At 57.6% G+C, this 68,880-nt stretch overlaps 2 protein-coding genes and 2 pseudogenes across 2 annotated transcripts; all 4 read right to left on the minus strand.

The window, feature by feature from the left end:
- Positions 1–481: 481 nt before the first annotated feature.
- On the minus strand, positions 482–7,009 carry LOC141751222 (tektin-3-like). Its single transcript, XM_074607623.1, has 7 exons — positions 6,431–7,009; positions 5,789–5,872; positions 5,067–5,137; positions 4,642–4,785; positions 3,575–3,797; positions 2,207–2,361; positions 482–698 (listed from the first exon to the last, which is right to left on the minus strand). The coding sequence occupies exons 1-7, from the start codon at positions 7,007–7,009 to the stop codon at positions 482–484; spliced, it is 1,473 nt and encodes a 490-aa protein (XP_074463724.1).
- A 3,279-nt stretch (positions 7,010–10,288) lies between these two features.
- Positions 10,289–10,951, minus strand: LOC141751189 (RING finger protein 222-like; annotated as a pseudogene).
- A 12,673-nt stretch (positions 10,952–23,624) lies between these two features.
- On the minus strand, positions 23,625–30,264 carry LOC141751230 (tektin-3-like). The gene is made up of 7 exons (XM_074607646.1): positions 29,686–30,264; positions 29,044–29,127; positions 28,321–28,391; positions 27,896–28,039; positions 26,805–27,027; positions 25,433–25,587; positions 23,625–23,841 (listed from the first exon to the last, which is right to left on the minus strand). Exons 1-7 carry the CDS (start codon positions 30,262–30,264, stop codon positions 23,625–23,627), a joined length of 1,473 nt encoding a protein of 490 aa, XP_074463747.1.
- Positions 30,265–33,633: 3,369 nt separating this feature from the next.
- On the minus strand, positions 33,634–34,296 carry LOC141751297 (RING finger protein 222-like; annotated as a pseudogene).
- Positions 34,297–68,880: the final 34,584 nt, after the last annotated feature.

Consider the following 68,880-nt stretch of genomic DNA (forward strand, 5'->3'; position numbering starts at 1 on the left):
TTTAAAAAGGGTGGAAAGGAGGGTACGGACCTGTCAGTGTCACCTCTGTGGCTGGGAAGGTCATGGGGCAGATCCTCCTAAAAGCCACGCTAAGGCCCATGGAGGACAAGGAGGTGATTCGAGACATGGCTTCACCCTGTGCTTTTTCCACATCAGACTCCAAAGGAGGAGGACACGACACTTTTTCTCCTAAAATCACAGACCGAATGGGTAGGAATGAATCCCCGTGGGTGGATTTACTCTTAGTTGCATCCAGGATATTTCCAGTTACTTTCTGGCACGCCGTGAAAGAGCAGTGGAAAGAGAAAAACCAAAGGGAAAAAAAAAATACTCCAGGTAGACCATGTGACATGCAAAGTGATAATTTAATTTCTACCCAGGCTTCCATCAGGAAGTGGAAAGTTAATCATGTACTATTTAAAGCATATTGACAAAACTGATAACTCCGGTAAGGGATGCCGTGGGGTGGGCTGAGCCCAGCCTAGATGGGACCCAGCAGCCGCGCGGTGCTGGGAAAGGTCTTGCGCATCGCCATGCACTTCTCCTGGTCGATGAACAGGGAGTTGGCTTTGACGGCCAGGTCGTGCTGCAGGATGGCTTTGGTGCGAACCAGCATTTGCAAGGTGTCCTGGCTGTCTCTCAGCTGCTGCTGAAGAGTCTGCACCGTCTCATGGATGTCACGGACCTCGTTGACAAGGCTGGAAAACAGCAAGGAGCCCTCATTAGAAGTCCTGTCACGCAGGTGGTTTCTAGCATGGCGTTGCTGATGGGCCCCTGGGGCATGGGTTTTCCCCCTTCACCGCGCTCAGTGAACATCTGCTCGAAGGCTTCGGCAACGCGCAGCCGCGTCTGCCAGAGCAGGTGGTGCCACCAAGCAGAGGGACGAGCAGCTGTGGTTTCCCGTTCCTGTTTGGTTTTGTGGGTTTCTTGGCTCCCCCTCCTGGATTTCCCCGGGCAAGGGTCCTCCCCACACCCACGGGTGCACACGCAGCGAAAGAGGACAGCTGGGAGAGGCTAAAAGCGAAGGTGAAACAAGTGGAGGATGGAACAAAGGATGGCGTGAGAGATGCTAAACCGGCTCTGGGGCTGGGTTTAAATTGCTTTGAAAAGGCTTCCCAGGGAGCCTCACCCAGCGGGCTGCCAGGAGGAGGTGTGAAGTTCAGGGTGCCTGATCCTCCACAGCCCCTCAGGGTGCAATGCCAAAGAGCTCCCTCTGTCCTTGACAGGATTTCCAGTGTCCCCAGGGGAGGTGAGCACAGCCCTCACTGCTTCTCTGTGTGGTGCACAGAATCCCAGGCTGGCGGGGGTTGGCAGGGACCTCTGGAGATCACCCAGTCCAACCCCCTGCCAGAGCAGGGTCACCCACAGCAGGTGGCACAGGAACGCCTCCAGGCGGGTTTGGGATGTCTCCGGAGACGGAGACTCCACCACCTCTCGGGGCAGCCTGTGCCAGGGCTCTGCCACCCTCACAGCAAAGAAGTTCCTCCTCGTGTTTAGGTGGAACTCCCTATGCTCAAGTTTGTGCCCGTTACCCCTTGTCCTGTCCCCGGGCACCACTGAAAAGAGCCTGGCCCCATCCTCCTGACACCCCCCCTTTCAGTATTGATAAGCGTTGAGAAGGTGCCCCCTCAGCCGTCTTTCTTCCAGCCTGAAGAGACCCAAATCCCTCAGCCTTTCTTCACAAGAGAGGTGTTCCAGTCCCCTCATCCTCTTGGTAGCCATTTGGTGTCCCCTCTCCAGCAGTTCCCTGTCCTTCTGGAAGCGGGGAGCCCAGCACTGGACACAGCACCTTGCACAGCAGCTGCACCCTTGCGGTTACCCAAAAGCAAGGACCTAAGAGCTCTCAGCATGAGCCTGTTGCAGAGTAAAGGGCTTGTCCTTCAAACCTGAGCCCATCCAGCCGCCGGGAAGCAGGCAGGAGAGAAGACGGGGTTGACGCAAGTAGGAAAAATCCGGCCCCTCATGGGGTGGCATCAGGCCGCCCCCGGCCATGGGGTACAGCCTCCGTTGTGGGCGCAGAGCTCTCCCAGCACCCAAAGGCTGGGATACCCGCTCATTGCTTTTGATTATGTCGGTGCACTTCTGGAAGGACTCTTTAGGAAAAAAAAGCAACCCCCCATGATTAATGTTGTCATCCAGCGATGCTCCCGAGTGCTACCACCCGTGAGCCCTCGAGGTCCCCGCCGGCCCCGCGCTCCTGCCTTACCGCAGCTGGGCAGTGTCCCGGCACAGCTCCATGTTTGGCCTCCGAGTGCGCTCGTCCAGCCGGGTCTGAGCCACCTTTAATGGAGGCCCCTGGTCCCTAATGGCCTTTTGGATGGCTTCTATATTCCTCTCCGTCTGGAATATTTCCTGCAGTGTCTGGCGTAAGAAAGAAACACATGCATAAATTTAAAAAATGTATTCTCCAGCGGCAACGTGATTTCCCTTTTCTGCCATCCATCTGCAGAAAAAAACCAAGTTCAATTAGCAGACCCCGGGCTCAGACTGCTCTCACTCTGCCATAGATGGAGGCACAGATCCAGCAGCCATTTCTCTGCGGGGAAAAGCCTCTCTTTGCTCTTGCTGTCACATCAGAGGAGGTTTTGGAGCAGTGACGGATCTACTGAATTACCCGCTCCCCAAAATTACTGCTTGCAGGAACTGATCATCACTAGCAACTAACAGAGGGCAGGTTTTTGGTGGATGCTCGCTGAAGGATGTGGCACCAGCCCGCGATGCTGCAAGCCCAGTTTCTGCTCGGTTAATCTGTGCCGAGCACTTTTCAGGAAGCTTTCCATGAGAGCCAGTGGTGCGAGCCTGCTGCCCATGGCTGATCTCCACTTCATCTGCTTGGCGGAGCAAACACACCGATACCTGTGCAGCCACCACAGAGTGCTGAGACCGAAAACACGTCCTTGGAGGAGCAGCAAAGCTGCAAACCCCACAGCAGACACCCCAGCAGAGTCCCAGTAAAGACCTTCTGCAGGGCAGCCAGCGCCTCTGAAGTAACTAGCGCTGATGCAAGTAGCGCTGGCATTTTCTGCTGGAAATCCCTGTGCTAGCAGGCTGTCAGCTGGGATGAGCAACGGGCAGTATCCCTTGGGATGAAATTACACTGCCAACTCATCCTGCTCCGAGAAGAAAGTCCCCAAGAAAGCTGGGCAGGGGCTGTTTGCAAGGGCATGTAGCGAGAGGACGAGGGGCAATGGTTTCAACTAGAGCAGGGCGGGTTTAGATGAGACATTAGGCAGAAGTTCTTTGCACTGAGGGTGGTGAGACACTGGCCCAGGTTGCCCAGAGAGGTGGGGGAGGCCCCATCCCTGGAGACATTCAAGGCCAGGCTGGATGAGGCTCTGAGCAACCTGATCCAGTTGAAGATGTCCCTGCTGACTGCAGGGGGTTGGACTAGGTGGCCTTGAGAGGTCCCTTCACACCCAACACATCCTATGACTCCATGATTCTAAATGATGCTATAACCAGGTTCTTGTGGTGACCGTTCCTCTGCTGGGGCCAGGTCTGCGTGGAGGGTCGCGCTTTGGAGGTGTCACCGGGAAGTGACAGTGTCACACCAAAAGGGAGGGGTTCAGGCTACCTTGGCCAGGTGGGTCTGAATCTTTCTCTTGGCATCGGCCGTCTCGGCGATGCGGTTGGTGAAAGCGACGTTCACAGCGTTGAACTGCCGCCACATCTGGCTGTCCGTCACCGCCAGCAGGTTCTCGATGTCGTCCCGCAGCTTGGCGGAGGCCGCCCGCTCGCTCTGGGAGTGGATGATGTTGTTGTTGGTGAACTTGGCCCAGGACTGTGGCACCGAGATCCTGGGGGGGAAAAGGAGAGGCCCCCGGTAAGCTGGATGTGGGCAGGCATGGACCCTGCCAGGGAGCAGCGTGGATTCACTATAGCTTAAATCTACACTTTTAATTGGACTGTATGTCATAGTTTAACCCCAGCCAGCAGCCAGGACCACGCGTGCGCTGGTGCAGTTCTCCCCCTTCCCCCCAGAAGGGAGAAGAGGGAGAAAAGGAGGGGAAAGGGAAAGGGAAAAACTCGTGGGTGGAGATAAGGACAGTTTAATAGAACAGTAACAGAAACCAATAATAATAATAATAGTAATAATAATAATGAGAGAAGTCACTCTCACCACCCAGTGAACTGGCACCTTCCCGAGCCCCGACCGCATATTCCCACCCCGCACCAACCCCCATTTATATCCTGAGCATGGCATCTATGGTACGGAATATTCCGTTGGCCTTTCCCTTGTTCTGCCTATGCTCCTCCTCATTTCTATGGGAAGGTGAAAAGAGTCCTTGAAAAGTATAAACATCGCCTAGCAACAACTAAGACACATCTTTGAAAATATGCATAAACTTAGTGAGCTGTTTCAGCAGAGGTGCTCCGCTGAATTAATTGGCAGGCTGATCTCTCAACCCCTGGTAGAATGTTTAATGAGGTGGGACTGGCTTTCACCCTCTGGATGTTTGGCATCCAACTGTCAGCAGAGGGTTGTGCTCCCTTTCCGAGGAGCGGAGAGAAATGACCGCTCTGAGGGAGGTGTCTCCAGGCGGGATGGATCTGGGTTGGGGACAAGCAGCTCCCTGCCAGGGAGAGGCACCGCGTATCCCGGGGACAGCTTGCTGCTGGGGACCGACAGCGTGCACTCACGTGGCATCGACCTGCTCCACCCCTCGGTAGTAACTGATGCCCTGGGAGGTGTTCATCAGGTGGTGGCACCTGTCGTCGATCCGGTGGGCCACCTGCTTGTTGGCCAGATCCTTCTCCAGATTCTGCTGGGCAACCCGGTTGGACCTTCAACATGCAAACAGCAGCCATCGGTGGGGACGTACGGGTGGAATGGCTTCCTCCCCGTTCCACTCCCCACAGCAGCTCCCGGCCCCCCGCGCAGCTCTGTCCTCCCACGAGCATCACCGCCCGCATGCCATGGAGCCTCCATTGGCTTTACGCCTGTGGGGTGTGGGGATAGACAGGCTTCTTCTGGGGGTTCACATCTGCTGGGGTTCTGCTGGGCTTCTGCTGTGACCACAAATGCACATCAGCCCTCCGACATGAGAGAAGGAGCTCCTCCTTACGTGATCTGGGCTTTGGCCTTGTCCAGGACCTGCTGCATCTTCTCCTGGCACGACCTGATGACATCGACTTCCTGGGCAAAGGCAAAAGAGGACCCCACCAGTGTCCATACTCACTCGTCCTGGTCACACTCCTCCCCTTGGACCTCTCCAACCCTGCACACAGCAAGAACTTGCCTGCTTGTCTTCCTGCCCAAAGCAAACAGGCAGGAAAACTCACAGCTGAGCCTGCGCCCAGCGCCCTGGAGGGGACAGAAGGGTGCTGTGGCTGCAGCCATGGCCTTTGCATTCCCTTTCAGGGTGGGTCAATAAGGATTTTTTCACCTTGACCTCAGTGTCAAGCGGTGGTTAGTCCCACTGCACGGACAGGGACACATCCTGGTGTGGACAGGCAGAGCGGTTCCCTGGACCACTACACACCTCCGTCCCCAGATCAGCACCTGCCCTTTTTGCTCCCAAAATGTTTTCCTCCCCAGGAGGAATCCCATCCGTACGGGACAAGAGGAGATGGACTCGACTTCGGTGTAAATGCCCAGGCTGAATTTCTGAGACACATTCAGCTCCACCGGAGGAAGTGTGTTGCTCTCAGCTCACTTGACTTCAGCACAAACCCATTGCCTTTGTGAAGCTCCGGCTGCTGGAGGCAGGTGATCAGTGCTCCAAATCCCATAACTTTGAAATCCAGTAAAAATAGCTTCAACGCATGATCTGAGTTGCCAACTTACTGTTAAGAGCTGTTCCTCCACGTTGTCGTGGACCAGGTCGATGCCCATCCTCTTCTCCCGGTGAAGTAAGCACTCCTGAGCGACCTGTTGGGGACACGCCATCACCGCTGGCTGCAGGGGCAGGGCTCTCTATGGGGACTGTCCCCATCTCCAATAATGTAAGAAAAGAAACTCTAGGTGGGCACGGAGATGACAAGAGAGGGAAAAAAGTGGCCCGGGGCAGCTGGTTTAGCTGACAAGGAGCAGGCGAGCTGCAACATCAGCATTAAACCATCATAAGGGAGCAGACGTGTCCCTGGTGCAGCCACAGCTGAAACGGGGGACCTGTGTCAGCCTTGACGCTGACCTCGCCAGAGCCTCGTGGTAAGACATGGGCTTTTGTCTCCCAAACCGGGATTTTGGATGTACCACTTCTAAAAATATTGAGTTAAGCAAACGCTGCGCTGACGTGCTCAGCCTGTGCTGATAGGGGATCCAGCAGATGGCAAGGGGGGTTTGTTTACTACTAACTTAACTAATGGCCTCTTAATAACAACTTTCTAGACGTTCCGGAGCTGCAGTGAAACTTAATGAGACGTTTGAAGGGCTGCAGATGTTTCAGCAGTAGGCTACAGCTTGCAGCGCGCCGGGACGGGTGCTTACCCGGAGAGGGGCCTCCGCCTCGGCCAAGGCTCTCTCCAGCCTGGTCTTCACCTCTGTGAGCGCGTTGGTCTCCCCGATCACCTCATCTAGCTCGTGGCAGAGCTCCGATTTCCAAAACGCGATGTCATTGGCGCGCACTCCCAGGTTTTTGGTGCTTTCTGCTTGCGTTTTCTTGGTCTGCTGGTATTTGTGGTCAATGATGCGGGAGGTATCGGCTCTCAGGTGCTCCGCGTTCTTCTGGGAGGTCTCCGACTCCCTGTAATTGGTCACGTTGGACTTGTACCAGTCTTCAGGGGTGTAGCGGGTGAAGACGGTGGTTCTGGTGGAAACAGATGGAAGCTTCTCGCCGGCAGGTATCCCCTGGGAACTCTTGGAAAAGGCAGCCAAAGTTGGTTTGCTGGCAGCCGTTTTGTAGTAGGTGCTGGGCATCCAGGGGAGGCTGTAGCTCTGAGGCAAGGGGCAGTAAGGAAATCGGTTCTTATAGCTTGACGCCATGGTGTGGATGGCAGGGAGAAACCTGGTGGGTATGGCTCTGGGATGGGCGAACTTTGCTGGTAAGGGAGAGCCGACAGACTCCATGCTCGACCGCTGCTATTCGTGTGTCCCGTCCGTGTCCTGCACAGAGGAGGAGAGAGAGGACAACCTCAGCAACCTCCTGCACTTGCCTTACTTCTTACAGCAACACCCGCAACTGCAAACACAAACAGCGACGCACAGAGCGCCCTCACAGCGCCTGAACAGGCCTAAACCCCTTGAAAACAAATCCCTCCTGACAGCATCCCAAACATTTGGATATAAAAGCGTTTGACTTGGTTGTTAGTATCTAGCATCAGGTCTTGGAATGCGGAGAAAAACAAATCACGGCCGTAAGGAGAATGACAGATACCGTGCCTTCCTTTTCCTTAAATCTGTCAATCCAGTCAAACTGGAGTTGCTCCTTCTCTGCTGTTCCTTTGTTTCTTTTGGCTGGCGTATCTGCTGATCTTCTGATACTCCAGAGGTCATTTTCTCTGTAAAAGTTCCATTCCCAGCCCCGAGAGCTGCGTCCCTTTTGGACACACATCTGCTACCGGCCCAGCGCCATTTGTGGGTGGGTGAGGGACTCCATCCTCACCCCCTCTATCTTCCCTTGCCTTAAATGCTGGAGTGAGGAGCCTGCAGGTGAGCTGAGCTTTGCAGGACTATATCCTAATTTGACCCCCCCACACCCCTATTTCAGCCTCAAAAGAAGGGCCGCCTCTTGCCTTGCAAAGGAGGAAAGGTGTCGATGGCTCACCTGGTGTAAGATCAGTGTGCGTGGGAAGGAGATGGCCCACAGTCTTTTCAGAGCGCTTGGGAAACACCAGCCTTGCAGTAGCCCTAGGAGGAATGGCCACACATGAAGATTTTGCTACCAAGAATTGCATATTGTCCTCTCCAGCTTGAGGCTGTCAATCGATGGTTATCAGCAAGATAAGGCAGGGGGCCACCAAACACACCTCATCTGAGGACAAACACTCCGGAGGGGTACGTGGTGCTCGGTACGAAGCTCTTGTGAGGTTACAAGTGTCACCCATGGGCAGGAATAAGTCCCTCAATACGGCTGTTGTAGCCAGCCTGACGTGTCCTTCCCCTAACACCGTCCCATCCCCACTGCTCCCAGCCTGGCTCGGAGCCCCAGGGGAAGATGAGGACACGGGTGTGCTACAGCAAGATCCCTGATGGGAGTGGCTGTGGGACAGGCAGCGGGAAACTCACACCCTCAAATTTAGCAGAAAAAGAAGCTTTCGCAAACACGACCCTCCGAGCCAGTTTGGCAGAACCGAGGACGAAATGTCTGCGCTCAGGTCCAACAAAAACCACCGCGTGTGCCGCTTCCCACAAACCGCTCCCTTCAGCCCTTTTGTCCCGGCTAGGGATAAATGACGGCGCTTTCCCTAGCTCCGTGCCGCTTTATACCTGAGAAACAGCCTTGGGAGGGTGGGAGGCAGCTTCCCTGGCTCCCACCCCCACAAATAAACTCTGCCCTTTCAGATACTGACAGACACACGTTTAGGAAAGGGAGGGAAAAACCCACTTTGTGCCACCCCTGAACACGGACACAACGACAGGAGCCCCGACCACCTCATCCGGGTACATTTAGAGGACAGAAGAGATATGGAGGGGGATTAGGAGAATGACCTGTTTTTTTCCCTCCCAGTTCAGGGACATACTCACCCTGCAGAGGCTTGGGGGTGTGCGGGGGGGGCTGCTACTCAGTGCTGTGCTGTCAGGTTGGGTGGCAGCACTGCCAGACACTGCAGCATCCCCAGTGCCCTCTGTGTCACAGAACCAGGGCAGCGTTGCCGCTGGCGCAGGGTGCTCAGTAACCGGGTTCTACGCGGGCAACTCCCTGCAGCCGCTCTGGCAACCCGATGCAGCCGTTGGGGAATGCATTGCTGTGGATGGGCAAGCCCGGGCCAGCCCTGGGCAAGAAAATACCCTCACATGGCATCCTAGATCCTGCCCTGGACAACCTACTGCCCTCCATGGGCAGGTTTTGCAGCCCCTGGGCAACCAAGTGCAGCTTTTGGGCAACTGTTGAGCGGCTTAGTCATATCATTTGGTTTTAGGTAGTCCTGCAAGAAGCAGGGAGATGGACTCGATGATCCTCATGGGTCTCTCTCGACTTGAGACATTTTATGATCCTATGAAATCACGGCCCTCAGTGGGCAACCCAGTGCCACCCCTGGGCAAGTCAGTGCAGACTGCGTGCATCCTAGTGCCTTTGCTGGGCAACTTGATCCCTTGCCTGGACAACCCCCAGCACCGTCAATGGGCAACCCAAATCTAGCTTGCTGACTGATGTTGATAGCATTCGGCATGCTACGCTGCAAAATCGAGCGGCTGTTGATTTTTTGCTGTTAGCTCAGGGTCATGGATGTGAAGGTTTTGAAGGTATGTGTTGTATGAACCTTTCCGACCACTCATCATCCATTCATAAGCAGTTACGGGAGCTGAAGGATAACATGTCCAAATTAAAAGTGGTCAAAAACGGTTTCGATGATTGGTTAAGCTCATGGGGTATAACGGGATGGTTATCAGATTTACTAAAGCAAGGGCTCATGCTATTGTTTTTTATATTATTATTGATTATGGCAGCCTCGTGTGTTCTCCGCAAAGTGACTGACATGATAGAAAATGCCATGCATAAGGTCTGGCTGGCTCAAGAAGAAAAAGGGGGTATTGTAGGAATGTATCTGAGAGAAAATGGCCATGTGAGCCAGCCTCCCTACTGTGAGAGATTAGATTAAGAGCAAAACAGGTGGTAGAAGATGGAATTAGTACATGGGAAAAACGGGAACTGAGAAGGTAGAAAACATGTTGTGCTAATAACTAAGCAATTTACTATGCGAATTCTTGTAACCAATCTGATGTGTGAACGAACTGCATGCACAGCGCGTGGACAGTGTAACTCGCTGATCAGAAATAAGCGAGTCGCGTGTACGGCTACAACACAGGGTATAAAAGATGATGATCGGTGCTTAATAAACGGCTTCTGTTGATTCACATTGGATCGTCTGGAGTCCAGTTATTTCTCCTCAACAGGGTGCGGGAGGAGAAGCCATGCTCTCTGCTAAGACACCAGAGGAACCCACTAGCAGGGTTTGACCAGCCACATTTTAACCAAAAGAGGCAGAAAATGCCAGCGACGACACTGTGAGCACCCGGAGATCTGCGGAAAGGTCTGAAAGTCCATTCAGTCCCTGGCCAGATGAGAGAGAGCTTCACCTGGAGCTGCTTCTGGACTTTCTCATGGGATCTTTTGAGAGAGGTCCCAGCCCTAGCTCTGTCCCAGCATCAGTGACACCTCCAGCATCTGAGCTGATCCCATCCCTGCTACGAGTCCCTCTTCACCAGCAGCAGCCAAGGGAGCACAGCCGACAGCATGGACACCGTCAAGACGAGCAGGACGGCGAGGGCGATGGGCGACTGGCAGCATTTCACCCCCAGGGCCGAGCTGGATGACACCGAGCTTCGTGTTTCCGTTCTGCTTCTCCTCCCCAGGGAGCTGCAGTCCACACCCACCAGTGGCATCCCATGGTCACTGATGACAAAGATGTGGGCTTCCCGTGCCAGCTCTCCTGGGACCCCCTGCGAGTCCATGGGGCTGTTCCCCGTGCTGCAGCACCGGCCGGAGCTCTGCACCGGCATCACAAAATGGCTGGGCACCACCAAGGTGTTGCTGGCCTCCAATTTGGTCAGATGGGACAAGGAGGAAGGTGACAGAGGCATCTCCAGGGCCCGGAGGTTGGTACCTGCCTTGGGCAGGTAGAGCCGCCTTCTTGCTGAGGAAAGTCACGTAGCGGCAGATGGGCAGATGATGCTGCTCTGGACCTGGCCGTCAAGCTTGGCGGAGAGCAAGCACTTCACCAGGCAGTCGTGGCAGAAGGTGTGCCTGCAGCTGAGCTGGCGGTGCATGGCCTCCAGTGGGTGGAACTTCTCGTGGCACACGGGGCACTCGGCCGGGGGTCCCTCCTTGCTGGACGAGGCCTCAGACATCCCTGCTCTGTCGGCCACAGGCGCTCCCCAGCTGCGAGGAAGAGGCACGATGGGTTAATAAGGTTGAAATGATAAGCATGATCCATCTCTTCATCTCTCCTCCTCCTCCTCCCTGCTCTCTTGCTTTTGCCCTCTTGCCCCTAACAGATGCAGTTGACAGCTACTAGGCATCCTCTCAACAAGACAGGGCATTTTCAGGAGCATTACGCCTCTCAGTGTGGCCCTTGGGGCAAGAGAGAGATGACGGGAGGACCCCAACTCCAGAGCCAGCGGGGGCAACAATCCCCGGCTGCAAAATCACATGCACGAGCCCCTGGATGGACGTGCTCAGCACGTGGTACAGATAAAGCAGGTTCAGCTTGTGTCACGAGTGCCTCCGTGCACTGCTGCCAGCTCCAGGTGCACGGGAGGTGGGAACTCCCATCCCACAAAGAAACCTGCCATGGAAAGGGAGATGCTCCCATCCCAGGGGACACAGAGGGGCCAGCGGGAGCAGGGGGAGGCCAGGGCAGTGGGACAGGTGGGAGCACAGGACCCTCCGGGGATGGAGAGGGGGCGTGCTGGACCCGGGGCAGGCAGCGAGCACCCACGCCAGGCTCCTTCCAGGCTGCTGGAGGATGTCCCAGGCTGGTGGCCAGGCCACAGCCATCTCCAGGCTGTGCTCCTCACGCCGGAGCATGGTGTGGTCAGCAAGCCCCGGAGCCCGGCGTCTCCTCTTAGTCAGAGCGGGGAGGGCAGAGCCCAGCCATCCCGCCTGGCCCCTGCCCCAGCCTGGGGCGCCAGGGGGAGCGCGGGGCCGCTGGGATCCCCAGACCCGCGTCTGGGCTGGGTCTGAAGCTCTGCCGTGCGTCTCCCAGGGCAGGGAGCATTCATGCGGCGGCTCAAGGAAGGGAGAGGGGAGCGGGAAGAAGGGAGAGAGGAGAGGGGAAAAGGGAGAAGGGAGCGGGAGATGGGTGAAGGGCGGAGGAAGAGAGGAGAGGGGAAAGGGGAGAGGAGAGAGGGGAGAGGGGAGGAGGGATGCTCAGCTCAGCTCCTTTCTCTTAAAACCTGAGCTTCATAAAACCTGCAGGTTTTTCCAGACCTTGCAGCATTGTCCGACCCGACCCAACCTGCACCCCTTTTCTCACGCATGACTGTGCCCATGGGCATCCTCACAGCTGTCTCTGGAGGTTTTGCCATCCCCTCCTTGGCTGACCTCCTCTTCCTTGGGAGCCATCCCCTGCGCCAGGACGGTCACAAGAACACAACAAACCATCCCCTCCCAATCAAAGAGAAGAAAGATGCAGGCTCCTGCTCTGCTTTAAGAGGGATCAGGGACCTGGTCCCCCAACGTGCTGCAGAAGGAGACCCTGACCCTGTGCACCAGCTCCTCTGTGCCCCCAAAGCCCCCTTACCTGCTGCAGGGCACCAGGGCAGGAGCCCCTCCATGCACTCCACTGCTGTCCCCAGAAGCGGGGCTGGCCGTGCCCCAGCACCGAGCACCAGCTGGGGAGGGGACTGGGACACCTATCTAACACGGAGCTGTTGGCTGCGCGTGTCATGCGGGTGCGTTGCGCAGAAGCTGGAGCAGGGACAGGGCCAGCTCCCGGGGATTGAATGCGGAGGAACTCGTTCCCCGTTTTAAAGGCCTGATATTTGCCTGGTTGGCCAGGGAGGGGGCGAGGAGCCAGTGTCAGGCGTCGGAGGGCAGGGACAGGCAGCACGGTCCTGCCTGCTTTCCCTCATGTGATGGGCACCTGTAGTCGGGCTCATCCCTGAGCTCAAACCCCAATGAAACAGTCGCTAAAGGGGATGTCGGGAGCCCAGAATCCCTCTGTTGCTGCAGAGCAGGGTGACCGGCAGCACCCTGCACCAGGGCTGGGCTCCTGCCAAACAATTCTTGCCTCCAGCCGCCACAGCTCCCTGTTCCTCGCCCTGGCCACATCTTCATCCCTACGCCCCCTCCCCTCCTCATCCCCCAAACACTCCGCACTCCAGCCCTGCGCTCCCCGCCCTACACCATCAGACGCTCACCCAAGCACCGGTGTGGCAGCACACAGCCCAGCAAACACACTCCAGCAGGCTCGAGGGACACTGCTGCCTTGAACCTGCCCTGGAGGGGGTTTCCAGCATCTTTGGGAACTGCAGTCCAGGCAGCGGCAGGAGCCCTGTGGGCTCAGGGCAGGCAGAAGCCCCGAGCTTGGCCGTCTCAGCAGCCGCAGGTGGCTCATGAGTCACTGTTTGGCCAGGTGCCGGCTGGAAACACACGTAAAGAAGGTTCCCTGTGGCCTTACATGTGTCCCAGGGTGCTGCCCATCCCTCGCTCGACCCCCAGGCGAGAAGCTGAGAGGTGTCTCCCCTGCAAAGCCTTGAAAAAACTGCCACGGGGTGGGTCACTTCTCCCACAGTCTCGACTCTTTCCAGCCACCCCTGCCACCCCTCAGCCCGGCCAGTGGCCACGGGGCTGCCAGCCCACACTCAGGCTTGCTGAGCGGCTCCACAGGGATGTGAGGATGAGATTCCCAGAGCAGGCACAGTGACCCCAAGGCGCCCCGCCTGCACGCCTTCCCCAGCTCTGGCTGTGGCAGTGCAGCCACGGGACCTGGATTTGAACCATCAAGGGGCCCCAATGGCCCCTGCAGGGCCTGGAGTCTCCATCATGGAAAGCCTTCCGGAGAACCCTGACATAGCGGGGAGTCTTGCCTTGGGGCAGAGAGATGCTCCGCACAAGCATTCCCAGCCCTGCGGTCCTCCAGCCCCAAGAAGATGCCCAGGGCTCTGCAGGATCCGTGGGGCAGGCAGAAGAGGAGATGCACCTCTGGCACCCAAACCCCAGTGAGATGGGCCATGGAGGTCCTCTATGGGCAGGAGGGGTGGTTTCGTGCGGCTGGCTGTCGCGGCAGGGCTGCAGGCGTGGGCAGCAGTATCAGTCGCTCGTGGGTGCAGCGGTTGCAGCAGTTACAACATGGGGCTGGTTTCTGGAAGGAGCAGGGGAGGTGCAGCCCCGCCGAGCCGTCCCGTGCACTGGGGCAGCTGCCAAAAGAGAGCACCCATGGTGGGAGACATGCCCCACGGGGGATGTCTCAAGCCGTGAAGCCCTGTCCCTCGCTGGAAGGAGACCCGCAGCATGTCATCACCTTCCACACCCCCCGCTTAAGATCAGGGACCAAGCCACTCCACTCGTTATCCCAGTTTTCTTGGGATGGTCCAGAAATTGAGGCTGAAACCTCTCCAGACAGATCGTGCCGGGGCTGAGGTTGCACAGTCACCCCTGGGGTGGGCATCCCCATCCCCCTCCCTGGCCCCCCCTTGAAGCTGCTGGAGGTGCCAGGGTTGCACCCACCGAGATCTCCATTGCTGAATGAGTGATCTGGGCCAGCGAGAGCAGATTTGGGGCAGCCGAGCATCTCCCCAGCTTCAGTTTGCTCTCTGCCAGCATCAAGGCGGGGTGGAAATTCCTGTTTCCCATACTTTGAATGCTCCCCGCAGTCGGAAACCATGAGCTATGAACTATGAATGACAGGATTGAGTCTGCTGGTGCTTGAGGGAGAAGAAACCAGTTTCAGGAGCAAAGCAAGTCCCTATACGCTGCCTGTATGTTTTTCTCCGGCTTTAAGCAATGCAGCTCACGGCCAGTGTTTCAGCCCCCTCAAACCCAGTGCAGGGTCAAGGTCTCCAGGATCCTTTTATCCAAGCAAGAAGGCAGCATCAGGCTCAGCTTCTCTCCAGGGACCACAGCTGAGACCTTCTCTGCTCTGGGGTTGGTGGCTTCCAGGGAACAACGGACATTCTGACCCAGAAGAGGACACGGCCCTCCCTACAGGCGGGGGTGGCCGGGGGTCCCTTCACTAAAACTGCGATGGCTTTTGGGCAGAGCTCTGCAGCCTTTTGCAAGGACAAGCGGATGCTGCAGACAGCCCTTGTCTTCCACAGCATCACCCCAACTTCCCACTGTCACCGACCAGGTGGGGAGGAGGGAAAATAATATTAGATATAGTTACGTGAAAGTGCTTATTTTCAAAGCACATTTAAAGCCAGAAGATCGAACTATATGTGAGCCTGGTGCCAGGCAAATATTCACTATAGGTCTCGATATTTCCATAACAAATCCATGCTGCACTTCTCCAAATCATAAGAGATGAAGCAGGGACATTTCCAATGAGCAGAGACGTGTCCTCCATCCCTTCTCTCAACGAGGGCGAGGATCCCGATGAGAAAAATCATGGCTTTATTCCTGACGGCAAGATGCACGCGCGGAGCTTTGCCATGCAGCCACAACCCATCCACATGGCTGGTGGCTGCTGGAAAGGATGGGCTGGCTGAAGTGTCCCTCACCTGGGGAGACCTGCCCCATCCCTCCCACGACACAGCCAGTCCTCCCAAACTCCCCCAGGTTTTTCCTTAGCGATGGCTCAACCTGCAAATCTGAGGCTTTCTCCAAGTTTCTGCTCAGCCCGTTCTCCTCCCACCACTTCCCAGCCCCGGCTCAAACATGGTGACTAGTTGGCACTGGTGGGAACCAGGTGAAGGGAAGAGGGGAAAAAGTAAATCCAAGGGGTGGACGGTCCAAGGGTCCTGGCCCCTGTCTTAGCTGTATCCATTCCCGTGCTGTCAAAATAAACTCACATAGATGGAAAAGATGGATGAGTTTGGAGGCACCCAAGCCCTTTAAGGGGGTCCATCTTTTCCCATACTTGCTTTACTTGAATTCAGAGTGGGAAAATAAGTGTCTTTTCCTTTTGCATGTCTCCATCCTGCCTGTCAGGCACCTGGCAGGATGCAGACCCACCATCAAGCTGCTGATTTAGCCAAGACAGCCCAAAACACCTAGCAGAAGCTCTTCCGACAGCTTTCTCCTCAGCGCTTTTTGCCGTGCCCAGCAGCTGGTGCTCTCGGATCTGCTGTGGCCACCCTAAAAAAAAAAAAAAAAAAAAAAAGACCCGGGCCCGGGTGCACCGTAAAAAAAAGCCCTGGGCCTGCCTCTCCAGGGGTGCCAAGGTCTGGAGCTGGTGGTCCCCACCAGCTGGGATGCTGCCTCTTCCCCACCAGGATGGATGGGATCTGCTTATCCTCCTGATGACCAGAAATTTACATCCAGTCATTTGACATGACGAATGCTTATCAAACACCAAGGAACAACGGGGTACATCCCCAAACCCCTCTCCAATGCCTGTTTTCCCACCAGATGCTGCGGTTTTGCGAAGGCACCTGCACAGTACCTGGGCATCACAGCACCCACCTGCCTCTGCCTCCAACAAACCCTCCCAGGAATGACCCCGAGCCTGGTGTGAGCCCTTGGAGCCTTATTCTGACCGCAAAACTTGGGGATCTGTCTCGTCCAGTCCAGGCCGAGCCACACAGCCCCACGGTGCATGGGGTTTTCCCATACCTGGGAGGGCAACTGCACTCTCCAGGGGCTCCTTCAGCTTCTTTCCCCCCTCCACCAACACAGCGTCAGCTCAGTGAGTCCGGGGGCAGCCCAAGGCAAGCGCCTCAGATGATGAGCAAGACCAGGGCTGCACAAAACCCCTGGATGTGGGGGCAAAATGGCTTGTCCCCCCTTCCCCGGTGCCCACACCAGCCCCTCGGGGGAAGCACACAAACCTGCTGTAGACCCTCCGCGGTCACTGTGACCCGTCCCTGCTGTGTCATGAGCCATGCCACTCCAGGGATGTTTTACCACCCGCGTCCCCTGCAGCAGCGGGTATTGCCGGACTCTTTTACGCCATCCCCTCTGGCTGCCTTTTTAGCAGGCAGCTCCCTCGAGCCTTATTCTGGGGGACAATGCACAGAATCCCTGCAACGTCAGGAGAAAAGGCTGCCGGGGTTAGGGACTGGGGGGCTTTTACCAAAACGGGATGTTCCCTGTGGTTTTGGCTGCCAGGTTGTGTTGCAGTTTGGCTTTTTCCTCCAAGCCCTGTCTCCCGGAGGGCCGAGATTGCAGAGGGGTTGCTGCCTTTAATCACGGAATCACGGAATCTTCAGAGTTGGAAGGGACCTCTAGAGATCATCTAGTCCAACTCCCCTGCTAGAGCAGGATTGCCTAAAGCACATCCCTCAGGGCTGCATCCAGGCGGGTCTTGAAAATCTCCAGAGAAGGGGACTCCACAACCTCCCTGGGCAGCCTGTTCCAGTGCTCTGTCACCCTCACCGTAAAGAAGTTTTTTCTCATATTTGATCGGAATTTCCTATGTTCTAGCTTGTGCCCATTGCCCCTTGTCCTGTCACTGGGAACCATTGAAAAGAGCCTGGCTCCGTCCTCCTTAAACCCACCCTTTAGGTACTTGTAAATATTAATCAGGTCCCCCCTCAACCTTCTCTTCTCCAGGCTAAAGAGTCCCAGCTCTTTCAGCCTTTCCTCATAAGGGAGGTGCTCCAGTCCCATAATCATCTTGGTTGCCCTTCGCTGGACTCGCTCCAGTAGTTCCCTGTCCCTCTTGAACTGGGGAGCCCAAAACTGGACACAGTACTCCAGTTGTGGCCTCACCAGTGCAGAGTAGAGGGGGAGAATGACCTCCCTCGACCTACTGGCCACAGTCTTCCCTATGCAGCCCAGGATGCCATTGGCCTTCTTGGCGACAAGGGCACACTGCTGGCTCATGGATAATTTGCTGTCTACCAGGACCCCCAGGTCCTTCTCCTCAGAGCTGCTTCCCAGCAGGTCCGCCCCTAACATATACTGGTGCTTGGCATTCTTCCTTCCCAGGTGCAGGACCCTACACTTGCTTTTGTTGAACCTCATTTGGTTCTTCTCTGCCCAGCTCTCCAGCCTGTCCAGGTCACGCTGGATGGCAGCACGGCCCTCTGGAGTGTCGGCCACCCCTCCCAGCTTGGTATCATCAGCAAACTTGCTGAGGATACACTCTGTCCCCTCATCTAGGTCATTAATGAATATATTGAACAAAATTGGACCAAGTATTGACCCCTGAGGGACACCACTGGTTACAGGCCTCCAACTGGACTCTGTGCCGCTGATCACAACCCTCTGGGTTCTGTCACTCAGCCAGCTCTCGATCCACCTCACTGTCACCTCGTCTAGCCCATACTTCCTCAGCTTCCTAATGAGGATGTTATGGGAGACAGTGTCAAAAGCCTTGCTAAGGTCAAGGTAGATGACATCTACGGCTCTCCCCTCATCCAGCCAACCCGTTATAACATCATAGAAAGCTATCAGATTGGTCAGGCATGATTTGCCCTTGGTAAATCCATGCTGACCACTTCCAATAACTTCCTGTTCCTCTACGTGTTTGGAGACGACATCCAGAATGAGTCGCTCCATTACCTTCCCAGGGACAGAGGTGAGACTAACCGGCCTGTAGTTCCCTGGGTCCTCCTTCTTGCCTTTTTTGAAGATTGGAGTGATGTCAGCCTTCCTCCAGTCCTCAGGCACCTCTCCTGTTCCCCGTGACCTTGCAAAGACAATGGAGAGCGGTCTAGCGATAACATCTGCCAGCTCTCTCAGCACTCGCGGGTGCATCCCGTCAGGGCCCATGGATTTATGAATGTCCAGCTTGGCCAAGTGGTCTCTGACCCGGTCCTCCTCAACTAAGGGAAAATCTTCCTCTCTCCAGACCTTCCCCCTTGCCTCCAGGGTATGGGATGCGTGAGGGACGGCTTTATCAGTGAAGACCGAAGAAAAGAAGGCATTCAGTAACTCTGCCTTCTCTGTGTCTTCCACCACTAGGGCACCCGTCTCATTCATCAGTGGACCTATATTTTCCCTAGTCTTCCTTTTTCTCTTGATATACTGGAAAAATCTCTTCTTGTTGTCTTTAACTGCAGTGGCCAAGCTGAGTTCTGATTGAGCTTTGGCCCTTCTAATCTTCCCCCTGCATAGCTTTGTTATATCTTGATAATCCTCATAAGTTGCTAAGCCCCTTTTCCAGAGAATGTAAGCTTTCCTTTTTTTCCTGAGGTCCAGCCAAAGCTCTCTATTTAGCCAGGCTGGCCTTCTTCCCCGTCGGCTCGTCTTTCGGGACATGGGGATGGCCTTCTCCTGTGCTTCTAAGAGCACCTGCTTGAAGTATGACCAGCCTTCCTGGGCACCTTTGCTCTTCAAAACTGCCTCCCAAGGGACACTCTCAACCATGCTCCTAAACAGGTTAAGGTCTGCCCTTCGGAAATCCAAGGTGGCAGTTTTGCTGGCTCCCCGCCTCGCTTCACCAAGAATTGAAAACTCTATCATTTCATGGTCACTCTGCCCAAGACGACCTCCAACCTTTACATCCCCAACAAGACCTTCTCTGTTAACAAACAGTAGGTCCAGTAGGGCACTTCCCCTAGTAGGTTCCTTCACCAGCTGTGTTAGGAAGTTGTCTTCCACACACTCCACGAACCTCCGGGACTGTTCCCTCTCTGCTGTGTAGTATTCCCAGCGGACATCTGGGAAGTTGAAATCCCCCACGAGAACAAGGGCAGATGATCGCAAGACCTCTGCCAGACGCTTATAGAATACTTTATCGGTTTCTACATCCTGATTAGGGGGTCTATAACAAACTCCCATCACCATATCTGCCTTGTTGGCCTTCCCCTTGATTTTTATCCATACACACTCAACACTGTCATTCACACTGTTGAGTTCTAGACATTCAAAACCGCCCCTAACATAGAGGGCCGCCCCTAACATAGAGGGCCACCCCACCACCTCTCTTCCCTTGCCTATCTCTTCTGAAAAGCTGGTAGCCATCAATTACAGCACTCCACTTGTGTGTGTCTTCCAACCACGTTTCCGTGATGGCAACCACATCATAGTTTCCCTGCTGCACGATGGCCTCCAGCTTGTCCTGCTTATTCCCCATGCTGCATGCATTAGTGTAGATGCACTTCAGTTGGGTTAATTGTCCTGCCACTTTCTTGGGGGGACAGGCCCTGATTTGCACCTGAGCATTCTCGGACACTACTGTAGTTACCAAATTATCACTACTCCTTGTGTCTATGCTGCCACACAATTCACTATCCCCCACCATCGCTGAGACAGGCTGCAAGACCGTGCTATCACTTTTACCCATGGGAACAAAAGCTCCCACTTTTAATGGGAACAAGTAGAGGTCAGCTTCTAGCCCTGCAACACCACACACACTGGAGTGGCCCGGAAAGGAAATGCTCCATAAAAGGAGCACTACATACTCGATTTTGGTTCATTTCATGATTTTTCCAGGGTCTTATGACCATGCAGTCAGCATGGTGCTGTGAGCAGAGAGTTTGCAGGCAGAGCTGCTCCACCAGCCAGGGTCAGCTGGTGGATCATCAACCAGAAACACAAGTGGGTTATTGGGCTTGGCAAGTTCGAGCCTCACAAAGCTCTTGAGATGCAATGAGTCAACAGTTCCCAGATCACATCCCCAGGGTCAACACTCACAGCTCCAGAGCCACAAGCAGAGATGGATGCTGCCTCCCAGCACAGACCAGTGCCCAGCTCCCAGGGCTGTTTCCCTCCCCATCTCCCCATCCCTGCTTCTCCTTTGCACAAAGCCTCCTTTCCCTGGACCTTCTCAGCACTAGGAAGGCTAGGCTGCATGTGGTGGTGGGGGGCGGGGGGGGGGCGGGGCTTGGCTGACCCCCTGCTTCTTCTCCTTGGCTCCCTGGAGGTGCCAGCTGCATCCCTGAGATGATGGCCTGGGTACCAGGGGAACCTGCCTGCATCCCTGGGGTGGTGGCGCTGGCATCAGAAGTCCTCCTCCATCTGAGGGAGCGCCTGCCCCCGTCTCAGATGTCACCGTTGCTCTACGTGTCCCTGCTTGCATTCCCAAGGAACCAGGATGTGTCCCTGGAGTGCCTTTGATGGTCCTGGGCACAGCCTGTGTGCCTGGTCCCGTCAGACCCAGCGCTGAGCTTTCCAGTCTGTGCTGAGCCAACGGAGACGGACTCAGGCAACGGCCACCTCTCCCAGGCACCGGGGACACTGGGAACGGATCCAGCACCCAGAAAGACGGGCAGGGAGAGCTGGTGTTCCAAAAGTGATATATAGATTTTAATTAATAAAATCATGATTGTGATTTAAAATTTAAATGCATTACTATTCTTTAATTAGTAAAATTAATTCCCTGGAGAAGGGAGATGAACGGTGGTCACAGGGCTGGGGGGAACACATTGACAAATCGCAGCCCCCAGTTCTGCTTCGCCCCGGCCCTGCAGAGGTGCAGAGGAGGGAGGACGGGGTGAGGGGGGGTTCAGGGGGGTCTGTGCAAGAAGCCGTGCTGAATTCCAGAAGCCAGAGGAGAGGCGCGTGTTGCTCTGGGCGCTGCAGCACCTGTCTGGGAAATCCAGAGCTGGGGGGGCACCAGTGGCTCCGTGCCGCCGTGGCCACGATCCGGGCTCTCGACAGCCACCTCCATCCATTTATTTTTCATTATTCCCCCTCTGCCCTCTCCTGCCCTGCTGCAGGGCTGCTCGGGCATGAAGTGGGCTGTTAGAGAACCCCCCCACACCCTTCAGTACCTCTGGGATGCTGCTTCCTTCTCCCTGGATTTATATATATATGATACTCATAGATTATAGCGATAGATTAAAAAAATAAAGTGGGGGAAGAAAAGGCCAGCTAGAGGATCCCATGGGCCAGTGCCCACCCCAGCAGCATGTCTTCCCCTTAAAGACAATAACAAAACCCAGACAATGATCCCAGTGAGTTCCTGGGGGAGCCCCCGCTCCCAATGCCCTGGCCCGGACCCCCCCAACTCCCCTCCGCGCCAACCCTTTGCTGCCTCAGAAAACCACAATAATGGCGGCGGTTGGGAGCCGGGCCTGGTCTCCTGCGGGACGTGTCACCGGAGCGGGCTGAGTGACCGGGACAGCCCTGCGAGGGAGCTGCCTCTGCCCGGGCTCGGGCTGCGCTGGCTGCGGCCACAGATCAGCCTGCGCCAGCTGCGCCTCAGGGATGGAGGTGGAAAAGGCAGCCGGGACCCTCGGCCTCTCCCATGCCTGTGGATAACCCCATCCCAAGGACCGGCCGGGAGTGGGGCGGGGCGTCGCCCAGCAACGGGGGACGCTGCATTGTCCCTTGTCACCCGTCCCACCGCCGCTGTGACCACTCTGCTGCTAGGAGGCAACAGAGGAGGAGGAGGAGGAGGAGGAGAAGCACGAGGACAAGGAGGACGCTGACAGGGAGGAGGACGAGGACGAGGGGAGGAGGAGGAAGCCTTTGACTGCCCATCCCTCCCACCCATCCCAGTCTCCCCCAGGCAGAAAGGGCCCCCTGGGCAGCTCTTTCTCCCACTCCCCCAGGAGCTCAGGTCCCGCTCAGGTCCCTCTGTCGTTTCAGGGACGGCGGCAGCCATGGCCCAGCTCAGCCTGGCCCAGCTGCTGGATGTCGCCATCGGGACGACCAAGATCAGGGCCATCGACTTCGTGGCCCTGCGCAGACTGCTGCTGGCCATGCTCTGGCACCTGGGCCTGCAGGACCTCCCTGTGGAGGATCTGTTCAGGCTGGTGGCAAATAAAGCAGTATTTCCTCTCTAAACTACTTTTGGTTTCGAGAGCTTTTATTTCAGGTAACAGCACCATCACACCCAGGGACCCTCACTCCAAATTCCTGCTAGCTAATTTACATCATTGGCATTGTTATTTCCAACATCAAAACGGGCTCTGCAGAAACTAAAGTGCTTTAACTGCCTCTTTTTAGAACCCTTGACATATTTTCCCCAAAAAAGTGGTTAGAAAGTACACAGAATCATAGAATGTGTTGGGTAGGAAGGGACCTCTCAAGGCCATCTAGTCCAACCCCCCTGCAGTCAGCAGGGACATCTTCACCTGGATCAGGTTGCTGAGAGCCTCATGCAGCCTGGCCTTGAATGTCTCCAGGGATGGGGCCTCCCCCACCTCTCTGGGCAACCTGGGCCAGTGTCTCCCCAGCCACCTCCAAGGGGGAAGAGGGTCTTTGCTCAGGAGGTAGCGGGGCTCATTGACAGAGCTTTAAACAAGGCTTGAAGGGAGAGGGGGACAATATCGGGCTGTCCCTGTGGGATGAGATGCCAAGGTTGGAGGGACAGGGTGCCAGCGAGGGCCTGTTGCTCTGAGACGCGCTGGTGACGCTGCCTCACACTTGAAGTCTTGGAGAGATGAGCCGGGGGCTCCTGAGGTCACAGGAGCCAGGAGGGAAACACCAGTGCAATACCCCAAAGGAATCAAGGGGTGTTCCTGGAAGAAGGTGGTATTTGAAAAGTCATGGCATCAGGTGAAGTGCCCGGGCACTGGAAAAAGGGAAACATTGCACCCATTTTTAAAAAGAGTTTAAAGGAGGGTACCGACGTGTCGGCGTCACCTCTGTGGCTGGGAAGGTCATGGGGCAGATCCTCCTAAAAGCCACGCTAAGGCCCATGGAGGACAAGGAGGTGATTCGAGACATGGCTTCATCCTGTGCTTTTTCCACATCAGACTCCAAAGGAGGAGGACACGACACTTTTTCTCCTAAAATCACAGACCGAATGGGTAGGAATGAATCCCCGTGGGTGGATTTGCTCTTAGTTGCATCCAGGATATTTTGAGTTACTTTCTGGCACGCCGTGAAAGAGCAGTGGAAAGAGAAAAACCAAAGGGAAAAAAAAAATACTCCTGGTAGACCATGTGACATGCAAAGCGATAATTTAATTTCTACCCAGGCTTCCATCAGGAAGTGGAAAGTTAATCATGTACTATTTAAAGCATATTGAGAAAACTGATAACTCTGGCAACAGATGCCGTGGGGTGGGCTGAGCCCAGCCTAGATGGGACCCAGCAGCCACGCGGTGCTGGGAAAGGTCTTGCGCATCGCCATGCACTTCTCCTGGTCGATGAACAGGGAGTTGGCTTTGACGGCCAGGTCATGCTGCAGGACCGCCTTGGCGCGAACCAGCATTTGCAAGGTGTCCTGGCTGTCTCTCAGCTGCTGCTGAAGAGTCTGCACCGTCCCATGGATGTCACGGACCTCGTTGACAAGGCTGGAAAACAGCAAGGAGCCCTCATTAGAAGTCCCGTCACGCGGGTGGTTTCTAGCGTGGCGTTGCTGATGGGCCCCTGTTGCATTGGTTTTCCCCCTTCAGCGCGCTCAGACTCACTCGGACCCCCCCTGTTTGTGGCAGATCCATGGGGAAGCTGAGGGCAGAGCTCCTCGGGGTCTCGGCGGGGAGGCACGGTGAACGTCTGCTCAAAGGCTTTGGCAACGCGCAGCCGCGTCTGCCAGAGCAGGTGGTGCCACCAAGCAGAGGGACGAGCAGCTGTGGTTTCCCGTTCCTGTTTGGTTTTGTGGGTTTCTTGGCTCCCCCTCCTGGATTTCCCCGGGCAAGGGTCCTCCCCACACCCACGGGTGCACACGCAGCGAAAGAGGACAGCTGGGAGAGGCTAAAAGTGAAGGTGAAACAAGTGGAGGATGGAACAAAGGATGGCGTGAGAGATGCTAAACAGGCTCTGGGGCTGGGTTTAAATTGCTTTGAAAAGGCTTCCCAGGGAGCCTCACCCAGCGGGCTGCCAGGAGGAGGTGTGAAGTTCAGGGTGCCTGATCCTCCCCAGCCCCTCGGGGTGCAATGCCAAAGAGCTCCCTCTGTCCTTGACAGGATTTCCAGTGTCCCCAGGGGAGGTGAGCACAGCCCTCACTGCTTCTCCGTGTGGTGCACAGAATCCCAGGCTGGCGGGGGTTGGCAGGGACCTCTGGAGATCACCCAGTCCAACCCCCTGCCAGAGCAGGGTCCCCCAGAGCAGGTGGCACAGGAACGCCTCCAGGCGGGTTTGGGATGTCTCCGGAGACGGAGACTCCACCACCTCTCGGGGCAGCCTGTGCCAGGGCTCTGCCACCCTCACAGCAAAGAAGTTCCTCCTCCTGTTTAGGTGGAACTCCCTATGCTCAAGTTTGTGCCCGTTACCCCTTGTCCTGTCCCTGGGCACCACTGAAAAGAGCCTGGCCCCATCCTCCTGACACTCCCCCTTTCAGTATTGATAAGCGTTGATAAGGTCCCCCCTCAGGCGTCATTTTCCAGCCTGAAGGGACCCAAATCCCTCAGCCTTTCTTCACAAGAGAGGTGTTCCAGTCCCCTCATCCTCTTGGTAGCCCTTTGCTGTCCCCTCTCCAGCAGTTCCCTGTCCTTCTGGAACCGGGGAGCCCAGCACTGGACACAGCACCTTGCACAGCAGCTGCACCCTTGCGGTTACCCAAAAGGAAGGACCTAAGAGCTCTCAGCATGAGCCTGTTGGAGAGTAAAGGGCTTGTCCTTCAAACCTGAGCCCATCCAGCCTCCGGGAAGCAGGCAGGAGAGAAGACGGGGTTGACGCAAGTAGGAAAAATCCGGCCCCTCATGGGGTGGCATCAGGCCGCCCCCGGCCATGGGGTACAGCCTCCGTTGTGGGCGCAGAGCTCTCCCAGCACCCAAAGGCTGGGATACCCGCTCATTGCTTTTGATTATGTCGGTGCACTTATGGAAGGACTCTTTAGGAAAAAAAAGCAACCCCCCATGATTAATGTTGTCATCCAGCGATGCTCCTGAGTGCTACCACCCGTGAGCCCTCGAGATCCCTGCCAGCCCCGCGCTCCTGCCTTACCGCAGCTGGGCAGTGTCCCGGCACAGCTCCATGTTTGGCCTCCGAGTGCGCTCGTCCAGCCGGGTCTGAGCCACCTTTAATGGAGGCCCCTGGTCCCTAATGGCCTTTTGGATGGCTTCTATATTCCTCTCGGTCTGGAATATTTCCTGCACTGTCTGGCGTAAGAAAGAAACACATGCATAAATTTAAAAAATATATTCTCCAGCGGCAACGTGATTTCCCTTTTCTGCCATCCATCTGCAGAAAAAAACCAAGTTCAATTAGCAGACCCCGGGCTCAGACTGCTCTCACTCTGCCATAGATGGAGGCACAGATCCAGCAGCCATTTCTCTGCGGGGAAAAGCCTCTCTTTGCTCTTGCTGTCACATCAGAGGAGGTTTTGGAGCAGTGACGGATCTACTGAATTACCCACTCCCCAAAATTACTGCTTGCAGGAACTGATCGTCCATCACTAGCAACTAACAGAGGGCAGGTTTTTGGTGGATGCTCGCTGAAGGATGTGGCACCAGCCCGCGATGCTGCAAGCCCAGTTTCTGCTCGGTTAATCTGTGCCGAGCAGTTTTCAGGAAGCTTTCCATGAGAGCCAGTGGTGCGAGCCTGCTGCCCATGGCTGATCTCCACTTCATCTGCTTGGCGGAGCAAACACACCGATACCTGTGCAGCCACCACAGAGTGCTGAGACCGAAAACACGTCCTTGGAGGAGCAGCAAAGCTGCAAACCCCACAGCAGACACCCCAGCAGAGTCCCAGTAAAGCCCTTCTGCAGGGCAGCCAGCGCCTCTGAAGTAACTAGCGCTGATGCAAGTAGCGCTGGCATTTTCTGCTGGAAATCCCTGTGCTAGCAGGCTGTCAGCTGGGATGAGCAACGGGCAGTATCCCTTGGGATGAAATTACACTGCCAACTCATCCTGCTCCAAGAAGAAAGTCCCCAAGAAAGCTGGGCAGGGGCTGTTTGCAAGGGCATGTAGCGAGAGGACGAGGGGCAATGGTTTCAACTAGAGCAGGGCAGGTTTAGATGAGACATTAGGCAGAAGTTCTTTGCACTGAGGGTGGTGAGACACTGGCCCACGTTGCCCAGAGAGGTGGGGGAGGCCCCATCCCTGGAGACATTCAAGGCCAGGCTGCATGAGGCTCTGAGCAACCTGATCCAGTTGAAGATGTCCCTGCTGACTGCAGGGGGTTGGACTAGGTGGCCTTGAGAGGTCCCTTCACACCCAACACATCCTATGACTCCATGATTCTAAATGATGCTATAACCAGGTTCTTGTGGTGACCGTTCCTCTGCTGGGGCCAGGTCTGCGTGGAGGGTCGCGCTTTGGAGGTGTCACCGGGAAGTGACAGTGTCACACCAAAAGGGAGGGGTTCAGGCTACCTTGGCCAGGTGGGTCTGAATCTTTCTCTTGGCATCGGCCGTCTCGGCGATGCGGTTGGTGAAGGCGCCGTTCACGGCGTTGAACTGCCGCCACATCTGGCTGTCCGTCACCGCCAGCAGGTTCTCGATGTCGTCCCGCAGCTTGGCGGAGGCCGCCCGCTCGCTCTGGGAGTGGAGGATGTTGTTGTTGGTGAACTTGGCCCAGGACTGCGGCACCGAGATCCTGGGGGGGAAAAGGAGAGGCCCCCGGTAAGCTGGATGTGGGCAGGCATGGACCCTGCCAGGGAGCAGCGTGGATTCACTATAGCTTAAATCTACACTTTTAATTGGACTGTATGTCATAGTTTAACCCCAGCCAGCAGCCAGGACCATGCGTGCGCTGGTGCAGTTCTCCCCCTTCCCCCCAGAAGGGAGAAGAGGGAGAAAAGGAGGGGAAAGGGAAAGGGAAAAACTCGTGGGTGGAGATAAGGACAGTTTAATAGAACAATAACAGAAACGAACAATAATAATAATAGTAATAATAATAATAATAGTAATAATAATAATAATAATGAGAGAAGTCACTCTCACCACCCAGTGAAGTGGCACCTTCCCGAAACCCGACCGCATATTCCCACCCCGCACCAACCCCCATTTATATCCTGAGCATGGCATCTATGGTACGGAATATTCCGTTGGCCTTTCCCTTGTTCTGCCTATGCTCCTCCTCACTTCTATGGGAAGCTGAAAAGAGTCCTTGAAAAGTATAAACATCGCCTAGCAACAACTAAGACACATCTTTGAAAATATGCATAAACTTAAGGAGCTGTTTCAGCAGAGGTGCTCCGCTGAATTAATTGGCAGGCTGATCTCTCAACCCCTGGTAGAATGTTTAATGAGGTGGGACTGGCTTTCACCCTCTGGATGTTTGGCATCCAACTGTCAGCAGAGGGTTGTGCTCCCTTTCCGAGGAGCGGAGAGAAATGACCGCTCTGAGGGAGGTGTCTCCAGGCGGGATGGATCTGGGTTGGGGACAAGCAGCTCCCTGCCAGGGAGAGGCACCGCGTATCCCGGGGACAGCTTGCTGCTGGGGACCGACAGCGTGCACTCACGTGGCATCGACCTGCTCCACCCCTCGGTAGTAACTGATGCCCTGGGAGGTGTTCATCAGGTGGTGGCACCTGTCGTCGATCCGGTGGGCCACCTGCTTGTTGGCCAGATCCTTCTCCAGATTCTGCTGGGCCACCCGGTTGGACCTTCAACATGCAAACAGCAGCCATTGGTGGGGACGTACGGGTGGAATGGCTTCCTCCCCGTTCCACTCCCCACAGCAGCTCCCGGCCCCCCGCGCAGCTCTGTCCTCCCACGAGCATCACCGCCCGCATGCCATGGAGCCTCCATGGGCTTTATGCCTGCGGGGTGTGGGGAGAGACAGGCTTCTTCTGGGGGTTCACATCTGCTGGGGTTCTGCTGGGCTTCTGCTGTGACCACAAATGCACATCAGCCCTCCGACATGAGAGAAGGAGCTCCTCCTTACGTGATCTGGGCTTTGGCCTTGTCCAGGAACTGCTGCATCTTCTCCTGGCACGACCTGATGACATCGACTTCCTGGGCAAAGGCAAAAGAGGACCCCATCAGTGTCCATACTCACTCGTCCTGGTCACACTCCTCCCCTTGGACCTGTCCAACCCTGCACACAGCAAGAACTTGCCTGCTTGTCTTCCTGCCCAAAGCAAACAGGCAGGAAAACTCGCAGCTGAGCCTGCGCCCAGCGCCCTGGAGGGGACAGAAGGGTGCTGTGGCTGCAGCCACGGCCTTTGCATTCCCTTTCAGGGTGGGTCAATAAGGATTTTTTCACCTTGACCTCAGTGTCAAGCGGTGGTTAGTCCCACTGCACGGACAGGGACACATCCTGGTGCGGACAGGCAGAGCGGTTCCCTGGACCACTACACACCTCCGTCCCCAGATCAGCACCTGCCCTTTTTGCTCCCAAAATGTTTTCCTCCCCAGGAGGAATCCCATCCGTACGGGACAAGAGGAGATGGACTTGACTTCGGTGTAAATGCCCAGGCTGAATTTCTGAGACACATTCAGCTCCACCGGAGGAAGTGTGTTGCTCTCAGCTCACTTGACTTCAGCACAAACCCATTGCCTTTGTGAAGCTCCGGCTGCTGGAGGCAGGTGATCAGTGCTCCAAATCCCATAACTTTGAAATCCGGTAAAAATAGCTTCAACGCATGATCTGAGTTGCCCAACTTACTGTTAAGAGCTGTTCCTCCACATTGTCATGGACCAGGTCGATGCCCATCCTCTTCTCCCGGTGAAGTAAGCACTCCTGAGCGACCTGTTGGGGACACGCCATCACCGCTGGCTGCAGGGGCAGGGCTCTCTATGGGGACTGTCCCCATCTCCAATAATGTAAGAAAAGAAACTCTAGGTGGGCACGGAGATGACAAGAGGGGGAAAAAAGTGGCCCGGGGCAGCTGGTTTAGCTGACTAGGAGCAGGCGAGCTGCAACATCAGCATTAAACCATCATGAGGGAGCAGATGTGTCCCTGGTGCAGCCACAGCTAAAACGGGGGACCTGTGTCAGCCTTGACGCCCACCTCGCCAGAGCCTTGTGGTAAGACACGGGCTTTTGTCTCCCAAACCGGGATTTTGGATGTACCACTTCTAAAAATATTGAGTTAAGCAAACGCTGCTCTGACGTGCTCAGCCTGTGCTGATAGGGGATCCAGCAGATGGCAAGGGGGGTTTGTTTACTACTAACTTAACTAATGGCCTCTTAATAACAACTTTCTAGACGTTCCGGAGCTGCAGTGAAACTTAATGAGACGTTTGAAGGGCTGCAGATGTTTCAGCAGTAGGCTACAGCTTGCAGCGCGCCGGGACGGGTGCTTACCCGGAGAGGGGCCTCCGCCTCGGCCAAGGCTCTCTCCAGCCTGGTCTTCACCTCTGTGAGCGCGTTGGTCTCCCCGATCACCTCATCTAGCTCGTGGCAGAGCTCCGATTTCCAAAACGCGATGTCATTGGCGCGCACTCCCAGGTTTTTGGTGCTTTCTGCTTGCGTTTTCTTGGTCTGCTGGTATTTGTGGTCAATGATGCGGGAGGTATCGGCTCTCAGGTGCTCCGCGTTCTTCTGGGAGGTCTCCGACTCCCTGTAATTGGTCACGTTGGACTTGTACCAGTCTTCAGGGGTGTAGCGGGTGAAGACGGTGGTTCTGGTGGAAACAGATGGAAGCTTCTCGCCGGCGGTTATCCCCTGGGAACTCTTGGAAAAGGCAGCCAAAGTTGGTTTGCTGGCAGCCGTTCTGTAGTAGGTGCTGGGCATCCAGGGGAGGCTGTAGCTCTGAGGCAAGGGGCGGTAAGGAAATCGGTTCTTATAGCTTGACGCCATGGTGTGGATGGCAGGGAGAAACCTGGTGGGTATGGCTCTGGGATGGGCGAACTTTGCTGGTAAGGGAGAGCCGACAGACTCCATGCTCGACCGCTGCTATTCGTGTGTCCCGTCCGTGTCCTGCACAGAGGAGGAGAGAGAGGACAACCTCAGCAACCTCCTGCACTTGCCTTACTTCTTACAGCAACACCCGCAACTTCAAACACAAACAGCGACGCACAGAGCGCCCTCACAGCGCCTGAACAGGCCTAAACCCCTTGAAAACAAATCCCTCCTGACAGCATCCCAAACATTTGGATATAAAAGCGTTTGACTTGGTTGTTAGTATCTAGCATCAGGTCTTGGAATGCGGAGAAAAACAAATCACGGCCGTAAGGAGAATGACAGATACCGTGCCTTCCTTTTCCTTAAATCTGTCAATCCAGTCAAACTGGAGTTGCTCCTTCTCTGCTGTTCCTTTGTTTCTTTTGGCTGGCGTATCTGCTGATCTTCTGATACTCCAGAGGTCATTTTCTCTGTAAAAGTTCCATTCCCAGCCCCGAGAGCTGCGTCCCTTTTGGACACACATCTGCTACCGGCCCAGCGCCATTTGTGGGTGGGTGAGGGACTCCATCCTCACCCCCTCTATCTTCCCTTGCCTTAAATGCTGGAGTGAGGAGCCTGCAGGTGAGCTGAGCTTTGCAGGACTATATCCTAATTTGACCCCCCCACACCCCTATTTCAGCCTCAAAAGAAGGGCCGCCTCTTGCCTTGCAAAGGAGGAAAGGTGTCGATGGCTCACCTGGTGTAAGATCAGTGTGCGTGGGAAGGAGATGGCCCACAGTCTTTTCAGAGCGCTTGGGAAACACCAGCCTTGCAGTAGCCCTAGGAGGAATGGCCACACATGAAGATTTTGCTACCAAGAATTGCATATTGTCCTCTCCAGCTTGAGGCTGTCAGTCGATGGTTATCAGCAAGATAAGGCAGGGGGCCACCAAACACACCTCATCTGAGGACAAACACTCCGGAGGGGTACGTGGTGCTCGGTACAAAGCTCTTGTGAGGTTACAAGTGTCACCCATGGGCAGGAATAAGTCCCTCAATACGGCTGTTGTAGCCAGCCTGACGTGTCCTTCCCCTAACACCGTCCCATCCCCACTGCTCCCAGCCTGGCTCGGAGCCCCAGGGGAAGATGAGGACACGGGTGTGCTACAGCAAGATCCCTGATGGGAGTGGCTGTGGGACAGGCAGCGGGAAACTCACACCCTCAAATTTAGCAGAAAAAGAAGCTTTCGCAAACACGACCCTCCGAGGCAGTTTGGCAGAACCGAGGACGAAATGTCTGCGCTCAGGTCCAACAAAAACCACCGTGTGTGCCGCTTCCCACAAACCGCTCCCTTCAGCCCTTTTGTCCCGGCTAGGGATAAATGACGGCGCTTTCCCTAGCTCCGTGCCGCTTTATACCTGAGAAACGGCCTTGGGAGGGTGGGAGGCAGCTTCCCTGGCTCCCACCCCCACAAATAAACTCTGCCCTTTCAGATACTGACAGACACACGTTTAGGAAAGGGAGGGAAAACCCCTTGAGAACGGCCCAGGGCTACTTTTCCCTGCATTTCCAGCTGAAATAAATGCCCCTGCATCCCCCTTGGGATAAGCCATCCCAGGGCGACACTTTGTGCCATCCCTGAACACGGACACAACAACAGGAGCCCCGACCACCTCATCCGGGTACATTTAGAGGACAGAAGAGATATGGAGGGGGATTAGGAGAATGACCTGTTTTTTTCCCTCCCAGTTCAGGGACATACTCACCCTGCAGAGGCTTGGGGGTGTGCGGGGGGGGCTGCTACTCAGTGCTGTGCTGTCAGGTTGGGTGGCAGCACTGCCAGACACTGCAGCATCCCCAGTGCCCTCTGTGTCACAGAACCAGGGCAGCGTTGCCGCTGGCGCAGGGTGCTCAGTAACCGGGTTCTACGCGGGCAACTCCCTGCAGCCGCTCTGGCAACCCGATGCAGCCGTTGGGCAACACATTGCTCTGGATGGGCAAGCCGGGGCCACCCCTGGGCAAGAAAATACCCTCACATGGCATCCTAGATCCTGCCCTGGACAACCTACTGCCCTCCATGGGCAGGTTTTGCAGCCCCTGGGCAACCAGGTGCAGCTTTTGGGCAACTGTTGAGTGGCTTAGTCCTATAATTTGGTTTTCCGTAGTCCTGCAAGAAGCAGGGAGATGGACTCGATGATCCTCATGGGTCTCTCTCGACTTGAGACGTTCTATGATCCTATGAACTCACAGCCCTCAGTGGGCAACCCAGTGCCACCCCTGGGCAAGTCAGTGCAGACTGCGTGCATCCTAGTGCCTCTGCTGGGCAACTTGATCCCTTGCCTGGACAACCCCCAGCACCGTCAATGGGCAACCCAAATCTAGCTTGCTGACTGATGTTGATAGCATTCGGCATGCTACGCTGCAAAATCGAGCGGCTATTGATTTTTTGCTGTTAGCTCAGGGTCATGGATGTGAAGGTTTTGAAGGTATGTGTTGTATGAACCTTTCCGACCACTCATCATCCATTCATAAGCAGTTACGGGAGCTGAAGGATAACATGTCCAAATTAAAAGTGGTCAAAAACGGTTTCGATGATTGGTTAAGCTCGTGGGGTATAACGGGATGGTTATCAGATTTACTAAAGCAAGGGCTCATGCTATTGTTGGTTATATTATTATTGATTATGGCAGCCTCGTGTGTTCTCCGCAAAGTGACTGACATGATAGAAAATGCCATGCATAAGGTCTGGCTGGCTCAAGAAGAAAAAGGGGGTATTGTAGGAATGTATCTGAGAGAAAATGGCCATGTGAGCCAGCCTCCCTACTGTGAGAGATTAGATTAAGAGCAAAACAGGTGGTAGAAGATGGAATTAGTACATGGGAAAAACGGGAACTGAGAAGGTAGAAAACATGTTGTGCTAATGACTAAGCAATTTACTATGCGAATTCTTGTAACCAATCTGATGTGTGAACGAACTGCATGCACAGCGCGTGGACAGTGTAACTCGCTGATCAGAAATAAGCGAGTCGCGTGTACGGCTACAACACAGGGTATAAAAGATGATGATCGGTGCTTAATAAACGGCTTCTGTTGATTCACATTGGATCGTCTGGAGTCCAGTTATTTCTCCTCAACAGGGTGCGGGAGGAGAAGCCATGCTCTCTGCTAAGACACCAGGGGAACCCACTAGCAGGGTTTGACCAGCCACATTTTAACCAAAAGAGGCAGAAAATGCCAGCGACGACACTGTGAGCACCCGGAGATCTGCGGAAAGGTCTGAAAGTCCGTTCAGTCCCTGGCCAGATGAGAGAGAGCTTCACCTGGAGCTGCTTCTGGACTTTCTCATGGGATCTTTTGAGAGAGGTCCCAGCCCTAGCTCTGTCCCAGCATCAGTGACACCTCCAGCATCTGAGCTGATCCCATCCCTGCTACGAGTCCCTCTTCACCAGCAGCAGCCAAGGGAGCACAGCCGACAGCATGGACACCGTCAAGACGAGCAGGACGGCGAGGGCGATGGGCGACTGGCAGCATTTCACCCCCAGGGCCGAGCTGGATGACACCGAGCTTCGTGTTTCCGTTCTGCTTCTCCTCCCCAGGGAGCTGCAGTCCACACCCACCAGTGGCATCCCATGGTCACTGATGACAAAGATGTGGGCTTCCCGTGCCAGCTCTCCTGGGACCCCCTGCGAGTCCATGGGGCTGTTCCCCGTGCTGCAGCACCGGCCGGAGCTCTGCACCGGCATCACAAAATGGCTGGGCACCACCAAGGTGTTGCTGGCCTCCAATTTGGTCAGATGGGACAAGGAGGAAGGTGACAGAGGCATCTCCAGGGCCCGGAGGTTGGTACCTGCCTTGGGCAGGTAGAGCCGCCTTCTTGCTGAGGAAAGTCACGTAGCGGCAGATGGGCAGATGATGCTGCTCTGGACCTGGCCGTCAAGCTTGGCGGAGAGCAAGCACTTCACCAGGCAGTCGTGGCAGAAGGTGTGCCTGCAGCTGAGCTGGCGGTGCATGGCCTCCAGTGGGTGGAACTTCTCGTGGCACACGGGGCACTCGGCCGGGGGTCCCTCCTTGCTGGACGAGGCCTCAGACATCCCTGCTCTGTCGGCCACAGGCGCTCCCCAGCTGCGAGGAAGAGGCACGATGGGTTAATAAGGTTGAAATGATAAGCATGATCCATCTCTTCATCTCTCCTCCTCCTCCTCCCTGCTCTCTTGCTTTTGCCCTCTTGCCCCTAACAGATGCAGTTGACAGCTACTAGGCATCCTCTCAACAAGACAGGGCATTTTCAGGAGCATTACGCCTCTCAGTGTGGCCCTTGGGGCAAGAGAGAGATGACGGGAGGACCCCAACTCCAGAGCCAGCGGGGGCAACAATCCCCGGCTGCAAAATCACATGCACGAGCCCCTGGATGGACGTGCTCAGCACGTGGTACAGATAAAGCAGGTTCAGCTTGTGTCACGAGTGCCTCCGTGCACTGCTGCCAGCTCCAGGTGCACGGGAGGTGGGAACTCCCATCCCACAAAGAAACCTGCCATGGAAAGGGAGATGCTCCCATCCCAGGGGACACAGAGGGGCCAGCGGGAGCAGGGGGAGGCCAGGGCAGTGGGACAGGTGGGAGCACAGGACCCCCCGGGGATGGAGAGGGGGCGTGCTGGACCCGGGGCAGGCAGCGAGCACCCACGCCAGGCTCCTTCCAGGCTGCTGGAGGATGTCCCAGGCTGGTGGCCAGGCCACAGCCATCTCCAGGCTGTGCTCCTCACGCCGGAGCATGGTGTGGTCAGCAAGCCCCGGAGCCCGGCGTCTCCTCTTAGTCAGAGCGGGGAGGGCAGAGCCCAGCCATCCCGCCTGGCCCCTGCCCCAGCCTGGGGCGCCAGGGGGAGCGCGGGGCCGCTGGGATCCCCAGACCCGCGTCTGGGCTGGGTCTGAAGCTCTGCCGTGCGTCTCCCAGGGCAGGGAGCATTCATGCGGCGGCTCAAGGAAGGGAGAGGGGAGCGGGAAGAAGGGAGAGAGGAGAGGGGAAAAGGGAGAAGGGAGCGGGAGATGGGTGAAGGGCGGAGGAAGAGAGGAGAGGGGAAAGGGGAGAGGAGAGAGGGGAGAGGGGAGGAGGGATGCTCAGCTCAGCTCCTTTCTCTTAAAACTGGAGCTTCATAAAACCTGCAGGTTTTTCCAGACCTTGCAGCACTGTCAGACCCGACCCAACCTGCACCCCTTTTCTCACGCATGACTGTGCCCATGGGCATCCTCACAGCTGTCTCTGGAGGTTTTGCCATCCCCTCCTTGGCTGACCTCCTCTTCCTTGGGAGCCATCCCCTGCGCCAGGACGGTCACAAGAACACAACAAACCATCCCCTCCCAATCAAAGAGAAGAAAGATGCAGGCTCCTGCTCTGCTTTAAGAGGGATCAGGGACTTGGTCCCCCAGCATGCTGCAGAAGGAGACCCTGACCCTGTGCACCAGCTCCTCTGTGCCCCCAAAGCCCCCTTACCTGCTGCAGGGCACCAGGGCAGGAGCCCCTCCATGCACTCCACTGCTGTCCCCAGAAGCGGGGCTGGCCGTGCCCCAGCACCGAGCACCAGCTGGGGAGGGGACTGGGACACCTATCTAACACGGAGGTGTTGGCTGCGCATGTCATGCGGGTGCGTTGCGCAGAAGCTGGAGCAGGGACAGGGCCAGCTCCCGGGGATTGAATGCGGAGGAACTCGTTCCCTGTTTTAAAGGCCTGATATTTGCCTGGTTGGCCAGGGAGGGGGCTAGGAGCCAGTGTCAGGCGTCGGAAGGCAGGGACAGGCAGCACGGTCCTGCCTGCTTTCCCTCATGTGATGGGCACCTGTAGTCGTGCTCATCCCTGAGCTCAAACCCCAATGAAACAGTCGCTAAAGGGGATGTCGGGAGCCCAGAATCCCTCTGTTGCTGCAGAGCAGGGTGACCGGCAGCACCCTGCACCAGGGCTGGGCTCCTGCCAAACAATTCTTGCCTCCAGCCGCCACAGCTCCCTGTTCCTCGCCCTGGCCACACCTTCATCCCTACGCCCCCTCCCCTCCTCATCCCCCAAACACTCCGCACTCCAGCCCTGCGCTCCCCGCCCTACACCATCAGACGCTCACCCAAGCACCGGTGTGGCAGCACACAGCCCAGCAAACACACTCCAGCAGGCTCGAGGGACACTGCTGCCTTGAACCTGCCCTGGAGGGGGTTTCCAGCATCTTTGGGAACTGCAGTCCAGGCAGCGGCAGGAGCCCTGTGGGCTCAGGGCAGGCAGAAGCCCCGAGCTTGGCCATCTCAGCAGCCGCAGGTGGCTCATGAGTCACTGTTTGGCCAGGTGCCGGCTGGAAACACACATGGAGAAGGTTCCCTGTGGCCTTACATGTGTCCCAGGGTGCTGCCCATCCCTCGCTCGACCCCCAGGCGAGAACCTGAGAGGTGTCTCCCCTGCAAAGCCTTGAAAAAACTGCCACGGGGTGGGTCACTCCTCCCACAGTCTCGACTCTTTCCAGCCACCCCTGCCACCCCTCAGCCCGGCCAGTGGCCACGGGGCTGCCAGCCCACACTCAGGCTTGCTGAGCAGCTCCACAGGGAAGTGAGGATGAGACTCCCAGAGCAGGCACAGTGACCCCAAGGCGCCCCGCCTGCACGCCTTCCCCAGCTCTGGCTGTGGCAGTGCAGCCACGGGACCTGGATTTGAACCATCAAGGGGCCCCAATGGCCCCTGCAGGGCCTGGAGTCTCCATCATGGAAAGCCTTCCGAAGAACCCTGACATAGAGGGGAGTCTTGCCTTGGGGCAGAGAGATGCTCCGCACAAGCATTCCCAGCCCTGCGGTCCTCCAGCCCCAAGAAGATGCCCAGGGCTCTGCAGGATCCGTGGGGCAGGCAGAAGAGGAGATGCACCTCTGGCACCCCAACCCCAGTGAGATGGGCCCTGGAGTCCCTCTATGGGCAGGAGGGGTGGTTTCGTGCGGCTGGCTGTCGCGGCAGGGCTGCAGGCGTGGGCAGCAGTATCAGTCGCTCGTGGGTGCAGCGGTTGCAGCAGTTACAACATGGGGCTGGTTTCTGGAAGGAGCAGGGGAGGTGCAGCCCCGCCGAGCCGTCCCGTGCACTGGGGCAGCTGCCAAAAGAGAGCACCCATGGTGGGAGACATGCCCCGGGGGGGATGTCTCAAGCCATGAAGCCCTGTCCCTCACTGGAAGGAGACCCGGAGCATGTCATCACCTTCCACACCCCCCGCTTAAGATCAGGGACCAAGCCACTCCACTCGTTATTCCAGTTTTCTTGGGATGGTCCAGAAATTGAGGCTGAAACCTCTCCAGACAGATCGTGCCGGGGCTGAGGTTGCACAGTCACCCCTGGGGTGGGCATCCCCATCCCCCTCCCTGGCCCCTCCTTGAAGCTGCTGGAGGTGCCAGGGTTGCACCCACCGACATCTCCATTGCTGAATGAGTGATCTGGGCCAGCGAGAGCAGATTTGGGGCAGCCGAGCATCTCCCCAGCTTCAGTTTGCTCTCTGCCAGCACCAAGGCGGGGTGGAAATTCCTGTTTCCCATACTTTGAATGCTCCCCGCAGTCGGAAACCATGAGCTATGAACTATGAATGACAGGATTGAGTCTGCTGGTGCTTGAGGGAGAAGAAACCAGTTTCAGGAGCAAAGCAAGTCCCTATACGCTGCCTGTGTGTTTTTCTCCGGCTTTAAGCAATGCAGCTCACGGCCAGTGTTTCAGCCCCCTCAAACCCAGTGCAGGGTCAAGGTCTCCAGGATCCTTTTATCCAAGCAAGAAGGCAGCATCAGGCTCAGCTTCTCTCCAGGGACCACAGCTGAGACCTTCTCTGCTCTGGGGTTGGTGGCTTCCAGGGAAGAAGGGACATTTCTGACCCAGAAGAGGACACGGCCCTCCCTACAGGCGGGGGTGGCCGGGGGTCCCTTCACTAAAACTGCGATGGCTTTTGGGCAGAGCTCTGCAGCCTTTTGCAAGGACAAGCGGATGCTGCAGACAGCCCTTGTCTTCCACAGCATCACCCCAACTTCCCACTGTCACCGACCAGGTGGGGAGGAGGGAAAATAATATTAGATATAGTTACGTGAAAGTGCTTATTTTCAAAGCACATTTAAAGCCAGAAGATCGAACTATATGTGAGCCTGGTGCCAGGCAAATATTCACTATAGGTCTCAATATTTCCATAACAAATCCATGCTGCACTTCTCCAAATCATAAGAGATGAAGCAGGGACATTTCCAATGAGCAGAGACATGTCCTCCATCCCTTCTCTCAACGAGGGCGAGGATCCCGGTGAGAAAAATCATGGCTTTATTCCTGACGGCAAGATGCACGCGCGGAGCTTTGCCATGCAGCCACAACCCATCCACATGGCTGGTGGCTGCTGGAAAGGATGGGCTGGCTGAAGTGTCCCTCACCTGGGGAGACCTGCCCCATCCCTCCCACGACACAGCCAGTCCTCCCAAACTCCCCCAGGTTTTTCCTTAGCGATGGCTCAACCTGCAAATCTGAGGCTTTCTCCAAGTTTCTGCTCAGCCCGTTCTCCTCCCACCACTTCCCAGCCCCGGCTCAAACATGGTGAATAGTTGGCACTGGTGGGAACCAGGTGAAGGGAAGAGGGGAAAAAGTAAATCCAAGGGGTGGAGGGTCCAAGGGTCCTGGCCCCTGTCTTAGCTGTATCCATTCCCATGCTGTCAAAATAAACTCACATAGATGGAAAAGATGGATGAGTTTGGAGGCACCCAAGCCCTTTAAGGGGGTCCATCTTTTCCCATACTTGCTTTACTTGAATTCAGAGTGGGAAAATAAGTGTCTTTTCCTTTTGCATGTCTCCATCCTGCCTGTCAGGCACCTGGCAGGATGCAGACCCACCATCAAGCTGCTGATTTAGCCAAGACAGCCCAAAACACCTAGCAGAAGCTCTTCCGACAGCTTTCTCCTCAGCGCTTTTTGCCGTGCCCAGCAGCTGGTACTCTCGGATCTGCTGTGGCCACCCTAAAAAAAAAAAAAAAAAAAAAAAGACCCGGGTGCACCGTAATAAAAAGCCCTGGGCCTGCCTCTCCAGGGGTGCCAAGGTCTGCAGCTGGTGGTCCCCACCAGCTGGGATGCCGCCTCTGCCCCACCAGGGTGGATGGGATCTGCTTATCCTCCTGATGATCAGAAATTTACATCCAGTCATTTGACATGACGAACGCTTATCAAACACCAAGGAACAACGGGGTACATCCCCAAACCCCTCTCCAATGTCTGTTTTCCCACCGGATGCTGCGGTTTTGCGAAGGCACCTGCACAGTACCTGGGCATCACAGCACCCACCTGCCTCTGCCTCCAACAAACCCTCCCAGGAATGACCCCGAGCCTGGTGTGAGCCCTTGGAGCCTTATTCTGACAGCAAAACTTGGGGATCTGTCTCGTCCAGTCCAGGCCGAGCCACACAGCCCCACGGTGCATGGGGTTTTCCCATACCTGGGAGGGCAACTGCACTCTCCAGGGGCTCCTTCAGCTTCTTTCCCCCCTCCACCAACACAGCGTCAGCTCAGTGAGTCCGGGGGCAGCCCAAGGCAAGCGCCTCAGATGATGAGCAAGGCCAGGGCTGCACAAAACCCCTGGATGTGGGGGCAAAATGGCTTGTCCCCCCTTCCCCGGTGCCCACACCAGCCCCTCGGGGGAAGCACACAAACCTGCTGTAGGCCCTCCGCGGTCACTGTGACCCGTCCCTGCTGTGTCATGAGCCATGCCACTCCAGGGATGTTTTACCACCCGCGTCCCCTGCAGCAGCGGGTATTGCCGGACTCTTTTACGCCATCCCCTCTGGCTGCCTTTTTACCAGGCAGCTCCCTCGAGCCTTATTCTGGGGGACAATGCACAGAATCCCTGCAACGTCAGGAGAAAAGGCTGCCGGGGTTAGGGACTGGGGGGCTTTTACCAAAACGGGATGCTCCCTGTGGTTTTGGCTGCCAGGTTGTGTTGCAGTTTGGCTTTTTCCTCCAAGCCCTGTCTCCCAGAGGGCCGAGATTGCAGAGGGGTTGCTGCCTTTAATCACGGAATCACGGAATCTTCAGAGTTGGAAGGGACCTCTAGAGATCATCTAGTCCAACTCCCCTGCTAGAGCAGGATTGCCTAAAGCACATCCCTCAGGGCTGCATCCAGGCGGGTCTTGAAAATCTCCAGAGAAGGGGACTCCACAACCTCCCTGGGCAGCCTGTTCCAGTGCTCTGTCACCCTCACCGTAAAGAAGTTTTTTCTCATATTTGATCGGAATTTCCTATGTTCTAGCTTGTGCCCATTGCCCCTTGTCCTGTCACTGGGAACCATTGAAAAGAGCCTGGCTCCGTCCTCCTTAAACCCACCCTTTAGGTACTTGTAAATATTAATCAGGTCCCCCCTCAACCTTCTCTTCTCCAGGCTAAAGAGTCCCAGCTCTTTCAGCCTTTCCTCATAAGGGAGGTGCTCCAGTCCCATAATCATCTTGGTTGCCCTTCGCTGGACTCGCTCCAGTAGTTCCCTGTCCCTCTTGAACTGGGGAGCCCAAAACTGGACACAGTACTCCAGTTGTGGCCTCACCAGTGCAGAGTAGAGGGGGAGAATGACCTCCCTCGACCTACTGGCCACAGTCTTCCCTATGCAGCCCAGGATGCCATTGGCCTTCTTGGCGACAAGGGCACACTGCTGGCTCATGGATAATTTGCTGTCTACCAGGACCCCCAGGTCCTTCTCCTCAGAGCTGCTTCCCAGCAGGTCCGCCCCTAACATATACTGGTGCTTGGCATTCTTCCTTCCCAGGTGCAGGACCCTACACTTGCTTTTGTTGAACCTCATTTGGTTCTTCTCTGCCCAGCTCTCCAGCCTGTCCAGGTCACGCTGGATGGCAGCACGGCCCTCTGGAGTGTCGGCCACCCCTCCCAGCTTGGTATCATCAGCAAACTTGCTGAGGATACACTCTGTCCCCTCATCTAGGTCATTAATGAATATATTGAACAAAATTGGACCAAGTATTGACCCCTGAGGGACACCACTGGTTACAGGCCTCCAACTGGACTCTGTGCCGCTGATCACAACCCTCTGGGTTCTGTCACTCAGCCAGCTCTCGATCCACCTCACTGTCACCTCGTCTAGCCCATACTTCCTCAGCTTCCTAATGAGGATGTTATGGGAGACAGTGTCAAAAGCCTTGCTAAGGTCAAGGTAGATGACATCTACGGCTCTCCCCTCATCCAGCCAACCCGTTATAACATCATAGAAAGCTATCAGATTGGTCAGGCATGATTTGCCCTTGGTAAATCCATGCTGACCACTTCCAATAACTTCCTGTTCCTCTACGTGTTTGGAGACGACATCCAGAATGAGTCGCTCCATTACCTTCCCAGGGACAGAGGTGAGACTAACCGGCCTGTAGTTCCCTGGGTCCTCCTTCTTGCCTTTTTTGAAGATTGGAGTGATGTCAGCCTTCCTCCAGTCCTCAGGCACCTCTCCTGTTCCCCGTGACCTTGCAAAGACAATGGAGAGCGGTCTAGCGATAACATCTGCCAGCTCTCTCAGCACTCGCGGGTGCATCCCGTCAGGGCCCATGGATTTATGAATGTCCAGCTTGGCCAAGTGGTCTCTGACCCGGTCCTCCTCAACTAAGGGAAAATCTTCCTCTCTCCAGACCTTCCCCCTTGCCTCCAGGGTATGGGATGCGTGAGGGACGGCTTTATCAGTGAAGACCGAAGAAAAGAAGGCATTCAGTAACTCTGCCTTCTCTGTGTCTTCCACCACTAGGGCACCCGTCTCATTCATCAGTGGACCTATATTTTCCCTAGTCTTCCTTTTTCTCTTGATATACTGGAAAAATCTCTTCTTGTTGTCTTTAACTGCAGTGGCCAAGCTGAGTTCTGATTGAGCTTTGGCCCTTCTAATCTTCCCCCTGCATAGCTTTGTTATATCTTGATAATCCTCATAAGTTGCTAAGCCCCTTTTCCAGAGAATGTAAGCTTTCCTTTTTTTCCTGAGGTCCAGCCAAAGCTCTCTATTTAGCCAGGCTGGCCTTCTTCCCCGTCGGCTCGTCTTTCGGGACATGGGGATGGCCTTCTCCTGTGCTTCTAAGAGCACCTGCTTGAAGTATGACCAGCCTTCCTGGGCACCTTTGCTCTTCAAAACTGCCTCCCAAGGGACACTCTCAACCATGCTCCTAAACAGGTTAAGGTCTGCCCTTCGGAAATCCAAGGTGGCAGTTTTGCTGGCTCCCCGCCTCGCTTCACCAAGAATTGAAAACTCTATCATTTCATGGTCACTCTGCCCAAGACGACCTCCAACCTTTACATCCCCAACAAGACCTTCTCTGTTAACAAACAGTAGGTCCAGTAGGGCACTTCCCCTAGTAGGTTCCTTCACCAGCTGTGTTAGGAAGTTGTCTTCCACACACTCCACGAACCTCCGGGACTGTTCCCTCTCTGCTGTGTAGTATTCCCAGCGGACATCTGGGAAGTTGAAATCCCCCACGAGAACAAGGGCAGATGATCGCAAGACCTCTGCCAGACGCTTATAGAATACTTTATCGGTTTCTACATCCTGATTAGGGGGTCTATAACAAACTCCCATCACCATATCTGCCTTGTTGGCCTTCCCCTTGATTTTTATCCATACACACTCAACACTGTCATTCACACTGTTGAGTTCTAGACATTCAAAACCGCCCCTAACATAGAGGGCCGCCCCTAACATAGAGGGCCACCCCACCACCTCTCTTCCCTTGCCTATCTCTTCTGAAAAGCTGGTAGCCATCAATTACAGCACTCCACTTGTGTGTGTCTTCCAACCACATTTCCGTGATGGCAACCACATCATAGTTTCCCTGCTGCACGATGGCCTCCAGCTCGTCCTGCTTATTCCCCATGCTGCATGCATTAGTGTAGATGCACTTCAGTTGGGTTAATTGTCCTGCCACTTTCTTGGGGGGACAGGCCCTGATTTGCACCTGAGCATTCTCGGACACTACTGTAGTTACCAAATTATCACTACTCCTTGTGTCTATGCTGCCACACAATTCGCTATCCCCCACCATCGCTGAGACAGGCTGCAAGACCGTGCTATCACTTTTACCCATGGGAACAAAAGCTCCCACTTTTAATGGGAACAAGTAGAGGTCAGCTTCTAGCCCTGCAACACCACACACTGGAGTGGCCTGGAAAGGAAAGGCTCCATAAAAGGAGCACTACATACTCGATTTTGGTTCATTTCATGATTTTTCCAGGGTCTTATGACCATGCAGTCAGCATGGTGCTGTGAGCAGAGAGTTTGCAGGCAGAGCTGCTCCACCAGCCAGGGTCAGCTGGTGGATCATCAACCAGAAACACAAGTGGGTTATTGATAGGAGGATGCTTGGGAAAAAATGCATCTGCCCAGACATGCTGGCACAAGGCAGGAGGGCTACTGTCCCCGTCCCACCATCCTGTGGGCTCTGCAGTCCCCGTAGTCAAAATATAGGAAGGATAACCCCAGTCCTCCCTTCTAGATGGGGTCAGCTGGAAAACACACAAGGGTCCTGACAACCCCCAACCCACGGTGTCCCATGAGGGACAGGGCAGGTGGTGCCCGGGTGTCCCCTTCTGCATCCTGGGAGGATGATGGGTCCAGCACAGAGACGCTCCCAAGCCGGCATCGGGGCTGTGGCTGGTGTCACAGCAGTTTCCCACATCTCCTTGGCCCTCCATGTCCATCGTTAAGGACCCCCAGGAAAATGGGCACAAGCAGATCCAGGGTGCCTAAGAGGTCACCCCTGCACCCCACGAGCAGCCTGGCAATAACCAAGACAACCAGCGTTTCAGGGTGGCTGTGCTTTTGGCAGCCAAGCTGAGCTGCAAAACAGTACTTTTAGGCATCGCTGGCAAAGTCTGTTAAAGGAGCGATTCAGCAAATACTGCCCAGGCACCAAAGGTGGCACTCACAGTAGTCAAGAAAAATAGCTACATTTATCAAAAAAAGGCTCCATGTGGATGGACACAGCCAGCTCAAAGGGGGACTTCGGGTGAGGCATAAAGGGAGGATAAATGAAGTGATCGGCGTTGTTGCGTACAACAGAGGGTCTGCTGCCTTCATGCTTGAAGAAGTGCCCTGTTATGTGTCAGCCCTTGGCCTGGCCCCAGATCTGGCCAGCCCTCTGGCCCGGCAGCACTGTCCCCACACTGAGGTCTTGCCCCGGGCTGACCTGCAGAGGATGGCAGTCCCTCATCCCTCGGCAGGCGGTGGGATGTGGCTGCCAGCTGGTGGCAGCCACTGCCCTAATGAAGCTCCTCATCCTGAAGCTTTCACCTGACCTGCCTTTGCCTGGGCTGTCTGGGTAGCAATCCCGCTGGGCCATCTGGATACCTCCCAGGAGAGCGCTGGGTATGGCTGACACATGGCTGTAGGTCAAGCAGTCAGCACCCGACCTCCCTCCTCCCTGAAAATCAGCCCCAGGCTGCTGCAGCCATTGCAAGGGCAGGTGCCGTGGCCGTACGCTGCACTTGGCTTCACCCAGACTCAGTCCTGGGGAGGAGAGTCCCCCCAGCCCGGCCGGCTCACGGGGGCAGCTCGCAGAGCGGCGGTGACTTTGCTTTCCCGGCTCTTGCAACATCCCAGCAGGCTGCGAGGACACGGCACGCGCCAGACAAGCCGAGCCTCTGCCGACCCCACTGCCAGCACTGCCCGTGGCTGGGGGACACGTCAGCACAGAGCCATCGGGTCCCCCGCCCCCGGCAAAGCCATGGGATGTCCCCATCTGCAAAGCCTCACTGCAGGGGCTGGGCAGGGAGCGCCGGGGGGCTCTGCCTGGGCCACTTGTCCCTCTGGCAACCCTCCCAGAGCCACTGCCCTGCCACATGGTCCCCCAGAGCTGTTGCCCATCGACCCCTGCTCCCCAAAGCCCTCCTAGATCCCTGCCTCTCTGTACACTCCCTACAGCATCGCCATGCCGTGTCTTTCACAAAGCTGTACTCCCTCCATTCCCCCTACTCCCACTCCCTGCCCAGTCTCATCCTTCCCAGTCCCATCCAAACCACATCCCTCCCAGTCCCATCCCTCCCAGTTCCATCCCTCCCCACACCCCTCCCAATCCCATCCTTCCCAGTCCCATCCAAACCACATCCTTCCCAGCCTCATCTCCCCTCATCTCTCCCCACCCCATCTCTCCCCACATCCCTCCCAGCTCCATCCCTCCTTACACCCCTCCCAGCCCCATGTCTCCCTATACCTCTCCCAGCCCCACCCTTCCCTGTATGATCTCCCATATCCCTCCCAGCCCTATACCCTCCCCAAACCCACCTCTCTCTACAGCTCCTCCACTCTCATCCCTCCCTACCCCCACCCCAGCTCCAGCCCCAGCCCTTCCTTCCCCTCGCTGGGGGCACACAGACCCCCACGGCCCCTCTCGTGGGCTCCAAATAGCCATGATTCAACCCACTGGCTTACAAGGATGAAATATTGCTCCTGATGTTGTCACCATGGCACTTGGATGGGGACTGTGAGTAGGTGTGAGCAGCTGATCTCGCATGCACATGGCGAGTCCTGCACCAAACACTATCCTCGGGCAGACAGGGAAGGAGGCAGCAGGGTGGGGGTAAAAGAGCAAGGCTGTTTGGAGGCAAACATCAGTCTGAGCAGGAAAGCTCATACTCCCCAGCACCTGCCAGACTCGTGACATGGGGTCCAGGGTGGGAGCCATGCAAGGCCAAAGGTTGGCCAGGCTTTTTCTAGTGGTCAGAAAACTGCTGGGTCTGAGGTCATCTTTCCTGAGACCAGGAGCAGCCAGGCTTGGCAAGTTCGAGCCTCACAAAACTCTTGAGATGCAATGAGTCAACAGTTCCCAGATCACATCCCCAGGGTCAACACTCACAGCTCCAGAGCCACAAGCAGAGATGGATGCTGCCTCCCAGCACAGACCAGTGCCCAGCTCCCAGGGCTGTTTCCCTCCCCATCTCCCCATCCCTGCTTCTCCTTTGCACAAAGCCTCCTTTCCCCTGGACCTTCTCATCACTAGGAAGGCTAGGCTGCATGTGAGGGGGGGGGGGGGGGGGGGCGGGGCTTGGCTGACCCCCTGCTTCTTCTCCTTGGCTCCCTGGAGGTGCCAGCTGCATCCCTGAGATGATGGCCTGGGTACCAGGGGACCCTGCCTGCATCCCTGGGGTGGTGGCGCTGGCATCAGAAGTCCTCCTCCATCTGAGGGAGCGCCTGCCCCCGTCTCAGATGTCACCGTTGCTCTACGTGTCCCTGCTTGCATTCCCACGGAACCAGGATGTGTCCCTGGAGTGCCTTTGATGGTCCTGGGCACAGCCTGTGTGCCTGGTCCCGTCAGACCCAGTGCTGAGCTTTCCAGTCCGTGCTGAGCCAACGGAGACGGACTCAGGCAACGGCCACCTCTCCCAGGCACCGGGGACACTGGGAATGGATCCAGCACCCAGAAAGACGGGCAGGGAGAGCTGGTGTTCCAAAAGTGATATATAGATTTTTAATTAATAAAATCATGATTGTTATTTAAAATTTAAATGCATTACTATTCTTTAATTAGTAAAATTAATTCCCTGTGTCCTGGTTCCGGTGGGGATAGGGTTAACTTTTCCTGGTATTCCATGCCATGTGACCCACGCCCACCCTGAGCTGCCGGGGGAGGGGGCAGGAAGTTGCTGCTTAAAAGCGGGCTGGGGCGGCCCGGGTCCTGCCGGTCGGCGAGCGGCGGGGAGCGGTGGTCCCGTAATCGCGTTTGTATATTCCCCTATCCGTGTTGTTGTTGTTTGCCTGTTCCCTTTGCTGTTTTGTTAAACTGCCTTTGTCCCAACCTAAGAGTCTTGCCTTTTCTTACGATCCTTCCTGTATTAGGAAGGCACGTGCGAGCGGCACGTGGTTCTTTGTTGCCATCTGAGGCTAAACCACGACACCCTGGAGAAGGGAGATGAACGGTGGTCACAGGGCTGGGAGGAACACATTGACAAATCGCAGCCCCCAGTTCTGCTTCGCCCCGGCCCTGCAGAGGTGCAGAGGAGGGAGGACGGGGTGAGGGGGGGTTCAGGGGGGTCTGTGCAAGAAGCCGTGCTGAATTCCAGAAGCCAGAGGAGAGGCGCGTGTTGCTCTGGGCGCTGCAGCACCTGTCTGGGAAATCCAGAGCTGGGGGGGCACCAGTGGCTCCGTGCCGCCGTGGCCATGATCCGGGCTCTCGACAGCCACCTCCATCCATTTATTTTTCATTATTCCCCCTCTGCCCTCTCCTGCCCTGCTGCAGGGCTGCTCGGGCATGAAGTGGGCTGTTAGAGAACCCCCACACACCCTTCAGTACCTCTGGGATGCTGCTTCCTTCTCCCTGGATTTATATATATATGATACTCATAGATTATAACGATAGATTAAAAAAATAAAGTGGGGGAAGAAAAGGCCAGCTAGAGGATCCCATGGGCCAGTGCCCACCCCAGCAGCATGTCTTCCCCTTAAAGACAATAACAAAACCCAGACAATGATCCCAGTGAGTTCCTGGGGGAGCCCCCGCTCCCAATGCCCTGGCCCGGACCCCCCCAACTCCCCTCCGCGCCAACCCTTTGCTGCCTCAGAAAACCACAATAATGGCGGCGGTTGGGAGCCGGGCCTGGTCTCCTGCGGGACGTGTCACCGGAGCGGGCTGAGTGACCGGGACAGCCCTGCGAGGGAGCTGCCTCTGCCCGGGCTCGGGCTGCGCTGGCTGCGGCCACAGATCAGCCTGCGCCAGCTGCGCCTCAGGGATGGAGGTGGAAAAGGCAGCCGGGACCCTCGGCCTCTCCCATGCCTGTGGATAACCCCATCCCAAGGACCGGCCGGGAGTGGGGCGGGGCGTCGCCCAGCAACGGGGGACGCTGCATTGTCCCTTGTCACCCGTCCCACCGCCGCTGTGACCACTCTGCTGCTAGGAGGCAACAGAGGAGGAGGAGGAGGAGGAGGAGAAGCACGAGGACAAGGAGGACGCGCACAGGGAGGAGGACGAGGACGAGGGGAGGAGGAGGAAGCCTTTGACTGCCCATCCCTCCCACCCATCCCAGTCTCCCCCAGGCAGAAAGGGCCCCCTGGGCAGCTCTTTCTCCCACTCCCCCAGGAGCTCAGGTCCCGCTCAGGTCCCTCTGTCGCTTCAGGCACGGCAGCAGCCATGGCCCAGCTCAGCCTGGCCCAGCTGCTGGATGTCGCCATTGGGACGACCAAGGTCAGGGCCATCGACTTCGTGGCCCTGCGCAGACTGCTGCTGGCCATGCTCTGGCACCTGGGCCTGCAAGACCTCCCTGTGGAGAAGCGGGGACACAGTCCGACCCCCCTCCTGAAGAGGGACCAGCCTGCCAAGGCACCCCCTGTTCTGGAGAAGAAGGGGGACAGGGCCCAGGGCACGTGGCAGCAGCCCCAGGAGCCACGGGAGTGGCTGCAGGAGACCATGAGCGGCCCCCAGCTCACCTGCGAGACCACCTACGCCCGGAAGATAGAGAGGAAAATCAAAGAGAATGGGAGCAGCATCTTCAAGGTAGGGGCTTCTGCCAGTCTCCTGGGTGCTCCCCCACGAGACACCCCCTCCTCCAGGGTCCACGCCGCCGTTGCATCCCCTTACACCGAGGTCTGCTTTAAGCCTGAGCCCATGGCAGCACGTGGGCCTTCACAGCCGGAAAGAACTGCAGTTTTGGGGAGGAAGAGCTGGGGCTGAAATGCCCCACTAGCTGGAGGCTCAGCAGCCCTGGAGCTCTGGCCCCATCGCCCTCTCCATCCCTCCCTTCCCCGCTCCTGACCTACGGCCGCTACCGCATCCGCTCCTGGGACAGCTGGGAGGCTCCATCAGTCCCTCATGGGCCTCATCTCCCACCCCAAATCCCCTCGGCTCGCCCAAGGGCTAAAGCCAGCACTGGTGGGGACCAGACAGGGGCCTCATCCTGCACGGCGCTGAGACGCTGGCGGCCGTGCTTTGCCCCCCAACTATCCCCCGTGGGCAGAAATAAACCCAGGTTCAAGTTAAGAGCACAGCAGGGGTCAAGGTCCTGGTCCCCAGGGACCCTCCCCTGGGGCTCACCCCACCACCCCCCTCTTGTTGCCCACGGCTCTCTCCCAGGAGCTGCTCGAGGAGATCCACACCATGAAGGTGGCGCAGTCCCGCATGGCAGAGGACATCCGCAGGATGCAGGAGGCGCTTGGCTTGGTGAGCTGCCGCTGGTGCCCCGGGAGGGAGCTGGGCCCTTGCCCCCTCCCTGCCCCTCTCCCTGTCGCCACCCCAAAGTGGGAAGGGTGTCCCAAGGGGGGAGCAGGGGAGCTCAGCCCACCCTCCTGCAGCCCCCCACCCTCTGCCCCCCACCACTGCCCCGGCGAGGGCACAAACGGACGCCGCTGCCTGCAAGTCGGGCTGCGGGTAGAGGGAACTGCGGGCATCAGCCAAAGGGATGCTGGGGCACTTCTGAACTAACGGGCAGAAAAAAAGAAACGTGGGAGCTGGGAAGGAGGGGGATAAGGCTCTGCCCTGGGCAAGCCAGCCACAGACCCCAGGCTGCCTGCCCGCTCTCCCTTTGTCCTGTGCCCAAATGCTCCTTTTAAATCCCGCTCCCACATCCAGACTGGTGCCCCTCCCCTCGCCCCGCTCCAGAGGAAACTCCAGGATGCTGCTGGCCGCCTGCTGGGCCCCTGGGACCAGACAGTGCTGGAGCGTGATGGGCTACGGCCACAATCCCGCCTGGATCCTGCACCGCGACAGGGGGCAGCTGCATCCCCAGCTCCCTCGCGGAGACCAGTCCTCCTGTGTCGGGCCATGGTCCACGGCTTGGCGGTGCTGGGCACTGATGTCCCTGTGGGTCCGTTCCCCCCAGCCCCGTGTCCGGCCTGACCCCTTGATCCCTTCCTTCCCCAGCAAAGGCTGAAGGAAAGGCAGAGCCTCTGCCCGGCCCCAGAGGAGGTGAGCAGCATGGTGGGCTGGGAGGTGCTGGGGGATGGATGGCCTGGTGGGCAGCATATCGGGAGAGGGGGGAGAAGGAGGAGGAGGAGGCCGAGGAGCCTGAGCTCTGCCGGCGCTGAGTGCTGGGGCATCCCGGCTGCGGGAGCGGGACCCAGTGGGACCGCAGCCCCCAGTTCCTCCAGCCACTGCACGCCCCGGGGCTCTGCGGACCTTTGCTCAGCCCTTCTCTTCCCTGCGCATCCCGCCGGGAGGCAGGACCTGGCACAGGCAGCGCCACGGCAGCTCCTCGGCTGCCCCGACAGACAGACCTCCTGCGCTGCCTGTGGCAGGGACGTCTCACAGCAGCCCCTCCGGGGGACAAGTGAGCACCTGAAACCGGGGCATACAAAGGACCCCCGTGCTGGGACGACACGGGGGGCCGTGCCCTGACTCCGCCAACACCCCCGTTCCCAGACCAGGCAGCTGGAGGATACGCGTGGAAAGCCCAGGGTGGATGGAGCCAACTGGAAATTGCATGGAAGCGCCCAGATGGGGTAAGGGGATGGGAGGGGGTTTCCTACCCCAGGGGGGCTGCAGGGAAGCCCAGGGGGGCTTGGAGCACCCTGGTCTGGGGGGTGACGAACACCCCCGAGCAGCCCAATGGAGGATAAACCTCCCCGTGCCCCCATCTCCCTGGCCAGGTCCACGCTGCAAAAAATCAAGCAGGAGCTGATGGAGATGAAGGACCTGGGCCTGCAGGAGATAGAGCAGGAGCTAAAGGACCTGGGAGAGCATCAGCAGAGGACTGAGGCCAGGCTGAAGCTCCTGGCGATGCAGACAGATGAGCAGGTGAAGGCACAGGTGAGGTAGCGCTCCCTTCACCCACCACCTCAGGGGGGTGGTTCTGGCGAGGTTCCCAGCCACCTCCCTGGGCTGGCTGGGGCCATCGAGCCTCCAGGGCACCTGGGCTCCTTGGCTGCATCCATCCCAGCTCACAGCCCATCCCTTCTCCCCTTCCTGCAGAAACACAAGCTGAGGGCGATACAGCACATGGGGCAGGAGGAGGCAGAGGCGCAGGCAGCACGCCCCGTCTCCAGCACGGACACCGGAGTGAAGGTGGGGCAGCTTCTCCAGCGCCATGAGAAGCTCCAGGAAAAGGTGAACACCTTCATGTCCTGGCAGGCGGTGGGCAAGCTGGTGAGGCAAACCACCGCTGCAAGGGTGCAGTCAGGGTCCCCTTGACCCCAGACCACCACCCTGGGGACAGAGCCACAGTCCCTGGGCACCCAGACCATGATCTGGGGACAAAGCCATGGTTCCTGGCACCCCCAACTACCACCCTTAGGACACAGCCAGGGAACCCTGGGAACCTAGACCACCACCCCAAGGGTTCAGCCATGCTCCCCTCGACCCCAGACCACCACCCTGCGGCCACAGCCAGGGGCAAGGTGGTGAAGCAGCTGCCGAGGAGGAGCCACGCAGGGAGAGGCCGACGTGGGGGGCTTGGCAGGGGGCTGCTAGGAACCCCCTGGCTGGTTGTGCTTCGCTGTAACGTGGGGGAGCCCCTCACCGCCCCCCAGACTGGCTTGTACAAGTCAGCAGCATGGAAGGAAATTACAGTCTGGTGTAAATGTCCTGCTGGCACTGATAGCCCATGGCCACCAGCCAAGTAACCTGGGTCTGTCCCCACGGGGCAGCCACTCCCCCCTTGCATGGCACTGCCTCGTCATCTTCCTCCCTGAAGCAGGATGAAGAACTGCTGAAGAGCACCCAGGCCACCACGGTGCAGGTACAAGGGGACTATGAGAAACTCCGCTCCGTCGTGGGGGACGTCCTGGCTGACAGTCACCAGGAGCACAAAGATACCGAGGTAGGTGGCTGAAAGCCCCGTGGGGTCAGAGCATCCTCCAGGCAGAGCCCAGGCTGGGCACCACAAGGCGTTTGTCCCCCTGCCAACCTGCTCGCAGCCCTGCACAGCTTCCAAATGCCTTTCCTGGAGGAGTTTGAGAAGCCGAGGAGGCCAGTGTTCTGGGCTGGCTGGGAGGCAGCTCTGACCCTGCCGTGGCATCATGGGGTGCTGTCTGCATGGGAAGGCTCCGTTCCAGGCCCTGGAGAGGCTGGAGAAGGAGAAAGCGGACAAGGAGGACCCGGTGCTGGGAATTGCTCTGCTACACCCTTGAGGGGCCACAGCACCAGCCAAGGGGGTCCCAGGCAGGGTGACAAACACCCCTGGTCCCTTGGGTGCTCGGTGACAGAACCAGCCAAGGGGAGGGAGGATTTCCAGGATTTCCCTCGCTGGGTCCTGCTCTTTCCCCCCAGGTCCCTTTGCCTGCTGGGACCAAGCCCACGGGGGTGATGGGGCGAGCAGGGCCATGTAGCTGCTTCTCCCTCTCCTCCCGACACGACCTGGCCCTGCCCATCGTACCGCCGTCCTTTCCCCACCGCTCTCCTGCCTTTCCCTCTTGCTAGAAAGCAGAGACAGCCCTGGCCACCAATGTCAACTTCAGCGAGTTTAACACAAGCACGAAGCGGCTGAATGACGCGATTGAGGAGCTGCTGAGCCAGGTTATAGGCCAGGAGAAGGTCCAGCAACAGTTCAGTGAAGAGACGGCCTCCAAGGTGAGGGTTGGCTTGTCCCCACCACACAAAACTGGCACCATCGGGCCTTGGGGGCCTATGGCGGCCTGCCTGCAAGGGCCCTCCCCTCCCAGCTGTCCCCCCCGGGGACAATGATGTCCCATCGCGGGGCGGCTGGCTGAGGGTGTGCACCCATCCACAGCTGGACCGCCTGGAGCTGGGGGCTTTCCGGCAGCAGCTGGAGGAGCACGGCAAGAGGATCGTGGGGCAGCTCCAGGAGAAGGCGCCGCAGCCAGGGGCTGAGGATGCCGCTGGGATTAAGGAGTGAGTGCGATGGGGTCAGTGGTGGCTGCAGGCACAACGCTCGCCCCGGTCCCTCTGGCTACCCGACTGGTGCCCACGTGCTCCCTGGCACGGGAACAATTTCCCAGCGATCCGTGGGCATGCTGACAAAGTAGCTGCTGAGCCATGTCCACAGCCTGTCCTGGGACCGGACCCCCAGCATGCGGCTGCTTGGCCCCGAGTAGGACCCGGCACCGTGGGTGGGACGGGGGAGACGGGTGCTGGCACGGGGGTGCGGGTGTCTGCCTAGGGGGTGCGACCCTGCCAAGCCCCGTCGCAGCCTTGCCCGGCAGCAGGGACCCAGGGAGCCCTCCCCAGGGGGAAGAGCGGGGATGGAGGTGCCATGGGGTACAAGCCTGTGAATTTGAGGACGCTGCCCCGAGCAGGGTGGGGGCGGAGGCTTCCAGGGGGGCTTGGGCAGGGCAGGGGAGCAGAGATGTGCTGCGCAGGGGCAGCTATGCTTGCCCCTGCTCTGTGGGGTTTTACAGCCTGCCCACACTGCCCCACCTGGCCCAGGTCTCTGTCTCAAGGGTGCTGAAGCCACATGTGACGAGTTCTGTCGGGTCTCAGCCTGAACTTGGGCTTGGGGAGCTGTGGGGAAAGAGCAGATCCAGGATGGCTGGACGGGTGGAGGGTCTCCTGCCGCAGTGGGAGGGGAGACGGAAGGGACAGATACCACCGGGGAGCACCCCCTGGCCCCCTCCCTGCCGTAGCAGGCTGGAGCACGGGCTGCCACAGTACTGGGCACTGAGCATCCCTGTGCCCCGTCCAACAGGGCGCCAGCGGCCGAGGGCAGGGACCCCACCGTGCCACGCAGCTGCGGGGGCTCGCACAAGGACACCACCCCATTGCAGCACATGCACTGCCTCCAGCCCCCCACAGCCTTCCAGCCCCTCCTGCTCCCCGGCAAGGTAGGAATAACAATGGTGGGGATGCAAAAGGGGCGACTGAGGCTGGGAGGGAGATGCTGAGCATCTGGGGGAGCGGTGCCTCAGTTTCCCCAGATGCGGAGTTCGGCCCCGGGGCTCAGCCAGCCCGCTCTCTCCTTCCAGCACAACGTGAGGGATCTGCTGGGGAAGGACGGCCACACCTGCAGGGACCGGCTGGACGAGCAGCTGCCTGCTGAGCAGGGGCCCCATGGGACGGACCCAGCACCCAGGCAGCCAGCCAGGAACAGCTGGTGTTATGAACGGGATTTTTCATTTTTTTTTTAAGTTCATCAATCTTAATTAAATAATTAAATTAATAATTCTTCTTTAGTTAATAAAAAACCTTGTAACTGTTTTTTACTGGGGTCTTGGGTGGGCTGGTTTGTTTCTTGTTTTAAGCAAGGTTGATTTGAAAACTAAACCCCCCCAGCTCCCCTCTTGCCCAGGGAAGGGCCAGGAATGGTGCTCACAGGCTGGGGGGGGCATCACGTTGACAAATCACAGCCCCCACTTCTGCTTCCCCCCTGCCCGGCAGAGGTGCAGAGGGAGGGAGGACGGGGTGAGGGGGTGTTCAGGGGGGTCTGTGCAAGAAGCCGTGCTGAATTTCGGAAGCCAGAGGAGAGGCTTCTACTTAAATATAACAGCAAGACCCAGACAATGATTCCCGTGTGTTTCTGGGGGACTCCCCGCTCCCAACACACTGGCCCAGACCCCCCGATTCTCCCCCCTCACCAACCCAGCTTTGTCTCTGGCCATCCATGGTGGCCAGGGCCTTTGCGGGGGGGGCAGGTGGGGGGCACGGGGGCCGGGTGGGCTGGTGGCCATGGGGCGAGGATGTCCAGAGGGGCTGCAGCTGCCCGTGGGGAGCAGGCCATGGAGGGGATGGGGCTGTTCATGCTCTGCAGGCTCTTCGAGGTCCACAGCTTGGAGAACGTGTCCAGAGCACCCGGGAAGTTGGGCAGTGTGGCTGGCGTGTTGCTGGGGGTTGCCGCACCTCCATCTGCCGGGAAAAGGAGAGGGTGGGCATCAGGTGGATCATGGATGCTTTTGGGGTCCCAAGCCACCTGCAAGAGCTGGACCAGTCACCGGGGATCCCAACTGCGTCCCACGCCTGCAACCCCTGGCCCCACTGGATGCTCGGAGACCAGCTGTGGCTGTTGCTCCAGTGCCTGAAAACAGATCTCTCGTATCTTTTAGAAGAGCAACTCCCTGCTCCCATCCCTGCTTCCTCACCCGCCTCCTTTCCTGGGAACTCTCTTGGAGTGCCTCACCGAAGGAGGGAGATGGCAGTGCCCTCACTGTGGAATGGTCGGGCTTGGAGGACTGTAAGGGAAAAGAAGCTCTTGCTGATTCTTTTCCTACGTACTTGTCTGACAGATCACTCGGATTCAGAGATTTTCCCAGTGTTTGAATCCTTCCTAGGCTTGTCTGGAAACATGTGTTTATTTGTGTTTCTTTTTCCCTGCTTCTGTGGCTCTTTGCTTTGGAGCAAGATGCTAGAAATCAAAGGGAGTTGGTGCTGTCACCAGCAGTCTTTGATGTCTAAGGGAGAAGGTAAAATCTGTCTTGCACTTCGATTCCCCCCCAAAAAAATATTCGTGGTGGCTCCCAGCGGGGCCTGGTCTCCTGCGGGACGTGTCACCGGAGCGGGCTGAGTGACCGGGACAGCCCTGCGAGGGAGCTGCCTCTGCCCGGGCTCGGGCTGCGCTGGCTGCGGCCACAGATCAGCCTGCGCCAGCTGCGCCTCAGGGATGGAGGTGGAAAAGGCAGCCGGGACCCTCGGCCTCTCCCATCCCTGTGGACCTTGAGTGCAACAGGTGTTGAATACCAACTGGTGATGCTGCATTGTCCCTTCTCACTGCTCCCACTGCCGCTATGACAACTCTGCTGCGAGGACGCAACACAGGAGGAGGAGGAGGAAGCAGAAGACAAGCACAAGTACTAGGATGATGATGATGAGGAGGAAGGCTTCGATTGCCCATACCTCCCTGCCACCCATCCCAGTCTCCCCCAGGCAGAAAGCCCCTCTCAGGTCCCCCATGGTTTCAGGCAGGGCAGCAGCCATGCCCCAGCTCAGCCTGGCCCAGCTGCTGGATGTCGCCATCGGGACAACCAAGATCAGGGCCATTGACTTCATGGCCCTGCGCAGCCTGCTGCAGGCCATGCTCTGGCACCTGGGCCTGCAGGACCTCCCTGTGGAGAAGCGGGGACACAGCCCGACCCCCCTCCTGGAGAGGCACCAGCCTGCCAAGGCACCCCCTGTTCTGGAGAAGAAGGGGGACAGGGCCCAGGGCACGCGGCAGCAGCCCCAGGAGCCAGGGGAGCGGCTGCAGGAGACCACGAGCGGCCCCCAGCTCACCTGCGAGACCACCAACGTCAGGAAGATAAAGAAGAAAATCAAAGAGCACGGGAGCTGCATCTTCAACGTAGGGGCTTTTGCCAGTCTCCTGGGTGCTCCTGGGTGCAGGAGCAGGACCCAGTGGGACCGCAGGCCCCAGCACCTCCAGCCGCTGCACGTCCCAGGGCTCTGCGGGGGTTTGCTCAGCCCTTCTCTTCCCTGCGCATCCTGCTGGGAGGCAGGACCTTGCACAGGTGCCACATCACCCATCTGCAGCTCCAGCCCTCCCCAGGCACACTGTGGCCACCCCCGACCATGCTGCTGCTGTACCCCCGGCTCGCCTGGTGCCCCCCTACCGAATCCAAGCTGGAGCAAAATCAGCAGGACGGCCACAGACAGGGGACATGGGGACCCATCCCCGGCCCCTGGAGTGCAGGGTGGCCCTGCCCCGGCGAGGGAGAGCTCTTCCCCAGGTGGGGGCGGAGGGGTCCGGGGGAGCCTGGGCAGGGCAGGGGAGCAGAGGTGTGCTGCGCAGGGGCAGCTGTGCTTGCCCCGGCTCTGTGGGGCTTTACAGCCCCCCCACGCTGCCCAGGTCTCTGTCTCAAGGGTGCTGAAGACACATGTGACAAGTTGTGTGTGGTCTCAGCCTGACCTTGCCCCTGGGGAGCTCAGGTGCCTCCTCTGAAACAAGTTGCCAAAATTAAGTGCTGCAGCTGGCACAGCCCAGTTCCTGCCTCCTGGTGTCCCTGGCATGGGTGCAGGGACCTGCCACGGCCACTGCCAGCTCCGCAGGGCTGCGGGGAAAGAGCTCATCCAGCACGGCTGGATGGGTGGGGGGGTCTCCTGCAGCAGCGGGAGGGGAGCCGGGAGGGACAGACCCCACCGGGGAGCAGCCCCTGGCCCCCTCCCTGCCGTAGCAGGCTGGAGCACGGGGTGCCACAGGCACTAAGCATCCCTGTGCCCCGTCCCATAGGGAGCAGGCGCCGAAGGCAGGTACCCCACCGTGCCACGGAGCTGCAGGGGCCGGCACACTGACACCACCCCACTGCGGCGCCTGCAGTGCCTCTGGCCCCCTCTGTGCCTTCCAGCCCCCCCCTGCTCCTCAACAAGGCAGGGATGGCAGAGGGAGGGATGACAAAGGGGGCGACTGAAGCTGGGAGGGAAACGCTGAGCATCTGGGGGGGCCGTGCCTCAGTTTCCCCAGGGAGAGCTGGGTGTGGGGGGCTTGCCTGGGGATGCTGAGTTCGGCCCTGTGGCTCAGCCAGCCCGCTCTCTCCTTCCAGCACAACGTGAGGGATCTGCTGGGGAAGGACGGCCGCACCTGCAGGGACCGGCTGGACGAGCAGCTGCCTGCACTCGGGGCAAGGAAGGTACGGCCGGGGCCAGCGTGGGGAGAGGAGAGGATCCCATGGGTGTGACGGGGAAAGCGGGGAGGGCAGGGTGCCTGTACAGTGCAGGCCTTTCCCCAACCCGTGTCCCCACGGCCCCCTCTGGTCTCTCCTGCCAGCCTTGCCGCCTGCCCCGGCCTGGGCTGGCAGAGCTGCCCCCGGGGCTGCAGGGGGCCAAGCCCTGCCCCTCGCCCCAGAGCCCAGCCCCGGGCAGCCCAAGCCAGGGCTGCACAAGGCAGCGGAGCCCACTTGGCCCACGGCTGGGGGCCAGTCTGCCCACGCTGAGCCCCCATTTGGATGGGAACACCCAGTGCGGGGCAAGCTCAGCACTGGGACTACGGGTCCAGGGACACGGCCTGTGCAAGGGACCCGCAAGCGGACTGCAGGGACACAGCCTGGCTCCCGGGGGACACAACTGGGGACACAGAGGGCACCAGTGACCCCCGAGAAGTGGGGAGGGGCTCCTTCCAGTGGAGGACTTTAGATGCCCTGACGGCCACCACTGCCGTTCCCCTTCTGGCAGCACCCAGATCAGCCTGAACCTGGGGTAAAAGAACAGGAGGGGGTTTCCTACCCCAGGGCAGGGGGGCCTGGGGGGGGCTGGGAGCATCCCGGTTTGGGGGGCGAGGGACACCCCCTGAGCAGCCCCGTGGAGGCTAAGCCTGCCTGTGCCCCCATCTCGCTGGCCAGGTCCGTGCTGCAGGAGATAAAGCAGGAGCCGATGGAGCTGAAGGACCTGGGACTACAGAAGACAGAGCAGGAGCTGAAGGAGCTGGATGTGGCACCTCCCCGGGCTGGCTGGGGCCATCGACCCTCCACGGCACCTGGGCTCCTTGGCTGCAGAGTTATATATTGAAAAAAACAATAAAATGGAGGAAGAAAAGACCAGCTAGAGGCTCTCATGCCCCAGGGAAGGCTTAGATTGGAAATTAGGAAACATTCATTCACAGACAGGGTTGCCAAGAATTGGAAGAGGTTGGGAAGGACATTTTGAACCATCCAGGGTGCTCAAAGTGCTGGGAGGCAGGAGCTTTGGGGAGGGGGACACTGCTCTGATGCCAGCTGCTCTCTGGTCTTACTTTTGGCCATCCATGGTGGCCATTGCTTTCTATGGAGGGGCAGGAGGCCAGGAGGACTGCGGGTGCTGCAGGTGGTGGTGGTGGTGGTTTTGGAGGCCCCCTCCTCAGGGGTCCACACTACTGGGATGACACGGGGCGCCGTGCTCTGACTCTGCCACCACCGCCGTTCCCAGACAAGGCAACTGCAACATGCCTGTGGAAAGGTGGAGGTGGCTGGAACTGACTGGAAAGAGGATGGCAGCTCCCAGATCAGCCTGCGGCTGGGGAAAAGGATGGGAGAGGGTTTCCTAGCAGGGCTGGGAGCATCCTGGTTTGAGGAGTGAGGGACACTCACGAGCAGTGCCATGGAAGCTAACCCTGCCCATGCTCCCGTCTCACTGGCCAGGTCCACACTGCAGGAGATAAAACAGGAGCTGATGGAGCTGGGCGTGGCACGTCCCCTGGCTGGATGGGGCCATGGAGCCTCCACGGCACCTGGGCTCCTTGGCTGCATCCATCCCGGCTCAGAGCCCATTCCTTCTCCCCTTCCTGCAGCAGCACAAGCAGCACAACTGCTGCTTTGTACTCACTGGATTTATAGATGTTAGAAATATTTATTCATATTTATGTTATGTATTTCATAAAGAAAAAAAGGGGAGTGGGAGAAAAGACCAGCTAGAAGCTCTCATGGGACAGTGCCTTCCATGGGCCAGTGCTGCTCCGGCTGCCCTTGGTCCTCCCCATAGTGCCATCAGTGAGTCCTGGTAGGTCCGATACAGCCCCTGCTGCCCTTGGCCCCACTAGCTGGAGGCTCAGCAGCCCTGGAGGTGCTGAAGGACCTGGGACCGCAGGAGACAGTGTGTTACCAAAGACAGGCCTCTGCTTTGTTTCTAAAATAGTTGGTTCTTACTAACCTTCCTACTGTGTGACAAAATAGCTCGTTAGTGACTTTCTTACCCTGTGAGAAAATGGTTAGTCACTGAGCTGATGTTACAGATAGTGATAATGGGGAGACCACCGCAAGTAGTCAATCACTTCAAGGTTCTTCTATACGTCACGTATGTACACCTATACCAATTAGGACAGAGTTATGGCTGCTTCCAGGAACACCCTTATTATCTTCAAGAAGTTGGCAAACTCACAGTAAACTTTTACTGTCCTGAGATGAGTCAATACTGTAAAGGGATGATGTGAGGAAGGGTCTCCTTACCCAAACGACCACCAAGACACTCAACGCTTGCGCAGAAGTGTTTTGCCGATGCAGCAAAATTTGGCATGCACGTGCAAAAGGGCTATTGGGTCATCCTAATGAATGTGTAAGCCTAGGTGGAGTTATGGATTAGGTAGGTGGAAAAATGAGAATATTTTGTGTTATAAATAATGGGTGAATATCCACGGCAAGCTGTGCTAGATTTGTGGGTTTTCCCCCTAGCGCTCGACGTCAAGTAAAGCAATGTCACCTCTTTAAACTACTTTTGGTTTCGAGGGCTTTTATTTCAGGTAACAAGAGCAGGAGCTGAAGGAGCTGGATGTGGCACCTCCCCAGGCTGGCTGGGGCCATCGACCCTCCACGGCACCTGGGCTCCTTGGCTGCAGAGTTATACATTGAAAAAAACAATAAAATGGAGGAAGAAAAGACCAGCTAGAGGCTCTCATGTGCCACCGCCCTCCCCAGCAGCATTCCCCCCTTCCTCAATTAACAATAAAACTTAGAAAAACATTTCAGTACGTTTCTGGGGGAGCCCCCGTTCCCAGTGCTCTACCCCACGCCTCTACCAACCCCCCCAACTCCAAAACCACCCCCCCACACCAATTTCTGCACGATCTGGGTTTATTTGACGTCACTATGGTATGGAGAACACTGAAAGTTGCAGAATTTGACACCAAAAACTGTAGAATCGTGCTCCTCTTCTGTTGGGGAAGATACTCAACTTCCCACCCTCAATACTCTTCAGGCTGCAGCGGGGCACGGATGTGAATCTCGGTGGGGGAACTGTCTCATGGATTTATACAACTCTGGCGTTCTATTCTTTGAAGCCTTCTCGACACGCATAGAGCATATTGCCCTTCTGCGTTATTTCCAAGCAAACAGTGATGATTTTAAGATGTCTGCCTACAGCGTTTGTTAGATGTCGGTTCCTTCTCTTGCCACAGTTCTCAAGTCTTTGCAGGTACAAAGGTTTTCAAACAATCCCTAACGGAACCACCTGAAAAAGCCTGTGGACCCAGTTTTCTGACACCTTCTGCCCAAGTCAGGAGCCCAAAGAGCAGCACCTGGGAATGGGCAGCGGGGGCAGGAGGAACGGCTGCCCTGGGGAACGTGCAAAATAATGGCAACAAGTGAGGCCAGAAAGTCACCATGTGGCCCTTTCCACACCTCATCTTTCAAAAATCTTATGTTCCTTCTTATTTCACACATGCCTTCACTGAGCACCCTGGAAACCCCTCCCCCAAGAGCCAAAACTGGTGGTGATTAGCTTGGAGAGAAAACCAACCTTGAATGAGAAACTCCTTCTGTGGGGGTCTGTGTCCTCTAACTCCCACCCGGGGTCACAAGGAATGATGGCAAAGGAGGCTGCACGGAGAAAACAGGAGCGCAAGGACACAAACAGGCTCAGTGCAGGCGGACAGCATTGGAGAATTCTAGGAGGTTGACTGCTAAGCAGTTTTTAAAGTGACTACATGCTTCCTTGGTCGACAGCAGACACTCCAGTCGAGCCTGCCATGTTCTCTGGGATTGTCTCCTTTGGTGTGGAAAACCAGAGCGGGAGGAAGAATCCTCCTGACGAGCAAGCAGGTGGCTGAGCGGGCAGCGGCCGAGCCCTGTCCCATCCGCATAGCCCGGCTGGGGAATCCTAGAAATGCCTAGGTTGGAAGGAATCTTTCAGGTCATTGAGTCCAACCATCAACCTAACACTGACAAAACCACCACTGACCCATGTCCCTCAGCACCACGTCTGCCCAGCTTTTTAATAGCTCCAGGGACGGTGATGCCACCACTTCCCTGGGAAGCCTGTTCCAATGCTTTGTAAGCCTTTCTGTGAAGAAATTTTTCCTAATAACCACCCTAAACTTCCCCTGGTGCAACGTGAGGCCATTTTCTCTCATCCTATCGCTTCTTACTTGGGAGAAGAAACCAACCCCCAACTCTCTACGCCCTCCTTTCAGGCAGCTGGACAGAGCGAGAAGGTCTCCCCTCAGCCTCCTTTTCTGCAGGCTGAACAACCCCAGCTCCCTCAGCCGCTCCTCACAGGACTTGTTCTCTATAAAAGTACAGTGTGCCAAGTCCCGTGGGCGAGCACTGAAGAAATGGCCGCCTCTGCCCCCTGCCGCTCCCGCCGGCTCCCCGCTCCCCGCTTCTCCCTCAGCCCGCAGCGCACGAGTCCCCGCAACTCGGAGCGGGGAAAAAGGGCGGGAAGCGGCGCGCGCCAGACGGGGCCGGGGGGGGGAAAGGGCGGGAAGGGGCGCGCGCCAGACGGGACGTGGCGTCCTGTCGCGCGGGGAGGGCGTGGTCAGTCGGGGCCGTCCCCGCGCGGCAGCAGCTCGGCCGTGACCGGCCCGCCGCGACGCCGTGTGGTGTCCGCCCGGGCGGCGGGAGGGAGGCGGCGGCCCGGCCAGCGCTGGGGCTGCAGAGAGCGCCAGAGCCCGTCCCCGAGAGGGCTGGCAGCCGAGAGGGCAGCGGCGCGGCGGGGGGGAACGGGAGACGATCTGCTCAGGCTGGTGGCAGGGCTGCGAGGGCCGTGAGAAGGGCTGAGGAGCGCCAGGGAGCCTGAGGCGGGGAGAGGCAGGTGGAACCGTGTTCTGCCCTCCCCGAGACAGGAACGGGAATGGCCGCTAGAAAATGCCCAGTGTGGAGGGGATCCTGTATCCTGCTGCGGCCAGGCTGAGGAGGTGCTGGCAGAGGCAGAAAGGCCTGCCCCACGTATCATGGCCACCTCGTGGAAGAAAAGAGGGGTTAAAGTCGTAGGCGATTCCTTTCTGAGGGCAACAGAGGGTCCACTATGGCAACATTTCGATGGTGGGATGGCCGGCACGGCACCAGGCTTCCTGGCGTCAGATGGGGTTTGTTATAGTTGTATTTAAAATAAATCAAGTCCGAAATAGATTCAATAAATATTTATTGAGGTAGGAAGGCAAAAGCAGTGCTGGGCGGCCGGGGAGTCGCAGCTCCACCAAAGGCTCGCAAATTCAAGCAAGCTGAGCAGCGCTTTTTATCTTCACGGAGGTCGGGTTTCGACATCTTCGGTACGCCCCTCCGTAGCTTCTTGCTTGAGGTAGTTTAGATAAAATGTTGGTCACAGAATCAGCTCAAAACAATACATTCTGATAACATTGTGGTTAAGCTTTTTGTCAAACAGGAGTTCCCATGTTGGTGTAGCAAGATAACGTTGTGGACATGTCTCTTCTGGTAAAACAGGGAGTTCTCAAGACTGCCACAATGGGTTCGTTCCTCTTGCTTAACTTGTTCGATCAGCAAATCACCTTTAGTTACTTCTTACAGGGTTCACCTTTGTCAAAGGGGGAAGAGGGTCTTTGCTCACGAGCTGGCGGGGCCGATTGACAGAGCTTTAAACTAGGCCTGAAGGGAGAGGGGGACAGCATCAGGCTTGCCCGTGACAAGCTGTGGGACGACACGCCAAGGTTGGAGGAGCAGGGTGCCAGCGAGGGCCCGCAGCCTGTTGCTCTGAGACGCTTTGGTGACGCTGCCGCACACTTGCAGTCATAGAGAGATGAGGCAGGGGCTGCCGAGGTCCCAGGAGCCAAGAGGGAAACACCAGTGCCAATACCCCAAAGGAACCTAGGGGCGTTCCTCGAAGAAGGTGACATGGCCGACAGCCCAGCTGAAGTGCCGCTCCACCAACACCTGCAGCACGGGCAACAAACAGGAGAGGCTGGAAGCCACTGTGCTGCCAGAATGCTAAACCTAGTTGCCATTATTGAAACTTGGCAGGATGAATCCCATGGCTGGAGTGTGGCTGTTGAAGGTTACAGGCTGTTCAGGAGGAGGGACAGGCAAGGAGGGAGAGGCGTTGGGGTAGCGCTGTATGTTAGGGAGGGTTTGGATTGTCTGGAGTTTAATGATGGTTGGGGGTTTATTGGTAAGAATCGGGGAAGGCCAACAAGGCAGATACCCTGGGGGGAGTCTGTGCCAGGCCAGCCAAGCAGGATGACAAGGCAGATGAAATAGTCTAGAAGTGGGTGGGAGAAGTCTCACAATGGCTAGTCCTTGTTGTTGGGGGCCTTCAACTTGTCAGATGGCTGCTGGAAACAGCAGCAGAGAGGAACCAGTCTAGGGGGTTCCTGGAGTGTGTGGAAGAGACCTTCCTGACGCTGCTGCTGAGGGAGCCAACTGGGGAAGGTGCCCTGCTGGACCAGTCATTTGTCAGCAGGCGAGGAGTGGTGGGCAATGTGACGGTTGGAGGCTCTTGGGCATAGCGACCCCAAAATGGCAGAGTTTTTGTTCCTTGGGGAGGGAAGGAGGGGGGTCAGCAGAACTCGCTGATCAAAGCGAATGAGAGCAGCATCTCAGGGGTAGAGGCTCTTGCCCATCCCCTAGGTGCTTCCAGAGACACACTCCCTCTTCAGGGGTCCACACTGCTTGGACAATACGGGGGGCTGCTCCCGGACTCTGCCAGCACCACCCTTCCCAGACCAGGCAACTGGACGAAGCCCTTGGAAAGGTGGGGGTGGCTGGAACTGATGGGAAGGTGGGTGTCAGCGCCCAGATCCTCCTGCAGCTGGGGTAGAAGGACCCGAGGGGGTTGCAGGGGAGCCAGAGGGGCTGGGAGCATTAGGGCTTGAGGGACAAGGGACATCCCCTGAGTGGCCCTGTGGAGGCTAAGCCTGCCCGTGCCCCTGCTGGCCAGGCCCATGCTGCAGGAGATAAATCAGCAGGATTTATCCATCAGCAGGAGCTGATGGAGCTGAAGGACCTGGGACTGCAGGAAACAGAGCACAAGCTGAAGGAGCTGGATGTGGCGCCTCCCCGGACTGGCTGGGGCCATCAAGCCTCCAGGGCACCTGGGCTCCTTGGCTGCATCCATCCCAGCTCAGAGCCCATCCCTTCTCCCCTTCCTGCAGAAACACAAGCTGAGAGCGATACAGCACATGGGGCAGGAGGAGGCAGAGGCGCAGGCAGGACGCCCCGTCTCCAGCACGGACACCAGAGCGAAGGTGGGGCAGCTTCTCCAGCGCCATGAGAAGCTCCAGGAAAAGGTGAACACCTTCATGTCCTGGCAGGCGGTGGGCAAGCTGGTGAGGCAAACCACCGCTGCAAGGGTGCAGTCAGGGTCCCCTTGACCCCAGACCACCACCCTGGGGACAGAGCCACGGTCCCTGGGCACCCAGACCATGATCTGGGGACAAAGCCATGGTTCCTGGCACCCCCGACTACCACCCTTAGGACACAGCCAGGGAACCCTGGGAACCTAGACCACCACCCCAAGGGTTCAGCCATGCTCCCCTCGACCCCAGACCACCACCCTGCGGCCACAGCCAGGGGCAAGGTGGTGAAGCAGCTGCCGAGGAGGAGCCACGTAGGGAGAGGCCGGTGTGGGGGGCTTGGCAGGGGGCTGCTAGGAACCCCCCGGCTGGTTGTGCTTCGCTGTAACGTGGGGGAGCCCCTCACCGCCCCCCAGACTGGCTTGTACAAGTCAGCAGCATGGAAGGAAATTACAGTCTGGTGTAAATGTCCTGCTGGCACTGATAGCCCATGGCCACCAGCCAAGTAACCTGGGTCTGTCCCCACGGGGCAGCCACTCCCCCCTTGCATGGCACTGCCTCGTCACCTTCCTCCCTGAAGCAGGATGAAGAACTGCTGAAGAGCACCCAGGCCACCACGGTGCAGGTACAAGGGGACTATGAGAAACTCAGCTCCGTCGTGGGGGACGTCCTGGCTGACAGTCACCAGGAGCACAAAGATACCGAGGTAGGTGGCTGAAAGCCCTGTGGGGTCAGAGCATCCTCCAGGCAGAGCCCAGGCTGGGCACCACAAGCCGTTTGTCCCCCTGCCAACCTGCTCGCAGCCCTGCACAGCTTCCAAATGCCTTTCCTGGAGGAGTTTGAGAAGCCGAGGAGGCCAGTGTTCTGGGCTGGCTGGGAGGCAGCTCTGACCCTGCCGTGGCATCATGGGGTGCTGTCTGCATGGGAAGGCTCCGTTCCAGGCCCTGGAGAGGCTGGAGAAGGAGAAAGCAGACAAGGAGGACCCGGTGCTGGGAGTTGCTGTGCTACACCCTTGAGGGGCCACAGCACCAGCCAAGGGGGTCCCAGGCAGGGTGACAAACACCCCTGGTCCCTTGGGTGCTCGGTGACAGAACCAGCCGATGGGAGGGAGGATTTCCAGGATTTCCCTCGCCGGGTCCTGCTCTTTCCCCCCAGGTCCCTTTGGCTGCTGGGACCAAGCCCACGGGGGTGATGGGACGAGCAGGGCCATGTAGCTGCTTCTCCCTCTCCTCCCGACACGACCTGGCCCTGCCCATCGTACCGCCGTCCTTTCCCCACCGCTCTCCTGCCTTTCCCTCTTGCTAGAAAGCAGAGACAGCCCTGGCCACCAATGTCAACTTCAGCGAGTTTAACACAAGCACGAAGCGGCTGAATGACGCGATTGAGGAGCTGCTGAGCCAGGTTATAGGCCAGGAGAAGGTCCAGCAACAGTTCAGTGAAGAGACGGCCTCCAAGGTGAGGGTTGGCTTGTCCCCACCACACAAAACTGGCACCATCGGGCCTTGGGGGCCTATGGCGGCCTGCCTGCAAGGGCCCTCCCCTCCCAGCTGTCCCCCCCGGGGACAATGATGTCCCATCGCGGGGCGGCTGGCTGAGGGTGTGCACCCATCCACAGCTGGACCGCCTGGAGCTGGGGGCTTTCCGGCAGCAGCTGGAGGAGCACGGCAAGAGGATCGTGGGGCAGCTCCAGGAGAAGGCGCCGCAGCCAGGGGCTGAGGATGCCGCTGGGATTAAGGAGTGAGTGCGATGGGGTCAGTGGTGGCTGCAGGCACAACGCTCGCCCCGGTCCCTCTGGCTCCCCGACTGGTGCCCACGTGCTCCCTGGCACGAGAACAATTTCCCAGCGATCCGTGGGCATGCTGACAAAGTAGCTGCTGAGCCATGTCCACAGCCTGTCCTGGGACCGGCCCCCCAGCATGCGGCTGCTTGGCCCCGAGTAGGACCCGGCACCGTGGGTGGGACTGGGGAGACGGGTGCTGGCACGGGGGTGCGGGTGTCTGCCTAGGGGGTGCGACCCTGCCAAGCCCCGTCGCAGCCTTGCCCGGCAGCAGGGACCCAGGGAGCCCTCCCCAGGGGGAAGAGCGGGGATGGAGGTGCCATGGGGTACAAGCCTGTGAATTTGAGGACGCTGCCCCGAGCAGGGTGGGGGCGGAGGCTTCCAGGGGGGCTTGGGCAGGGCAGGGGAGCAGAGATGTGCTGCGCAGGGGCAGCTGTGCTTGCCCCCGCTCTGTGGGGTTTTACAGCCTGCCCACACTGCCCCACCTGGCCCAGGTCTCTGTCTCAAGGGTGCTGAAGCCACACGTGACGAGTTCTGTCGGGTCTCAGCCTGAACTTGGGCTTGGGGAGCTGTGGGGAAAGAGCAGATCCAGGATGGCTGGACGGGTGGAGGGTCTCCTGCCGCAGTGGGAGGGGAGACGGAAGGGACAGATACCACCGGGGAGCACCCCCTGGCCCCCTCCCTGCCGTAGCAGGCTGGAGCACGGGCTGCCACAGTACTGGGCACTGAGCATCCCTGTGCCCCGTCCAACAGGGCGCCAGCGGCCGAGGGCAGGGACCCCACCGTGCCACGCAGCTGCGGGGGCTCGCACAAGGACACCACCCCACTGCAGCACATGCACTGCCTCCAGCCCCCCACAGCCTTCCAGCCCCTCCTGCTCCCCGGCAAGGTAGGAATAACAATGGTGGGGATGCAAAAGGGGCGACTGAGGCTGGGAGGGAGATGCTGAGCATCTGGGGGAGCCGTGCCTCAGTTTCCCCAGATGCGGAGTTCGGCCCCGGGGCTCAGCCAGCCCGCTCTCTCCTTCCAGCACAACGTGAGGGATCTGCTGGGGAAGGACGGCCACACCTGCAGGGACCGGCTGGACGAGCAGCTGCCTGCTGAGCAGGGGCCCCACGGGACGGACCCAGCACCCAGGCAGCCAGCCAGGAACAGCTGGTGTTATGAACGGGATTTTTCATTTTTTTTTTAAGTTCATCAATCTTAATTAAATAATTAAATTAATAATTCTTCTTTAAATAATAAAAAACCTTGTAACTGTTTTTTACTGGGGTCTTGGGTGGGCTGGTTTGTTTCTTGTTTTAAGCGAGGTTGATTTGAAAACTAAACCCCCCCAGCTCCCCTCTTGCCCAGGGAAGGGCCAGGAACGGTGCTCACAGGCTGGGGGGGGCATCACGTTGACAAATCACAGCCCCCACTTCTGCTTCCCCCCTGCCCGGCAGAGGTGCAGAGGGAGGGAGGACGGGGTGAGGGGGTGTTCAGGGGGGGCTGTGCAAGAAGCCGTGCTGAATGTTGGAAGCCAGAGGAGAGGCTTCTACTTAAATATAACAGCAAGACCCAGACAATGATTCCCGTGTGTTTCTGGGGGACTCCCCGCTCCCAACACACTGGCCCAGACCCCCCGATTCTCCCCCCTCACCAACCCAGCTTTGTCTCTGGCCGTCCATGGTGGCCAGGGCCTTTGCGGGGGGGGCAGGTGGGGGGCACGGGGGCCAGGTGGGCTGGTGGCCATGGGGCGAGGATGTCCAGAGGGGCTGCAGCTGCCCGTGGGGAGCAGGCCATGGAGGGGATGGGGCTGTTCATGCTCTGCAGGCTCTTCGAGGTCCACAGCTTGGAGAACGTGTCCAGAGCACCCGGGAAGTTGGGCAGTGTGGCTGGCGTGTTGCTGGGGGTTGCCGCACCTCCTTCTGCCGGGAAAAGGAGAGGGTGGGCATCAGGTGGGTCACGGATGCTTTTGGGGTCCCAAGCCACCTGCAACAGCTGGACCAGTCACCGGGGATCCCAACTGCGTCCCACGCCTGCAACCCCTGGCCCCACTGGATGCTCGGAGCCCAGCTGTGGCTGTTGCTCCAGTGCCTGAAAACGGATCTCTCGTATCTTTTAGAAGAGCAACTCTCTGCTCCCTTTCCTGCTTCCTCACCCGCCTCCTTTCCTGGGAACTCTCTTGGAGTGCCTCACCGAAGGAGGG

This window comes from Larus michahellis, chromosome 14 (genome assembly GCF_964199755.1).
Source record: "Larus michahellis chromosome 14, bLarMic1.1, whole genome shotgun sequence".
Lineage (NCBI taxonomy): Eukaryota > Metazoa > Chordata > Aves > Charadriiformes > Laridae > Larus > Larus michahellis.

What these genes read in the sequence shown, in the direction of transcription:
- LOC141751230 (XM_074607646.1), bottom strand. Translation starts at nt 30,264, where the DNA reads ATGGAGTCTGTCGGCTCTCCCTTACCAGCAAAGTTCGCCCATCCCAGA. An exon ending in AGGCGGAGGCCCCTCTCCGG is followed by an intron (nt 29,128 to 29,685) that starts GTAAGCACCCGT and finishes TGTCCCCAACAG; the next exon opens with GTCGCTCAGGAGTGCTTACT. An exon ending in AAGGCCAAAGCCCAGATCAC is followed by an intron (nt 28,040 to 28,320) that starts GTAAGGAGGAGC and finishes TGCATGTTGAAG; the next exon opens with GTCCAACCGGGTGGCCCAGC.
- LOC141751222 (XM_074607623.1), bottom strand. Translation starts at nt 7,009, where the DNA reads ATGGAGTCTGTCGGCTCTCCCTTACCAGCAAAGTTCGCCCATCCCAGA. An exon ending in TGGAGGAACAGCTCTTAACA is followed by an intron (nt 5,138 to 5,788) that starts GTAAGTTGGCAA and finishes GCCTTTGCCCAG; the next exon opens with GAAGTCGATGTCATCAGGTC. An exon ending in TTCAGACCCACCTGGCCAAG is followed by an intron (nt 2,362 to 3,574) that starts GTAGCCTGAACC and finishes TTCTTACGCCAG; the next exon opens with ACACTGCAGGAAATATTCCA.